A 72089-nucleotide genomic window follows, 5' to 3' on the forward strand; every position below is an offset into this window, starting at 1 on the left:
TGCTTTGTAAAATCTTTCTCAGGAAACCCTGTGGAACAGAAAATTGATAGCCCAAACATAAGAAATCTGCTCAAACAGTGGTTGTAGGGTGCTAATCTACCCACTATCTTTCTACTCATTTTTCCATTTCCAGCAGCCAGCCTACTGCATGCTGCCTTCAGGAAAGAACTCCAAACTGCACCAGTCATTCTGTTTGCATACAGAGCACTGATGAAGCCAAGATTTACCTCTTTTGAACCCATCACTCCTCAGCACTAGTGTGACAAAGAAATAATCTGGAGTAAAATCTCCCTCTGTGATCAAAAAAAAAAAAAAGCTACATAGGCTTCTTTAAGTTAAGCAATAAATCTGATCATAAATAAAGGATCATCTTTCTGAAATTATTCATGTAATAAGATACAGAAATAGTTATAAAACATAGGCATGAAACACAAGCCTTTTGACATTCCGGGACAATTGCACAGTTCCATGTCTTGTTGCCTCATTAAATTTTCCCATATTGCCTGAGGAACTCTGAATATTCTTTTGGACATTCTGAAATGTTACAGAGTGAGTTTACAGGGAGTGGCTCACAAACAGACATCTGTGATGCTCTCCATGCAAGTGGGATACCCCAGTTTCAACCTGGGCTATACATAAGGGGTTTGAACCTCAGTTTGCAGACACTCTAGCTTGTAAAATGAAATTGGAAAACTAGGATATTAACAGCAGTCCAGAAGAAGCCAAAAAGGCCTTAGGGGAAAAAAAAAAAAAAAAAAAAAGAGCAGCCTACAAAGGGAAACCATTATGCAGAAGAAAATACATAGCCACAAGAAAGACCACAGCTGCCTTGCATTTTGGAGAAACTGGTGGCCTTTTACATTATTTACAAAGACACCCCCCACTCTTAGGTTCTTACAAAATACCTTAGTCTGGACTTTCAAGGACTCTCAGAATGCCTCCAATCAGGGAAAGACACACGAGGCAGCCTAAAGTAAGTTCACTTAAGTCTCAGCAGCTGATAAGCCTCCACAACACGGTATCGCAACAGCACAGGCACCTGAGCCACTGTGCTTGAAGTACCCAAGAGCCCATGTCACTGTCGGCGAGTCCTCAAGGACTGACAGTAGCTGAGACCAAAACCCCATATACACACAGCCACTTGTTGCTGATTCCTGACCTAGTAATCCTCATCTCCCCTTTTGCATTCTGCTTTTGCAATGGTCTACAGGGGATGCTGGCCCCCTTCTAAAGCTGCTGAAAATCAAAATCTTTAGCCCTGAAGCTGCTTGGAGGGAATATCATAGCAACTGCAATCCTGGATGTCCTTCCACTAACTTCAGCTGGCTTTCCAACACACTAACTCACTTCATGCAACTAGGCAGGAAACATCTGTTTCTCTTCGCTCAACCAAGTTTTCCTTATAAAGTGGTCCTGAATGTGCAATTCTGGGTCAGTTTGGACATATACTAGCAGATGAGATATTTTTACTGTATTATATAAGTTGGAAGTGAATTATACTGGAATAGCTTCAGGAGGTCCACCTAGAAATGGTAGAACACATATGGAAGTAATTTATTTCAAAAACAGGAGAATCTGAGTACATTTACTCAGTTTGTAGTTTTCTGCACTATTCCCAAATAGGCATTTACCTAAGAATTACTTACTAGACAAATGCACACTGTGCTTCAGAGTTCATCTACTCATGTTTTGGTATTGGAGGTTAATTCTATTTTGTCCCCAGTGGTGAATTTGCATATGTCTGGAGAAAGGAAGCCTTTTACTTCAAGCAGTGTGATTCACACAGATGCATGGGCTTATAGGTAAGACTAATAATAATCATATTTTTCACAGTATTGGCACTTCTTGGGTAGAGTTTCAAAGAGTATAAAACAAGACCATTAAAGCATAGTTTGAAAAGTAACTTTTAAGACTTTAGCTGGAGTCTTTAAAAATAATCAGCTAGAAGGGAAACTTGAGTGCTACATTATGCTGTGACCTAGATACATACATATATACAGCAATGAAGTTTCCACTGGTTTGTACCAACTTAAATACATAAGTTATGTTTAAATGATCTAGAATTTAAAGTGATTTTTAAAATAAATTTACTTCATAGAATACACCCATTTACCTGCTGAAGAATTAATTTTCCTTTATCTGTTAAAGTATCACAAAGCAGCAAGTTCACAGACAACAACTAAAGATGCTACCAGACTACGTTCCCAGTGACTGAGAGGAAAAAAATACTCTGAGGGATGTGAAATTTCAAAAGATGCAGTCCTAAAACCAGACAGTACATTCTCCCTTTTTTCCTCAAATAATAAATGGTAAGGTACCTGCCCACAGTGCCAGGCAGACCATTTCTGGATCAATGTAAAATAAAAAAATCAGGTAGTTGCTATCCTTTCCAGAAATGCTTAAGCTTTCACTAAAGTGCATCTCCTGGAAAAGCTTCCAGTACAAAAAGGTACCAATGCATCAATGCAACAAATATCAAGAGTTCAATACCAATTTTGTATTTGTATTTTATGTTCTATTATGAAAATAAACCAAAATTATGCAGTCACAAGCCACTAAGAATTAAGAGATCTGCAGAAAGTATTCCTTTCTAAGGCCATAGAAGTTAATACATAGAAAACTGGTAATAATCACTAGAAGTCAACAGAAGTATTTCTTACTATGCACTATTTCAGATAAATTACATGCATGAACACACATTTTACACTTCCCATATCAGAATTTCTCACTAAACTTATTGCACTTTGCTATCAGGGTCCATTTTTCAAACTGATAGAATTAGCAGTCAGCTGACTGCTGTGATATTTAAACCCACAGACACCTCCACTCTGTTATGCCGTAAAAACTGAGTATATCAAACACCTTTCAGTTAACACACAAAAGGACAGGAACAGGTCTTTAATGCATCTTTCTGACTTCCTCTAAGTTTTTTTATTTGTGACTGAGAATGGCATATCAGTTTTCCAGAAAATGATCCATGGCAACTCTTTAGTATTCACTAACTCCTTCAAACCAAACCATTTCTCAGAGCACGCTTAGTTCTGCTGTATTCAACCAAATACCATTTCCTTAGGAACACTGAACTCCAACAATCAAACATGACCTGCTTATTTTTTAGTAATCAGGACAGAAGAAAGTCAGAAGTGAAGTAAGAAAAGTGCAAAGCTAATTCTTACCATGTCAGACCAGTGAACCACAGGAGCATTGCTCTTCATGGTTCTCACAAAACAACAGAAGAAAAAGTTCTCCCACTTCCCAGCCCCAAGACAGGTAGACACCAGCCTCCACCTACAACAGGGCACATTTGTAGCTTTGTTGATTCAGCTTACCTTGAGGCGTAATAGCACCCTAACTGCACTGTATGACCCCTCAAAACCTCTGACTATGGCTGTGAATTCTCTGAGATCTAGACTTCAAGAATGAAAGACTCAAGGAAAGTCTTTTATCTGTCTGCAGATGAAGGTTACTTTATCTTTATTTTTACAAAGCTAAACAGACAAAGACAGCAGCTGCAGATGTACACGTAGTTCAGGATAAGAAAAGCTGCTCTGCATACCCTGCAGCATCCCTTGTCCTGGCCAAGATTTCTGCTGGCCAAGGATACAGAGTCAAAAAACAGATTTGTCCACATTCTAAATCTGCAGAGCACAAGCCATTTCTAATACAGAATCATTTAGATGCTTTAATCTTCCTGTTGCAGTCAATATCTATTGACAGTCTTGACTTTCAATCCACAGGATCCTGGCTTCCCTTTAGTGCATGGGATGTGTTTTCTAGAAGTGCAGCAGAGTCCCATGGTAAAATAGCTGTCACAAGCAAGATAAGTGCAAGAGCAATGACAGTCATACAGTTAAAACTACTGAGCACTTCTGGGAGCACCAGATTTTGTCTCCGAAGTTCTGATGTGAAACAAGATTTTATGCTAAACAGCTTAAAGTGGTTTTTTAGAGTGTTCTGAGCAAGGACAAGGTAGAAAATAAACGGTATGTAATAATAAATCACTGGAAAGCACCAGAGCAAGTATGCACTTAGAAGCCAAATGATGCAATTTTAAGTCAATCTTTGGACTGTTTGGCTTTGTAGTTTTGATGTAGTTCTTTCAACACACTACATGCTACTTAATCCACATAGCATACACTGATAATCAGGGAGCCATTTCCCCAGTGCTATTCAGGTAAGGTTCAATTGCCTCTTCTATTTCCACATGTGACCAAAAGTTTGCTAAAGCAAGTTGAATTATTACAATCACTTGCAAGTCAGCCTTCTGAACAAATACAGCAAGTGTGTCTGCTTACAAGTTAGCATATACACCTCACAATAAAACCCAGCCCTTAATCTGTACCTTTTCTGGTGCAGGTGTGATGAATCCCTTCCTGCTTTTTGAAAAAAGAAGCTGTGCTTAGGACCAAGGCATTTTCACATCACCACTGAGGCACTCCTTGCTTTGCCAGTAGGTATCGGTACATAAGATCAGAAACCGTGCACAAGAGAGAAAGAAAAACTGCCCCTGCCACCAGCCATTTAAAACCTCAACTCATCCCTGGAGCAGCTGTGGAAATGCTGGCAATTACCTCTGAAACAAGAAGCAGCTGGGTTCAGTTCCTGGTGCACCTTTACAAAGCAAACAAGGAGAGGGAGGGTCTTATATAATGAAGTGGGGTTAGGAGTGGTGGGAGAACAAGTGATATTGGAAGAAAGTGTAGAGTTAAAACGTTATCAGCGTACAGTTGGACAAACTGTCTAAAAAGCTGTGTGGTTAGTTACTGAAGGTGTGGGGAAGAGTTTTCTCAGTTTAAAAAAAAAAAGTACATTATCACAGCAGAGATACTGAATGTGGGATGTGTGAGCTAGACATGGTTTCTTAGGGAAACATCAGTAAGAGCCTGGTGATAGTCATGACTGTGGAAAGACAGTCTGGAGGCAGATCTGTGTATTTTGTTTATTTCATCTGCTTCTTCCAGGGCACCCTGCAGATGGGAGATAAGAAAAGATCAGAAGAATTTTTTTCTACCTGCCCTTTATCTTCCTATCACACAGTTATATATCTGTAGTTGCCATGTGTATGGCTAATAATTGAGCTTAGAAGAAAAGGAATAGGTTGAGATGAAAAGAATCACTTAGCAAAGTATTATGAACATTCATCTTCTTTTTCTTGTTTATGTGCAAGGACTCTGCTAACCTATATAATGATCTATTTTTAAGTTTGTCACTGGAAACACCATTTGTAAAGAGAACACATACATTTGCATGTACATTTCTGTAGGGCGGCTGACCAAGCCATTGTAAAACCACTATGAGATCACAACACTACAGTCCATGCAGGAGCATATGATACTGCAGTCAGACACATGCAGATAACTGGGATTCCCCTTTAAAAAGTGAGAAGCATTTTTATTTTTATTTTAAATAAGACTATTCTGCATGATCCTTACTCTTTGTGACATGTAACTATGCATTCAGCACCTTTACTATAGAGTCATCTTTACTTTCATAAGGATAATTATGGTATCCTGAGGTGCATGAGGAAGAGCATTGCCAGGGGACCTCATCAATGTCTACAAGTATCTACAGCAAAGGTGCCAAGAGGCTGGAGTCAGGCACTTCTCAGTGGTGCCAACCAATAGGACACGAAGGCATCAGGCAGAAAGTGATGCACAGGAAGTTCCACCTGAATATGAGGAAGAACTTCTTTACTGTGTGGGTGATCACACACACTGGAACAGATTGCCCAGAGAGGTTGTGGAATCTCCCTCACTGGAGATATTCAAGAACCATGTGGATGCAATCCTGTGCAATGTGCTCTTGGGTAACCCTGCTTGAGCAGGGAGGTTGGACTAAATGACCCACTGTGGTCCCTTCTTAACTTTACCCATACTGTGATTCTGTGATTCTTACAGAATCATTTAACAAAGCAGATGAGATGAAGGTGCTCTTTTAAGGGAGACAACAAGTAATTTCCTGTTTCACATAAAATGAATGGGGAAAAATAGTATCATGGCCAAGAGGCATAAAGAATCAAATCTAGTTTGTATGCATAATTCACGATTCTTTCTTAGAGTGATGAATGAAGCAGGACACTTCCTGATATGCAAATCTTTTCTCCATGCACTTGATTTTGCATCATTTGTAGAGTCAAAACAATTTAAAAGTACTTCACTCTCATCCTCCTTGCAGGAACTCAGATGCTCAGGTAACTCTATCCTTTCTGGAACACATTAGTTTCACAACAGGTAAGCAGAAAGCAATGCAACACTTTTCATTGCTGGATGGGCTAAATGGTCTTGATCTGAAATAAAAATACCTTTCTGTCCAATTTTTTTTTATAAAATGTTGTACACTTGCAAGAGTTCAAGGAGATGTCTCTAAAATTAGTTTCAAACAGCTCACAGTAATTATGTAGTGCCTATTAGGAAGAAACTGCTAAAAATCATATGAACTGTTATAAATAATTTTCCCATCTTTTATCTCTATAGGGTATTCCTCACTTCCACTAAGCAAGGAAAAATATTCATCTGCTAATATATCCTACAGATTCACATCATAGTTGATGCTCTTTAACTAGCTGTATAGCACATTTTCCAAAGAAATAGGGAAAGTACAGGCAAATCTGATCAAGCGTCTTCATTTAAAATGGCACTGTCAGCCCCAGGTCATTTGGTCCTTTATAGAAGAAGATGAACTTAGGAGATCTATTTTCCATTCTTCTGCTTGATACAGCTGTTAGTGCTGTTGCTAAAAGCTGGTATTCATCTTTGAAGATAAGCTGCCCACATGTCTTTCTGAGGTTAGCCAGATGGTCGTAGCACACTGCTGGTGCACAACTGCAGTGTTAGTACAGGCTGAGTGGAACTAATGGGCAGAAGCGTGGGTGGGATGCTCAATGACTTAAACATTTGCTCCTTTTTCCTTCTTTAGATGATACTGGTGGTCCGTGCAGGCTAGCAAACTTTAACTTCAATTAAGGTTGTAGGTGTAGGATTCACTCTTTTTTTGTGAGGTGCAGATACTGAGAGCTTGCCACATTGTACATCACCATCAGACATGCCATACTTGTAACTACCCCAGCCGCATCTAAAAGTGTATTTTGTACTTCACACAAAAGTAAAAGCAGGCTAAGATTTCTCATACAATTACTATTAATATATTTATAATATCCCCTTTATAGGGTAGATATTGCTAAACATCATTTATCAAGGATATACTGAATATTGATTGAAAACAGTCCTGCATTTAAAAATTAAAAGCTGTATATCTTATTGGTTAGTTTGGCTACACAGTTAGACAGGAACCTTTCCCTGCACATTACAGATTCATACGTGATTTTTGCTGCAATTGGTACATCATGGCTATTCTCTCTAAACTATGTTATTGTGTTTAATGATGCTACCAACAGCCTGCAAGACAGCAATGGGGAAGGGAAGGAGCTCTCCCAGGAGAACAAGAGCACAGAACCCCAGCAGTGAGATAAGCAAACAAGAATGTTTCCTGGGTGTTTTTTAGGCCTATATAAATCACTATCTTATGCATTTTACAATTTAGTAATTTTTTCACCTTAGCACTTCAAAACAGTATCCCACAAACTATCAGCTATGAAATATGGAAAATATTTACTTAGTAAATACTTTTACTTACTCAGTACTTTGCAAACATTCATATTTCATTTATAGTACTAAAAATTAAACTACAACTGAAATCATATGCCTTTCATTTTTCTAGCTATTTTGTACTTTTTCACAATTTCTCTTTTCAACTTTTCAGCACTAAGAAAACACTAAGAAAAGAGTTAGACTGATTTCTTAGGAAAATGAACCACGTACAGTCACAGCAGATCTACCTTGGCTTACAGCCTGAACCACAACAGTTATATTCTTCATTGTCACTCATAACTTCCAGCTTATGTTTTCCAGAGTTAAATTCCTGAGCTGGACACCATAGTTCCTGCAGAAAATAATGTAACACATTGTAAAGGGAAAATTAGGAGTACCTGAGCAGAACTGGCAACTACCAGCGCACTGACTGGAGAGAAGCTGAAAGCAACACCCTGGGAACATCTGAGAGAGAAGTACGGTTGCAATTTAGCCCGCTCTGAGACACAGACTCTTCCTTGCAGCTTAAGGTTATCTCCTGTCTCTTGAAGCTGTTTCACAGCCTAGAAATTCTTCCTAAGACACTGGCACCTGGGCAACATTTCTCATTTCAAGTTTGGCAGAAGAAAAGCAGTGGGTTCTGGCTCTTCTTTCCTCTCCTTAAGGACACAGATGGAGTCTTATGGCTTAACCCATTTTCTGAAAAGTAATTTTCTGCTTTGATTCCACTCCTTCAGCACGTATGCGTGCCTTCTGTGTACAAAACCTGACTTATCACAGTTGGTACTGTCTCCTAGCTCTTTTTTTGCCTTGCCAATATCCAAGCACATGGGGCACAGAATGAACCCATTTGCCTCATTTTTTTATTTTCTAGGGCCCCAAGAAGAACCCACATAAGGCTTTGTTCTCACCTTCAACTACCATAGCAATGGCAGCATTCATTTTCTGTACTGTTCATTATTAAACTGCTAGTAATGTTAGTCTTCCATCTGTTGCCAAACTCTTTTATTCAACATGAAGAATATGGAAAAAGCCTGTCTTACATTTACATGAGTAGCAATAAGTTTTTACTGTTTGTTTTTCCATTACAAACAAAATACCTCATAACCCTTCCTATTGCTGACAGGAGGAAGAAAGTCACTCTTCAAACCTTCAAACCCCAGTATTTTTCTAAAGTTTTCAGTCTCAAGTGAATAGCACAGAAATGCTTGGTGTATAACAGAGCAATCACAACTACAAAGACTAGCCGGTTTGAAAATATGAAAGCTGCTCATGTGAAATGTTTTTGTCTTAGTTTGGATAATGAAAAACAAGCACAAGTCATCACAGGGAAGCACTAATTTTTCAGCTTCTCAGTAGGATGCCAAAATGGGAGAGCACGGAAATCAGGGTGTCACTGTAAAACAGGAAGCTGTCTGCCCCTGCCTCCTACTAGAGGGAAGGTTTACTGATGACCAAGAAGGTCAGCAGGCCTGCTCATGCAGGTGATGGCCTCAGAATATATAGACCCTGTGGTCAGTAAAAATGCTGCACCCCAAGGTGCAGCAATAGGTTTTTACATAGTTTCATATATCTGTAGAATTTTTCAATTTTTAGAAGAAAACTCCTGCAAACTCATCTTTCTGGGATCCTACTGATGTCAGAGGTTTTATAGCACAAATTATTTCAGTCCTGAGAAGCTAAGTAGCACTGGACCTTGGTTATTGTAGGTACTAACAGTATTTATTATTTCCCTGACATACACCTAGGTTAGAGTCTTACTCATGAAATATCTGTAACTATCAGGCTTATCTGTAGTCTGTTAAAACAAGCAAAATTAGATGCCCCTAAAAACCCACAGACATTGTGTGATGTTTCAAAGCCATGTTATTTACGGTAAACAGCAGCTGTGAAAGCGAAGTCCCTCCACATCAATGTGGAAGGCATCTTTCTTGGCAATTATTCACCAGACCAGACTTCAGAGTGAGCAGAGGCTCGAATGCGAGTGATGAACTGCACAGCAGCCCACTTGTGTGTCTGTAGCCTGGGGAAGGGCAGGAGCAGCCCTGACTTTTAAACAAGGACACATAAACAGAGCAAAAATCCTGAAAGCCATCATTATAAAGCCTGAGAGAAAATGAAACAACAACAACAAACAGTTGAGTAACCTTTTTGAAGTGGATGTGCTCCTCTTTCACTGTTTTCTGAATCTCCTTGAATTTTGATTGGCTTTAGATTTGAAAGCAATTGGCAGACGGTCAAAATTTAAAATTGATGAAGTACAATTGGTCTGTTCATGGGATGCTTGGAAAAGAAAATAATGATCTTTCAGACAAAAATGTTCTGAGGAAGCTAAGCCTCCATGTCAACAGATAAGAAAGTGAACAGTGGTACTGAAATGACTGGAACAAACAGTGTTTAAAAGAAGGTTTTGTTCTGGAGGAGTTGTGGCAAATTCAGAGGGCTCTGTACTTGGTGTTCTTTAGGATATTCTTTCATGCTTCCAGGACATGCTGGCAGTATAGCAAGGTCCAGGAGTCATATGCAATTTATATTAATCATATCAGTTCAGAGGCGAAACCCGAAAATCCGAAGTTCATATTTTTAAAGAATGACATGCCCCGTATGGATCCAAAAATTTTAAAATGTCAGCCCTACTTAGCACAGTCTTTTACACCACATTCAACCCTCAAACAAACAAACAAACAAACAAGCCAAACAACTCTCCACAAAAACCCAAACCAAGACAAAACACACACAAAAATGAAACAAACAAAAAAACAAAAACAAAACGAAAACCAAACCAAACCAACAAACAAACAAAACCCACCAAACTACTGCTGAGGTAGTTTTGACCTATGGACAAATTCAAGAAGGCACACGAAATACATGTAATCCTGGGCAAGATGTAGGCCAGTGCTGGATAACTGTCACTTACTCTCCTCCCTGCATGAAAAGCAGTGAACTTCATGGGACAGCTGCTGGGTCCCTACTTGGGCTCCTAATCCGCCCTGGGTTCTGAGGGCAATCTGTGAGATCCTAGGAGACTGAAGAGGCTTGTGCAGTTCTGGGGCTTGGATTTGTGCATAAAATTTGGTTTACTTTTGCATCTGTATGCCTGGGTGACATGTCATTGCTGATGTAAGAACAGGGAAAAGTGTGAGGCATTAAAACTAGAGATTTGTAACAATGTCACTCACTGTGACCTAACTGAAGATTTGGAAAATTTCTCCTGTCTTCAACAACGATGCCAATAATTACCATTTTGTAATGAGTGGAACCAGTCTGAAAGAAGGTAGATTTATACTGGAATCAAGGAAGAAATTGTTTTCAGTAAGGGTGCTGAGACACTGGAACAGGTTGCCCAGAGAAACTGTGGGTGCCCCATCATTGGAACTGTTCAAAATCATGTTGAACAGGGCTTTGAACAACATGGTCTAGTGAGAGATGTTCCTGTCCATGGCACAAGGGATAGAACAGAGGCTTTTTGAAGGTCCCTTCCAACCCAAACCATTCTGCAATTTTCTCATGTTGGAGAATTAGCATTGTGATACCTTATGTAGAAGGGTTTGTGACATAGGGTTGCCTCTCTTTGACAAATCTAGGCCACTTTATGGACATCTGTCAGACAACAAATGAGTAATTTCTAGAGTAAAAATGGCAATAACAGCTTCCTTTCCCTTCCCTGCCAATAAGTGCAGTTAAAAGTAGAGGACTTCGATTTATAAGCCTATCCCAGGTGAATCATGTTCCTTTTGATCAGCCAAACAACAGCTGCAGGCGCACCAGCCAGTGTGCAGGAGGGAAGGCTGGCTTTTCTTAAGCAGGAACAGAGGAGCAGGGGCAGGATTAAGTGCAGGATCTGTTCTTAGGGGTTTACCAGTTGTCTGCTGGAGTCATTTGAACAGGTTGGGGCAGTAAAGGGAGAGCAGCAGGCAGTGTGTGTATGTGTGTGGAGCTGGGGAGGGGATGGAAAATCTGTAACTAATAGGCACCTTTTCATCTTTCTCACTCTGTTTTCTTTCCAGTGGTGCCCAGATAGGAGACAAATCTTCCCATAAACGGTAATCCTTTAGAAAGTGCTCAAGTATGGCTATTACTTAACTTCCTGATTAGTAGCAGTCACCACCTGCTACTTCTGCTCCACATTGTCCGGCATAATGGAAGTGTTCATTTCCCTGGCTGTGAAAAGGTAATGGGAGGGGCAAAAAGAGCAACAGTCTCTCCTTTTCTTCTATAACTAATCCCAGACCATATTTATCCAAGAAAATAAAATTCTATTTCTGATGACAAATAGCTGGATAAAGCAGATTATGGGGGAAAAAAAGCCACCCAAAACCACCCCAAACCACAGAAGCAATCATTCCAATTTCTTTAAACAAAATTAAGGGTTCCTGCTGCAGAGCTTTTTTTATTGCCTGACCATGGCTTTGAGGTCCCGGAAAGCACCAAGCAAAGGCAATATATTCGATATTTTTGACACCTCAAACATGCAAAGGCTTTTCAAAGACTTCTGTTTTCTTCAAACCTTACTAGCTGAAGCTGCCAAGAGAGCTGCACATGTTGCCTTGAAAGACAGCTGTTAAAATAGTCTCCTTTGATCAAAATTCTTCCATGTTTATAGCTAGAGCAAGATAAAGTATTATAGGATTTTCTTAGCATGGACTAAAAATCATAAAAAGAATGAAACTTGCAAAACCTGCAAAAGTGCATTTGTCATGAGCGGGCATAACTTTTGAAATGTCAGTTAAAAGGAGGCAACCCATGAATAGACTATGAGGATTTTCAGACTTTCTATTTCCCTAAAGTCCTCTTTTGTTTTACACTGGGAGTGGTGGTGTCCTTTCCTAGGGAAGCACAGGCAGGCAGTAGATTAGTCCTTATTTAGATGGTAAGTTCCAGCCTATTTGAATTGTATTAAGCATTCTCCTTACTTCTGTGGGATTTGTCATAAATCTTGGGTAAATATACTTAGCACAATCTCAAAGACTGAAGTTTTGATTTCTCAGAGGGCTCAAATCTTTAAGCCCTAAAACTTCTCTTGTTTAAGAGAGATAAAGCAAAAGAATCTACTTGTCAAAACAAACACAGGGGAAAAAAACCCTCAGTTTTATCTCAATGGGAAGTGGCACTCATTCGGGGCTATTCGGTAGCATTCTTTGCCCAGGAGTGAAATCTATTATAGGAATTAGTACTGCCCCTTAAAATGGTAGCATCACTAAGAAGCAAATGAATCCTACTCTCTTTCCCTCTGTTTTCCTATCCATTCTCCTTCTTCTAAACAGTATTCAGAGGCTTCTTCAAAGGTCTTCATCCTATCTTTGTTGCCATGGTCTCTCACAGAGTTGAAACAACATTTTCAAAACTAATGCCTTCTCTAAATGCATTGTTGTTGGGATGCTGAGTCAGTTCTCTGCTTACTAGGGCAAAAGAAAGAGGATCTTTGAAAATCAGTTTTAACATTCAACTAACCTGAATGGGGAAAAGCAAGACATCTAAATGTCACTAGATAGAAGCAAAACTTTTCAAGGAGGAGATGCCTTGAATTTTGGGAAGAACATCAAAGTGTCTTGAGGCTTTTTGTGTCAGCTATGCTGGTTTTACTCTTTTTTTTTTAATTATTATTATTATTCATACCAGACCTGAAAAAGACAATTGCTTCTCAGAAGGGAAAAAAAAAAAAAAACACAGAAGAATCCTGTTGATTAGCAGACACCTCCCCTCCAACTAAATCCTTGCTGTGTGGGTGACAGAGGATGCTTGGTATGCGTTAGCAGTGACAGGCAGGGCTAGCTTTGGCACGGCTGAAGTGAGTAAGGGGAAATGATGAGGAAGCACCATTATTTCTGAGGGAACTAACAAGATATTTTGCTTGTATTCAGCTTTTCTGTTTGCCTCTTTTGTTTAAGTGCTTGCACATTCTTTGAAATAAGGTCCATCTCTAGCATACGTGTTTGTACAGCACACAGGGAAACAAGCTTACTTTCCTAATTCAAACTTTTAAGCTTTGTTATATAAATAAGATCACCTATTTGCTATGTAAATTAGACCACTGCACACTTCATACAGGCATTTCAAGGAAAGACAAGATCTTTGTCACAGACTTAGCTACATCAACTTTAAATTGTTTTTAGATGCCTGCCTTCAATTTTTTATAGATTCTTTGAACATCTGTCCTAAGCCCATGGTCTGGCATGGCATGCTGAATTCTGTATATTTGTTCATTATTCCTCAGGGAGGAATTTGCATGAAAATTCTGCTGGTCTAATTATATGCCTCAGCTAGAAAAACTCTATTCATCTGTCTGCAGCAAATTTCACCTTTATGAAACAGATGATGACTTTGCCAGAAACTTTCTGGACATTGTAACAACTGAAGGTTTTACAGCCTATGTTCATAATATGGGTCATAAACTGAATTGAAGGGGCAAAAAAAAAAAAACCTTAGATCATGACAATGCTTTTGAAAACAACCCTTCATCTTCAGGGAAAAAAATCACAGTTTAATGGGAAAAGATGTTTGCAGCAACTTATTGAGGGTAAAATGCAGCCCCCCTGCTACTCATATCTCACTATGTCAGGAAATTCAGGTTGTGAATGAGGAAAAGCTGAACAAGAATCTGAAAAGAGCATGTTGTGGATCTCAGTCTCTGAGATACACATAGGACTGAATATTGAAAGCATTTCAGGGTGACAGGATGCAGAGAGAAGAATAAAAAGGGGCAAAAGTTCTTCCTATGACTTAAAAATCACATGAATAAGAAAGTGCATTCACAAAATTTTTACAGTGAGGATATTTATTCCCAACCTGAAACAGAGCAGGTGATCTTGGGGTTTGCAGTTTCCAAAGCTGTGCACATTTCAGAAGGTTTAATGCTATTTCTAAAGAGATGAACCCAGACTGTACATCGCATGTACACTTCTGATCCTTTCCCCCTGCACCCTTTTCTCTGTACCATTTCAATTCCCCCCCCCCGCCTATGATTTTAATTCACAAAACTCTCCCCTTTTTACCGCCAACTCTTTTCCCTCCTGGTCTTTTGAATTTCCTCTTTTTCTTTCTGTGCTTTTTGTCTTCCCTTGCTCAAAATTTGCTCATTTTCACTAAACTTTACTATTCCATCTTCTCCTAAATTCCACCTTCACAAAAATTTCACATTCTTTTTTCTAGTCTGTTCTTAGCTTTACAATCTTTTTTAATGCTGTTTATACACTGTTGCTGGGGCTTCCAATGCCTTTTTAAAGGTTTCCTCTATATATTTCCATTCTCTTGATCAACTGTATTAACCCATCAATCCTATTGCCTAATCCACCACACACCCTCTTCTCAATCAACGTACCTCATCATCTGAAATCCATCTCTACAACTGATTTCCTTTTTGGATACCAGTGCCACACATCTGCACTGATCTTTTCAGTTTTGGCTTGGATCCTTCTAGGTTCATTTATACAAGTACATTCTCTGAGCTCCTCAGTATGTATTTCATTATCCTCGTTTTCTTCCTAAATGGGCTGCTCTTTTTGTTTTCCCACTTGACTAAAATATCCCCCTTTTTTGTACCCATTAGAGTGGCATCAGAGACCCTAATGACAAGAATGAAACAGAGTGCACTCTGCTTGCCAGCCTGGGCTTCCCCTGCCGCGTGACTACCTCATAGGTTGTGGATTTTCTGTGGAAACTGTATTTTCTACAGGGATCCACCAGCGGTATTCACCCAGCCATGGGCAGAGGAGGGCAGCTCCTCTTGCACTGCCCGTCCAATGTGCTTCAACCACAGGCTTTCACTTCTTATGGGTTGCACGAGATGAGGAAGAGTTCTCATCCTCATCCCCATCCTTACAGCACAGCTGGCTCTGTCCTCTTCTCTTCCTCAGGCAGATTCACTGACTGCCATGGCACAACCTTCGGCAGAAAGAGAGGCAGGATTTGGCCCCGCATCAAAGACATCACCAATGTGTCATAAGAGTTCACATGAGTGTCTGTCTCTGCTGGGGAAGGGCTAAGAGCTAGACTAGCAAGGGTACTTCAGGTCAGGCCTGAGGCAAATTAGCAGACAAGTTGTGAAGCTTACACAACATGTGGCCACATTATGTGTGGCTCCAGTCAGCGCTAATAGCCTGTCATTGAGCTCCATGTTTAAACAATTTGAGCAAACAGCAAACACAGAAGATGGGAGGAGGGAAAAAGACCTTCGAGGAATAAGAAAGATCAGGCTACTTAGTACACTTGGCAAGCAAATATTTGCAGCGGTAAGGACAACAGGGTACCTACTAGGTACTTAGAGACATGACCCAGATCCTACCACGCAAAAGTAACATAATATAAAAAAGGTATTACTTGTCCAATTTTAAAATTCACTTGAACAGCAGTTTTTAAGCTACATTGGAAACCAGTTGTTGGTTTAGGCTGTGTCTGGTCATGTCCATTATCTGGGAGGGGGGAAAAATATATATATATATATCTGGTTTTGGTTTAGCAGCAAGGAAACCAAAAAAGAAAAGAACAGGAAGAACAAGAAAAAACAAGTTTTAGTAACAACAAAGAGTAAAATTCAACCACATCCATATAAATAACATTGATACTAATGTTGGGAAGTAAGTATGAAAACATTTTAAAATAGAACTTAGAAACCATACTGCATTGTTTAGTATGAAAATAATAGCCTTTCTAGCCAGTACTATTAGAGTACTTATTTAATCCAGTGCAGAATTGGCTATGAAACCATCCACTCTACCATGGGAATGCTTAGCTCAGTATCTGGTAGGTTGCCAGCCATTTAAAATGTTTTTGTGTTGGTTTAATGATTGTTCCCATGAGCACTGATGGTAAGGGTTGACATTAATTAAAATACCAAGTCATCAGAGCTTGCATTGTGGGGAGAGAAAGAATGGGCTGGATCCAATTGTCTTCAAGGTTTCTTTGGCCTTCCACATTTTTCTCTTAGCTGCATCATACATGCCAAGTATCCTCCTAGCTGAGGTGTAACAATGTAAACAGGCTGTCTCCACAAATATAATCTTTTTAGGTTTTCCACGTACTTCCATTTAACTGATTAGAGGACAGTCATTAAAATCAGCTAATCATGTAACGTGGCTGTGTTCTGAATGCTAAACAAAATGCCTAAATGAAAGAGGACTTTAAAACACTGTCTGCTTCTCAGTTTATTTCTACTGTATACTAATGGCACACAATACAGTAGGAATTCTGGACCTCATCCTCATTAACCTCAAAACTCATTATCTCATATAAAAACAGAACCTTTCCACAGAGTGTATTGGAAAATGTATGAAACAACAAATCAAAGATGTGTTTTGGCACATTCTCTTGAAACATGATGAAGGATTTCACTTAGAACTGTGAAATTAAACAGAATGGCATACAATCCTAAGACCACCGCTAAAATGGTCTTCACATCATTCATAAGCTATCCTCATGCATTTCTCTCATTTTATTAAACAATTACTCAAGATCCAGATCTGCAAATGTGAACAAACAGGAAAAAGTCACTTAACATGTGGAGTCCTCCAGAGGTCCCCTCGAAAATAAGTAAAGAGATTGAGTTCTACTCCTCCCACCCATTCAGCAAGCCTGAGTTCCCACTCTCCTGGCAGGGTCTTAATATTGCAGAGAGCAAGAGTACAAGACATTAAGTTTATTCTACATATAATATGATCAATAGCCTAAGAACAAAGACCTCTGGATTTGACCAATGCAAAGAACAAAGCTGAGCCTACATAAATGCAATGGAACATTTCTGTAGCAAGCAATATACAGCATAAAGGAGACTGCTACTTCTGATGCAAATGGTAGAACATTTCTATATATAAACCATGCTTGCTCCTTCGGATGAGAAGTCATGTAATGCTGTGACTTTGGGTCACCAAAATCTAAAAAAGGAGCCTGAAAACTGTCACCATCCCAGCTCATTCACCAGGACATGGGAGAGGGCTCAAACTGCTTCCTACAACACCTGGGGGGCTGCACAACAGAAGTCTTCATCTCTGAACATCTGCAGTGCAACCACCACTGTGCTTTGCAAGTACATACATTGCTCCTTTACCTTGTTTACCTTTACAATAAACCCTGGGACATGGGAATGCTCTGTGGTATGAATGTTTTCTGAATAATCTTTTCATATAAAAGAAGTACCGGCTCTTTGAATCTTTCAGGAGCTCATCGTTTTAATGAAGAAGAGCCAGAGAGGGCAACGGAGGTCCTTGTCCTTGTACATGAGGGCAGGAGGCCTGATGTCCTCCTAGGGCTTGTCTTCAGTGGAGCAATCATTAACACAAAGTTAAAGGGTGGGGTTTCTTTAGTATTTTTATTTTAAACTGTTGGGTTCAGTTTGGGGTTATTCTGTTTAAGTGTCTGGTGAGGTTGCTTTTTTGAGTGGTGAGGTTGGTCTGTTTGGTTTTAAAGGGCAGGCAGGCTCGGAGGGATAAAGCCGTGCCCAGACAGCCGCACCAGCCCCTCTCGCCGAGGGCACCACAAAGCCAGCGCGGCCAAGCGCAGACTCGGCACAGCCTGGCCGCAGCGGAGCCTCGATAAAGCGGGTCCCGCTGCCTCTCTGTGCCCCATCCGAGTGCCGCGGGGAGCCGGGGCACCGCTCGAGGGGCCTGGCCCGGAGGGCACGGCAGGGGCGGGCGGTGAGGGCAGCGCTGCGGAGGCCGAGGCCGCGCTCCCGCAGCTCCTCAGAGCGCGCTCTCCCGCCGCTTCTCCGCGCCCGCGGGGAGCCGGGCGGGCCGGGCCGTGCCCCCGCCGCGGGTAATCCGCGGGCCGGGGCGCGGCGAGTGGGTGGTCCGGGCGGCCGGAGGCGCGGGCTGTCCCCCTGCCCCGGCGCCGGGCCCGGCCCGCTCCCGCTCCCGCAGCTGGGCCGGAGGCGGCCCGCAGACCGCTCTCGGCACATTTCTTCATTTCTCACTTGAGTGCCCTTCTTTGGTTCCCTTTCAACTGCCCACTTTATATCGGCTTCATTACACCACCGCTCCATTTGTGATGTAAATCGGGAAACTCAGGGAAGTTTTTCTTTTGGCCTTGTCTACGGAAGAATACCGAGAGGTATTCAAAACGTATTAACACAAATCAATGGCACCAATAAAAGCAAAATCTCCTTAGCAACATAATCTTGATTGCAAAAGGAGAACTGAGAGCATTTAGCAGAACAGTGGCCCACATGGAATACGCATTTGTCCAGAAGAATGTAGCACAAAGCCTAAAAGAGAGATGCTGAAAAAATCCAAAATTAACTCACACTGAACAGTTACTCTTTTTTTCAAAAGTACACAATTGGCTACATTAAATCTATCGTGCGCTTTTCTGCTCAGCAACATTGTATCATACCGCTTTGCAAGCCCACATTACAACACTCGGAATGCTTCACAGCACCGGGAGCGAGCACCCCTCCCCACCCGCACTTTGGGGACATGTGCACGTCTAACACACACCCTCATATATGTTATCGGCATTATGCACACACACGTTATAAAGAGGGTGGCAAGATTTCCATACTAGAGTAACCAAAGAGTTGTAAAATGTTTCGTGCAAGAAAAGTGGTTGACCGATGAGAACCGAGGCCACATCGTCAGCACAGTGGAGAGCACATAGGTTTTGTTCATAAGGTTCAGGTTAACCAGCGTTTCATATCTCATCATCTTAAAAACATGTGACTTGCATCGATGGGATTGATTCCTTTCTGAATAGGTGGTGTCTTCCTCAACTATATGAAAAGCATATCTTGTTTGAGAGCACTAGTTTATATATTAAAAAAAAAAGTGTACAAACAGCTTCAACATCACCATTCAACTAGAACGACAGTACATAAAATAAATCCTACTATCATTAGAGTTTGAAAAGCTTCAAGAACTCCAAATGTGAACTTGATGAAAAACCAGTTTGAAACACTTAAGGCAAGCAATGCTTGTAATTGGGTAACTCCAGTCCTAGAGTCACATACATTGTCACCTAAATTATCCAAAACCGTTTTCTCTTCCCCCCCACCCCCCACCAATTTAGACTAAAACTATCAGCTGGAAATAAGAGGAGATCATTGCACTATATGCCAGAGTTTTTCAGAGTTTTCTGTATTTTTCTTCTACTCCCTACCACTCCCCTCCCCAAAAAATAGATGAAAAACATCAAGGCTTAGTAGATACATTAACAATTATTTTATTAGTTTATAATACATACAACTTAAGAAATGCTTTAAAAAAATTTATACTGGAGTCCATTCCAATTCTGGGTCAAGTCAGGAAAAAACAATGCTGATGCATTAAATAATATCCTATAATTCAACAATAGATTAACTTCAGTAATTTAGCAGACATGGTTAAATACTCTTAAATATGCATATATACAATTGTGCAGCCTTAAAAAAAGTCCTTTTCTTCCTATTTTCTCCTCCCAAAGCCATGCACCCTGTCAACACAGTACTGGCTTGTAAGCTTTTAGTTTCTCACCCAGACTTAAAATATCTGAAGAGGAATGTTACAACAGTGGAAATCACAGCAACCCTATCTTTCTAAACTCTTTATGAGAGGAGAGATGCTCAACAGGCAAAATTAACATCAAGTCTCTCTGTAAATAGCAGCTTCTTTAATATCCAGTTCTAGGTTAAATTATTGCTTACATAATTTCTGCCTGAAATGGATTTTTAACATAACTGGATTTCTAACTCCAGAATACTGGGTTTTCAGTTCACCCTCTTGAAAGGCAACATCCTTTCAGTGACTTATTTACCATTACGGTTTTATATGTTTAAGAGGTTTTTCCTAAGCGCACACAATCTGACGCAATTCTCTGCCAATTTTTTTAAAGCAACATGAATTACACAGGTCTAATTTAGCACACAACATTTAGGCACTGTTTTGCAACTTACTACTCTCTTTCAAATTTATGTTTGGAATTAGTTTGCTATTCCGATTGCCATACTCCACCTTTTATGAAAACAAGAATCTGAGTTACATTTTCCAAATCAGGAACTACTCTGCATTCCTTGTTATCTCACCGAACCAAACTGTTCATTGACAACATTAACCAGTAGGTACATATCCTAACAAATCAGGAAGCCTGTTGCAAGCACAAAAGGATCAGAGAAAAACACTTGGAGTGGATGAGTTAGATGTTTATATCAGTTTAAACATAGAGTCACTAAAAATATCAATTATATTGCATTAGGATATCGACTTTTTGAAAAAATCCTAAATGTGACTTATAAAATGGATTCACAAACCTAAAACACTGTAACAAAAAAAAATCTTCAGCTGACTACTAAGTCTAGTTTTCAACACAAGGCAAAGTAACTGCCAGTGAAGAAGTTATAAATTAGGAGAAAACAGCAACAAAAAAAGCATGTTGTTTCAATAAACATCATAAAATCTACTATTTGCCTTCGAAAAGTGAGTATTTGTCAATGGTTCCCTTCTCCATAAAAGCTACAACTAACTACAAAAGTTTTTCTCACTCACCTGAACTTAAATTGGACTAACTGGATCCTACTTGTGGACCTTAGATGTACTGTCACATGACAGGAGCTGTCTGGACAAGTCAAGAATTTTCTTTGGAAACAATTAGCAATGCATTACGGGCTCCAGCTTAGGAAAAGACTGTTCTGCACTTAACTGCGCAGCTCTCATCAGCAATTCTGTTTTGGCCTGGCTATTTCAAACGAAGAGATACTGAGTTTAGAAGGAAGCTTACCTTCTGCAGTATTATTCTGTATAATAGCAGAATTGTCTATCAACTAGAGCATAACCAAAATAAATTAATAACACACTCATTAAAATAAAAAAATAGAAGTTAGCACAGTCTACGTAATTACTGAAATGGTCTGCTAGCTTTTCTTAACTTGCATTATTCAATACCGTTTCATTCAGTTCAAAACTATTTTCCATCATACTCAGAGAACTCCAAACCTAATCTCCAAACTCAAGCTTTTGGGTGTTGCTTCTCCTAATTCCTATGTTTTATCTTTTGCCTCACTAAACTGTTCCTAATGGTCTGTTGTATTCTGAGGAGCTAAGCATTTATGAATCTTTTTTCAAGAAAATAAATCTTAATTAAATATTAATGAGCTAAACAAAGCAATATTCTTTTTTAAAAGGACAACTTCCATGAAAACAGTAAAACCTAGTTTACAAAGAATATATATTACCCAGGTATCATGTGGTTGAGATACATACACCAGCACAAGTGTCAACATATGAAGTTTCATGCAAGGATTTCAGGCGTTTTTAAATTTTCAAAAACAGTCTCTAATTCAGCCCACACCGACTGAAACATCAGTGTGCAAAAAGATGAAAGTTCAAAAATTAATGAACTGAAAAGTTCTGTAACCAACAAAACAACACAAATGAATATCTGTAACTAATGAAAAATAAATGCATGTTTCCAGTAGTGAATTTTTTTTTGCTTCTAGGATACTTCTCCCCTTCAAGTTTTTCCTCTTCCTTAAGAAGTATGATACTATTTTCTCATTACATCAGTATCCCCTGTTTCACCCAGCCTATTCAGAGAGAACTTTACAAAGAATAAACATGGGAATTAAGAAGGTAGCACCATTAGAAATAATCACTCCATCGAAATCAGAAAAAAACCCTTCATTTATCCTTATCCAACATACTTTGACATTCAGCAGCCTAATAATACAGGATAAAAGAAGCTCTCGTAACTGTATATTGATAACATTCATAATGGTCATGCATATTACAATCAGGTTTCTAGAGTGATGTTTGCAAAGTAAGCCTTCATGCAGATAGGCATTCAGCTCATTAACTCCATTTTCATATTTCCTATTAGTCCCTGAGAAATTAATATTTATACCTACAATATGGCTATTAAAGGCATTATAACGATCATACACTTAGCTGTTTGTGATGGAAATGCAATGTGGCTTTAGGGAAAAGCACAGAAATTACAGCAAATTAGCAGTGATGAATACAGATCTTATTTCTGAAATGCTTTCTTTTTGTAAGCAAGGTTGCTGAAGAGCAACATAAATTATTTTAGTCACGGATACAAAACTAGCCAGCGCCACTTACCCTTAATAAATTGCTACTCTGAATCCAAGACATTTGGGGCTCTGAGACCTCTCTAATTGAGTATTTCCTTTACACAAAATCATCTGGATTTTGACCTAATGTAGGGTCATCACGATCCTTCTTTTAATTACTCAATAGCAGTGCTGGGAGAACTTAAAAGAACCAGGGATTTTCTTTGCTTAACATATCTTTTGCCTCTTCAATTAAAGTGATCTCTTTAAATTGTTCAGAATTCAAATGGGGTTTTTCGGTGGACAATTTGCATTATTGCCAGCTGCTCAAAAACCATAAGCTAGGCTCCAAAACAAGGGGACCAATTTAAAACTAAGTCTTTGGGGTGGGGGGTGGAGGGAAAGGAATAAAGAAAAGTTCTTTTTCCTTTCCTTCTGGCTTCTAAGCAGTTACCAATTGCATTTTAAAGCTCTTCCCTACAATCTTCAGGACTAAATAACGACTTTTAGGGGAAAAAAAAATTAAAACCAACTTTTAAGTAAGCCTATATATGAGAGACACAGCATTTAAACACCATGATCTTGAGAGTTACAAAAAAATATCATTTGACAAATTGGTTTAGAGATAATAATTTACATCTAAGTACTGTAAAAAGTTTTTACAACCTATTCTACTTAAGTATAATTTGGGATATTTGGATATTGGGAAATTTTGGATTTGCATAAATAGTTTATTAAAATTACTCTTACTGAGCTATTACAACAAATTTACTTGACTTCCTGTAGCCTATCTCCATAAACATTTTCATTTCTGGTAAAATTTGCCAATCCCAGTATAAACTTCAAATCTCAGCTATTTAACAATAGATGAGCTCTATAGAATTATTCATGTAGGGTCAGACAAAGACCTTCTCCCTCAAGATTTATTTCTATCTATCACTAAAAGATTAAAAAGAATTTATTTCTATTATACTACAGAAAGAAATCTTTGTTCACCAGTTAAAGGCCACCATATCTAAAAATAATTATTAGCTTTCACAGGGAGTCATTGATGCCTTCACCATTAATTTTTCAGGCTAAAGGTGAAACAGGCATAATGTGAACATCATTTGCTAAATGATTAAGATCAATTCAGTATCTAACTCTTACTGTTAAAGGAAATTTCAAACAGGTAAGATTATCGGTAGGAATTGCTGACTTGCAAGAAGCTGAACAAGTTAGTACAATATAATATTTATTTTAGCAAAGTGTAGGCTGTGTCCTGGAAGTCCTACTACAGCTTCTGGTCTGTTCAAACTGTGCAACTTCTTTCTTTGCCAAGTAGACAAAAAAGGTAATGTATGTCTTCTCACTAGCACACAAAGTAAATAGATTTAGTATTTCAGAAGCAACATCAAAGGAAAATCCTGACAACTGCCATAGGCATTAAATAGTTGATTAAAGTTCCTGCCATGTTCAATTTCCATCACTGTAATTAATGAATTGAAAGGGATTGTATGAAAATGTTTTATAATGTTCTTACTAGGTGAGTGTACTACCTCTTCAGGAGAATAACACCTTTGAGATAAAACGCATCTCTATATATGCAGTTTCTCAAGTTTCCTGATGGTATTTTAAGCTCGAGTCACTGTTTTAATAAAATATCAGAAATACTTTTAGAGGGAATTAGTCTGGCCTCCTTACTAAGGGATTTAACTTTTTAATTGCTCCAAGCTCTACTTTGGACCTCTGTTCTTTAAGAAAAAGTCACAGTTAAAATACAGAAATGCCTGCTAACCAAGCCCATGACTGCTGATGCACCTAAAAGTAGGCGAGATCTTAACCAACACTACCACTTATGTGGAACCTTTACTAATGAGATACTCTTTGTAAACTCATAAGCCATGCTATTCACTGCTCTGGTTTCAGCACACATTGTGCCCAAAGTAGCTGTACTGTTAGTGGGTCTGGGTGCTGCTGGCAAGGTATCTGTGGTGTCACAGAATGTGCCATGGAAAGTTTGGGTAGTAAACTAAGGCAAATAACTCACGCTGAATGTGGCACTACTAACAATGTATCACAAGCCCTATCCAAACTATCCACATTATGTGGAAGGATAGGTTTCCATACCAGTGGAAAACTGCACCCATGACACAAATTATCTGTACAGTCAACTGAAAATCTTGATAAAATCTAGACTTCATATGTTTCAATGTTATTTTATTGAAAATCGACACTTAAAGAAATCAATATATATTTCTGGTCATCGGAATTTATCACCAGTTATGACCTCTGTTCAATATCAACCTCTCCTCTGGACCTCCAACCTCCCCAGTCTCAGCTGCCATCAATGTTACATTTCTGGCCTCCCTTGCAGGTTGAAAACTAGTTTGACGTTATAAATAACACTTCTGGGCAAGAGGAGAAATGTTGCAGACCCAGATTCATACTAAAGAAGAGGCTGAAATTGATTTTTAGAGAATTATAAACAGTTACTTTGGAGAGAAACCATTGTGGCACCCAGAAGACTGAGGAAGCTACAAAACTGGGATTTGTTAATTAAAAATCATGTTCTGTCATGTCAAAGAAACACACTTGTAGGCTTGTACAAAAAGCATAGCTTAGCTATTTTCAAAGTGAACAGCAGGAATCCATAGATGAAAGCTGAGCAAAGGATGAGTTTTGGGAACAGATACAGAAGGCTTAGATTTAAGAAAACTTAAAACTTTCTAGACCACTCCTACTATGAACAATTCAGGAATATAATACTCACTAGAGAATATTTTACAGAGAATAAATATTTTGAAGACATAGAAAAATAGTTCACAGCATCAAGGTACCTGTATTTAAAAGATTAAAAAGAGAAGACTATTCTTGTAGTGGTATCAACTTTTCATTCATACAAATATTAAGCAGAGTATATCTGTTTTTTCATATATTCACATTATTGCTTGCTACCACAAGTGTACAAGGAACATGTTCTTAACTTACATCAGTGTTCATGTACAGTAATCTTATGCATCTGGAACAAATTTTAAAATATGAGAGTTGCGATTAAAAAAACCCAAAACTTATTGTGAAGATATGTACAACTAAGGTATAAGCATAAGAAATAAAATACAACCAGCCTGACCCAAGCATACATCATATATCCAGCTAAAAAAAAGCCTTATACTTGCACAGAAAATAAGCTTTGTAAACCAAAATGAGCAAAAGAAAAGGGTGCAATAAATAACTGTCTAACACATTTAAAATTCCACTGTTGCCCAGTGTACCCTGCTTTGATTATTAAATGGCCTTTGCATCTGGAACTCTACTGTTCAAGAATACTTCATTAACTTTTTCTGCTTACGTAGTTTTAAAATAAACTAAAAACCCCTGAAAGGTCTTCTTGGACAATAAGTTTTACTAAAACAAGTCCTTCTGCACCCCTGTGTACAGGATCTGGTAAACAGTAGGAATAAAGCTGACACATGGCATTAGACTGAATTAAAACACCTATGTCATAAAATGCAGTACTAATATATTTTCGTGATCTTGAGTTCTACTAACCAGATGCATGCAATTCTCTCAGTGAGTCATCTAATCCAAGTAAAATAATTCCATCTTGCTGCTTCTTTTTAACTTTCAAAGCCGAACTTTTTCAGAACCAGCTGACAGGACTTCTTCATGAAAAGCACAGAGATTTCTACTAATGCAATGGCATTGGGGTTCCAAAAAGCAGAGTCTCAAAAAGAATTTGATCTCCTTTTGCTGGAAGAGACTAGCCAATATCCCAGAAAGAAATAAAAATATTTACAATTGACTAGTCACTGACAGAAGTTTAGGAATATCTTAGAAGGAACTTCAGCATGTAAATGAATAACTAAAAGGACTTACACAATGTACAGTCAATCAGTTGTGTCATAATGGGATAAAAAAATACCTGTTCACTTGTATATAATTTTCAGCTGTGTATTTATGGTAATATATATATGTATGTACACACACGCGCGCACACATATAAAAGACTCTTTGAAAATCAAGATACATTAATAAACAGAAGTAGCAAAAGTAAAAATAACTTAAGTAGTAATTAACATCTGTGTGAAATTAGCAGAGTTTGACTAAATGCACTTAGAACATGTTCTTATAAAAAACCAAAAAACAAAAACAAAAAGAAACCAAAAAAAACAACCAATGAAACAAAAAAAAGAATGAAAACACCACAAGACTCTGTAGAACCAATGCTATGTCACTACCAGGAGAGCACCAAGCAAGGCACCATTGGAAAGACAACATACTTGAATAAGTCTCTATAAATAAATCAAATGCTAGTCTGGTCGAAAAATTGGTGTCTTTGGTAAAAATTCTATAAGGATGACCTGTATAAAAAGAAAACAAAAATATATTAGAGATGGCAGCAATCCTATTATTTATCACAATAATAATTCATATTACTTTTTTTTTTTTTTAAGTGCATCAAGTTGTGACAAAACCAAAGATCACAGTGCTTGTCTTAGGTAGGAGACCATTAGAAAAAGTCACGTATGAAAATTGTTTTGGGATCATCAGTAGAAACCCAAAAATCTTAAACAATCAAATTTAACTGAATAAGCTTGTCTACTGACACATAACATACAAAAACGAACTGAAGTAAGCTACTACATAAAAATTTCTTAGCATAATTTGTTTCCTTTATTACATTATAACAGAGATAAATGCATTCATTTGAAAAAATTTTTAAAAAGGCACAAGGCATGAAAAGTTAATCTTCAATTACACATGCAATTCCATTTACTTTAGAATTGTTTCCCCTTAATATAGGATTCTAAATCATGTTAATAGTTTAATACCTTCATAGAAAAGTGTACCAAGTTTTGCAAAGCTCCCGTATCTACAAATGCGCAAGTAGTTAACAAGAACTCGACTAACACTTTTGCATGATTATTCTTATGGTCTCGATTCAAATTTAAACTACCTGTTTCTGAGCTAAGTACATAATAGGGTCTGCTCCAGAACACAATCCAAGTATTTATCCTCCTTTAAATAGGAAGCTTAAAGAAAATATTCACTTGTGCATTTTCTTTCTTCAGAGAGACAGTCCTAACACAGCAGCATGATCTGATTAATAAAGAAATAAATGCACTTGGTAACATAACTAAGGATTTTATTTACTTGTAAGGGGAACTCACCTTTCTAAGAAGTTAAAAACTATTTCTGAATGGTTTTGATCGTAAAGGAGAACACAACTGAGCTTCTTAGGAAGTAAATACTATCTCTGATAGCGTACCAAACACCAGCAAATAAATGAGTCTCTGATTTTATTTCTAAGGCAAACACTTTTGAAGTAATGTGTACAATCAGGTGTACAAATTTATTTTTTGAGAGATTCAGAAGGGACTTATTTGATCAGTGACGTGAGTCAACCACTGGATTCTGCAGACATACCAGAGCTTCTGATATTCAGGAAAGGTTTCAAAAAGGGAGCAAGAAGAAAAGCTTGAACACTGTGTTTATGCCAAAGGTATAAGACTATCTTGTCTTCCTTACTTTCTAGAATTATTTATTTAATTTAGCATCTACAACAGTAAATTTCAAATTCAGTAAAGCACCAAGTTTTGGGTACAAGAACCTAATTTAAATCATCTGTTTTGGAAAAAAAAATGAGGATAAGTGTTTATTATTTAAAATTAAATCACAAACACAATAGTGGCAGTTTTTAAACAGACTAATGAAGCAGTTCACTGAAAGTGAGAAAACAGTACAGTGAAGTTTTGTAAAAATTCTCTCACTAAGTATACCCAAAAACAATACCAGATGTTTCACAAATTGAAAATAAAATCTTTGACCTTTATCCCATAAAACTATGTGTTCATGCATATATATTATTAATGTAAACAGGTCAACTGATTTTAAATTATATTTATTAAAATTAATATTCATGTGTAAACTTGCTGGATCATAGTATTTACAAACTTGCATTGTGTTTTTTTCAATGGAATCTGAGACCATTGGCTTTGACAGTGTTTTCTGTAGAAAAACAAAGTTTTGAGGAAAATAAGAACCACTTAGGTAAAGCTTAAGTCTACTTTCTGAAATTTGATTTATTCTGTTTTCAGTTACAGTCATGCATCTAACCCCAAAAATTTGGTAGAATAGATGTTACAAAAATATCTATTCAGTGAACTGAATAGAGTCATTCTGTAAAAAAGCATTTTTAAGACCTTATATTTCAGGCTAGAAATAAGATCTAATGCAGAAACAAGAATAAGGGGAAGACTAAAAGATAAAGATCATTTTAATATTATTTTGAACTGTCTAATAATGTTTAAAGTTTTAATATGCATTATAACTTTGTTATTTCAAAGAATAGACCGAGTACTGTGTAATGGAAGATCCCAGATCAATTACAACTAATACAGTAAATATTTCTCAAAAGCTAATCTTATTTTTAAAAAGTTAACCACCTTATTGCCCAGTTCCTAAAGCATTAAAAGAAATTATAGAAATTCTAATGTTTCTCATATTTTAGCAGCTTAATTTCTTCCTATCCTATGCACTTCCAAGACATTCCGAAAACAAAAATAAGAAAAGCACCAAAAAAAGAACAAGAAAGTTGCAAGCTAAAGAAACTGAAATCCCATTCATTTTAAACCACACGTAACTTCTCACTGTATATTTCCAAGAGATGCTTATGGAGTCTCAGTCAAAGACTGAAGTAAATTAAAACTCCTAAGATTGACTCAAAAATATTTTGGTGACACCAATTGGAGATAAAGATACTTTCAAGATAGTTGAGATAAGGGGCAGTTAAAATTTAAAAAGGTTTCTTAAGCTCCAACAGCTTAGTTGAAAGGTCTTCTTCCATACTTTTAGACTTGATTAGCATTATATAAAATAGCCATATCTGACTTGCTGGGTAACCAAAGTTGTGGTTATTCTTTATACAGCATCCAAAATTTCACACTCCATCAGCACATGTTCAAGCTATTTTATCTTGGCAATTAATTTATTATTTTTCAGAACACAGTGAAGCCTTGTTTTCAAGTCATTCATAACTTTATAAATCAGTCCTGCACATGAAACCATGCATCTGTGAACCGTAGAAAATCCTTGCACTCAGGCGATTAAGCTCCTGACACCTTTACTGATTAATAATCATGAAAAGAATAAGATCAGAAGCAAAATAAATGATCATTTAATAGAGAAACTCACAAAACAGCCCTTTAACTTACATATTCCATCATGTTATTCGTTTCACATTTCCTTTTGCTTAGTCTCCAATGCAAGCACAGCTAGACAAGGAGGAAAGAAAAAGAAGAAAAATGAGCTGTATTTTATTGCAGCACACAGACTAGCCCATTTGTCCACCTTTCATATTTTTCGTTCAACAAAAGCATCTGTTTCCATACTGTGCAATTCAAACTCCAACAGTACGAAGCTGCTCCCTGCGGCACTCACCTTGTGGTATAACCTATTGTTTTCCCATTCTAATAACTTCTCAATCGATCTTCGTGTCTGGAAGACAAATGAGAAAGAATTTTACTCTTGACTGGTTTCAGAAAAACTTTGTTTTGCAGCTGCTTTTGTGTGAAAAGGAGAGAGGTACGGGACAGTGACTGAGTACAGGGTGGTCTGTAGTACTGTCAGAACTTCTCCAGTATTAAATAGTAGCTAGAACAGAAACAACATTTTATGACAGCCAGATAATTATTTTCAACCACTTTGGAACAAAAACTGTTGGTATACATGCTGTCTGGTTCTTATGGCAGTTATAATTTTAAAATCACAGAAATTTTAAAGTGACCCAAGTACAAAAAGCAGGAACGCTGCTCCCTCAGTATCAGTGGTCTAAGTGCACTCACTAAGGTCAGCAGCTAAACTCAAAAATGTTGCAAACTATTTCACAATGCTGTAGGTCAAGTACAAATACACACTACTCTAAATGAGAAATTTGTTATGTTTACATCTAGATTTAGAGACTGAAAAACCAAATGCAGAACTTACAGTAAATTGCACAAATTAATGTGATTTTTATAAAGACCAAACCAAATATTTAGGATTCTAAAGCAAAGGTTTACTGCCTTACAATACTGCAAGTACTGTCTACACTTGACACTTCAGACAGGGAATCCTGAAAGCTGTTCTGCACAGCTTTTTAAGATTATGTATGCTTAAAGTAAAGGAAATTCTGTGCTGTAAAGTTTCACAGCATTTTGAGTATAATTATTCAGTTATATTTCCATTTGAGAAGTACATACTGACATTTATAGTCATTTGACGGCCAGAATATATATTGCTTAGCTCTAAATGGGATTTGCTACAGATTGTGAATAAAAAGAGGATAATTCATGGTGCCAGGTGTTAAGATGAGACTAACAGAGCTGCAGGTGCAAAAGGACGGAGCAATGACAAGGATCAAATACAACTTAGTGCAGCTGCAGCTTCCTTACAAGGTGGAGAGGGGTGAGTGAAAAGGATGAGAGAGCATCTTGCTGTTATTACTACAAAATACTAGTACTGTAAACGGACCTTTACAAATCAAACTAAATGTTGTCATGAGAAACAAGAATAAGTAAAATAAAAATTAGACAAAAATTTATTAATTGCCTCTCAAATATTAACATCCTGGTTTTCGAAAAAAACCAGTTTGTCTCTAGGTTAATACTGAGGCGGTTGTGGGGAACCACATCTAACTATGTACTGTGGTCACATGATTAAAAATTAGATCATTGCTATCTATGAGTATTCATTACACTGAATTTTTTATTATGTTTTCTTTTAAAAAGCACAAGTCAAGGAATTATCAGAAGGTGGATGTGCCAGTGACTAATTTATCACATCAGTTGGAAATTGAGTATTTTTGGAGTTATTCTTATTATTATGTTTTTAAAGACAGTGCCCTTTAACAATAATCAGTAGACCTCACTTGTTTCTTTGTAAAGATAGCCTTTTAGAGTCTGCTCTCCTTTTAAATGAAAATAGGGCAGCAGTTATGGTCACACTTTTGTTAATTTAGTTGCCAGTCAGCTCCAAATCAAAAGAAAATAAGGCTGCAGAGTGTAATTAACATTCAGTTCAGTCGTTTTGTCCCTTGTCTAGCCCCCAAGCTTTGTTAAAATTGCCATCTGAATGCTGAAGGCTGTAGGGAAATCGATTTGATTCTAATCGCACCATGAAAAGAACATGATCTAACTGCTTTCAGCCCTCCGTAAATCTGTACTAGGTCTTTAGCACAATGCAACTTCCAATTTAAAAAGCACTGAATGTCTCGTCAATGACTTTGTGAAGAAAAAAGAACAAGGAGCAGACATAAAAATTCCAATAGTTGTTTAAGCATTAAAGTTCATTTGCATCACAGCAAACCTGAAAAGGGCTGACCTCTCAAACCGCCTCTCAGGTCTATGAAGTTGTAGCCTTGACAAGCTCACATTGACAGAGCTCATTGACTCTGAAAGGCTACTCTATCAATGGTGAAAAATGGCAATAGGTTCTACTCTGAGCAGGCATCTGCCTGCCCACCCGCTGCTAAACCAATGGCAAAACTGATTCAAAACCTGAATCTACCTTGTAATCTTCCTTTCCAGGACCTTTTAATAATAGATTAAGATCACTATACAATTTAATTTGTTTGCCCCAAAGACTGTGAAAAACATCCAAGCTTTTCAAATTCCAATAAAATTACATCTGTATTATAATACATACATATAAATAAGAAATCGATAGGTAGTTATGTACTATTAATTGGTTTATTTAAATAACACAGTTTAAAATCATTTGACTAGCATGAGATAAAAATACATGCAGCCTCAAGACCATGACTATTTATCTTCCCAGAGCCTTAAATATAACGCTTCCTATAGTATACTCTGGGATAGTCATAACTCCCAAATCACACCGTATTATCAATACAGAAATGTTAATGAAAATTAGAATGTAAAATATTTCTGCAAACCTCAGAGCTTGGAATAAAAAGAAATGAATTAAACAGCATCACACAATTCACTATAGTAAGTTTTCTTCCTACTTGACAGGTGAAAAAAAGCACTTGCACGTGCAGCTTAATTAATCACTGCTCTTGACATCTCAATGATTTACAGTGAGGAGCAGGTGAGGATATACAAAACCAGAAGGGAACACTTGATTTGAGTGTAGCATTTTCAGCACACTAGGATGACAAGCTTATATATTCTATCAATGGTGTACAGAAAAACCCATACAACAAATTATTTGTTAGCCACAACAAAAGCACAAATTAAGTGGAAGAGAGACTTGCTTATTAGGAAGATTTAATACTATCCAGCTTTTAAATTTTATTTTCTTTTAAAACCCAGTCCAATATTTGAGCAAAGTAAAAACTGCAATTCAAGTACTTTTTAGCACATCAATGATAAGAAAGTATGCTTTGTAACATACCTCATGAAAAAAGCATAGTCTCTAATGCTATCCACAGAATTTTGTGAAATAGACCTCTTCTACTGTCTAGATGCAATGTTTAATGAAACATTCCTGTAAAATAATGATTCTTTAGAGATATTAATGTCTAACAGTGTCTTCTGAAAAATGAGACTACCAAAAAAGCCCAACTCAGAACAAACTTTCACCAATGCTTATTGCTCGTGATTCAGAAAAATTGTTTCCCTTTAATGTGGAAGAAAAAAAAAAATTCCAAGCCTAAATATGAACTTTTCACGCAGAAACAAGGTAGTATTGAATATATTACCAACAGCAAGACCTTTCTGTTACATGTTTGCAAGTGTCTAATGCAGTTAGGTTACAATTCCAGATGTAGAGCTACAATCTGGACTAGAAGGCTGTACAGCAACAGGGACCCCTCTTGCAGTGCATGACCTGGAACACACACACTGCACTAAACTACGCTAGTGAACAGGCCAAAGCCCCTCGACTTCTGCGGCAAACCAGTAAATGACTGGTACAATATTAAGCAAAAGGATCTTATGTGACTCCCAAAACGTTGCTGATCTGAGTACCTCCCTTTGTCTTCATGAAGTGAGGAAAGAACATGGATAGTAACAACACAATCTAACAATTTTAATCATAGTTGTCTGAGAAAAACAGAAGAATCTCCTGCTATATCCATTTGATCTTTGACTTCTCATCTGAAAACACATGTAAATGTAGCACAACATGAGTACAATAAATAGCAAGAGATTTTCAAATTCCTCATACAAAACTTCACCACAATCAAATATTATTAGTTTTGAATATTGCCCTGAACAAATACACTTTATGCTCAGATTTCAATATACAAAGAGAACACTTTAAGCAGACTTTTGTTGATTCTCACATGGTTGGAATTTGTATTGAAAGAGTGACCAGAGAAAAGTCAAAGGATCCTATCAGAGGTCTGAACTACACTATCTCCACTCATTTAAACAGAGAAATGACAGAAGCGGGAATTTCTATTCATTCTGACTACAAAATTTATACCCAAGTAATTTAGTTATCAGCACAAACAATGACATGGAAAGTTAGAAGACAACTGAGTCACAGAACTGTGTGGTCACTTTCAACATGCCAGAATATCCCCCAAGCCAATTTTGAGGCCCATATTGGTACCACAAAAATTCCAAAGCTGTACTCAAAACACACATAACTGAATTACGTACATCTGTGCTAATGAAGTCCTTGTCTTGAATGCTCTCACAAGTAAACCCTTTATGAACTGTAAATTGGTAAGATTCCCATCTCGCTGAGGAATTCTCTATTTGTGAAAAGCAAAGAGGTCAAAGGGGAAACCTGAGTTGATTTCAGATCCTTACATCCTGGAATACCTGCGCCAGCACACACGGGAGTTTGAAAAGGTGTCTGAACAACTACATAGGTGAACATGCAGATCTTGCATCATCTCTCCTATTAGTAACTAGGATATTTCTTATTTTAGACTACTGTAAGGGTGCTCATCCCAGATGCCACTGCAGCATCTGTGCAAGAAAGCAAGTGAAACCTATACTAAACAGATTGAAGAATATCTGGAAAAAAACAGTCTGGTGCTTTTTATAGGATCTTGAAATAACTGCCTCGTCCAACAAGATTACTATTGCTGCATCTTGCCTTACCATATAAATTATTCTGTGCAGAAAGTGAATCCCACCTAAAGCAGAGATCACAGTTACTGATCAGGCAAAGAGAAATATAATCACAGAATTCTGGAGCAGAACAACTGACAACATCAAATTGACCTCATGAAACTCCCCATTCTGAAGGATAGCCCTGAGGATATTGTCCCACACTCCATCCATAAACTGACCTAATTTTTACATGTCTCAACCCTGGGTTGGTACATCACAGAGAGATGAATTTAAAGCTTAATGAACCAAAACAGACCAATTACTTCCTGAAAAGGTCTCTTCCACATTGTTTGCTGATACAAAGAGAAGCTCAGCATTATTTAACATGTAATATTTTTTTAACATCTAAGCCAAAGACAATTCCTTAGTGACTGGTTGCCTTGATTCTCAAATTCCTAGACTGTTTAGGAAAGCACTAAAGCCATGAAATATGTAGAGAATGGAGAAGGTGTACAGAAACATACACCTCATGGGTATTATCCAGGAGTAAAATGGAGAGGATATTTAATTATCAGCAAATGTACTGACAGATACTAGACGAGTATTTTCCAAAGTCATCTTGGTCTGCAACAGAAGAACATAACAGAGAGAAATTACCAAGGAAAGTTCCTAGAAGATGATTACAAGTTTATATAAATTTCCTCTCAACTGTAGAAAGTCCAAAACACTCAAGATGCTAACTTGGTATTTAAGCTGTCCAATAGGAGCTGTCACCAAGTAAGTGTTGCTAGCTACTTTCTGTGATGCGATGACAGTGACTAGAGCCAATCATTGTGAAAACTTCATGTATAGAGAAGCCTTGTGGAAGAAATAGTCTTGACCCTGGTGAAATTAACACACTTTCCTCAAGAAGGCCTAATTGAGATGTGGAAAAACATGTCACAGACAGATGTTGAATTGACCCATGAAACATCAGGACTATAATTAATGTTGTTACTTGGACTAGTAAATTAAGATTAGTAACTCCTTTATTCTAGGATTAAACTCTAACTCTGAGTGTCATTCCAAAGAAATAAAACCCATGAAGCTCCAATCCTTCCAAACAAATTATTCAAATCTGGCTATGATGATCTAAAGCATCCACCTCCTGTTGAAGGATATTCTCACAGAAAAGGCCACAGAAAATGAACATATAAAATGGATGAAAATAGGATCAAATCTCCATCAAGTAATTCATCTGATGTCACTCTCTGTGGGAAATTTAAAATGAACATTAATGAAAATTCCACCTCCATCTTCTCTTTTAAGGTTACAGAGATGTTAACTTCAGTCACTGTCATTTATTTCCAAAACATCCAGCAGTATGCTATGTAACATAGTTCAAGACCAGTGTAGGTGGAAAAACTAAAGGATCTCAGGTTACATCTCTATTAAAAAATGAAACTGTGCCCAGAAATATTCTCATTCACTTCAAGCCAGCTGGCAGGGAACAGCTTACATCTATATCAGTAAGTTTTCATAACCTCCGAAACACTCATAGTGCCTGCAGCATTCTGGTAATGCCTATGATTTGTTACACAATGCAGACCCAGAGCCTGCCAGGGGCCTCCCTAAAAGTACAAATTATAAAGCACCAGTTCCTAGGAACACTCCTTTGACTCCTGCTGTTATGAGTATCTAAGGAGCCAAGAATGGAAGAGAAGCTACATGGCCAGAAAGACTGAAAGGCAGCACAACTTAACAAAATAACTCCATAGAAGACCCTGTAAAATCCAACACTTCACTAGTGTGCATGCTGAATGATCCCTCTGAAAAGGACAGCCTCTACAGTGTTTTGTCCATCTAGGACTGAATCAGAAAAATACAGAATCCCAAGTTGATCTGCAGCTACTTAACCAATTTAGAAAAAAATCTGGCTACTTAAAAGAAATATTTTCCATCATCACTATTGTTCCAAATTCAGCAAAAATTATTTTTATGAGCTACAAAATTAGAAGTACCTGGTCACTTTAACATGCATATTTGGTATGGCAGAAGAATATTCATTAACTCCTTCCACCTTCTCTTTTGTAGAACTGCCCTCCTCACCCTCCCAACTGTTTTGTCAGTAGTAATATTTCTTGAACTACCATTTTTTTGTTAAATAACAAGTTATTTCCTTTCTATATAGTGCTTGAGTTACTGAGAATGCTACACTTAGGCAGAAAATAATATTTTACTCTGATTTGTTTAATAGAGTGGTAAAGTGAATACTTTCCAGACCTAGGCTACTTTGAGAAAAGTCAAGGGAAGAGGCGCCCAAGTGTGCCACTACCTCACACTTGCCAAAGCTCCATTCTACTTTTATGTTTATTTTACAGTACCATTGTCTAATGAGCTATTGTTCAGTAAGTGTTTTCTACTTATTTTAATTTTATCATATAGATTGCAGGTAATTTTGCCTTCTAATTCTTTCCTCAACAGTGTTTGCATATGCTCCCCATTTTGCATCACCTATATGTTGCTAAAGACAGAATCCTGAAAATGTTCCTTCCTAAACTGATTTCCAAATCTAACAACTATCTACACCATTCTCAGCATGCTGTTTCAAAACAACCCTATGCAAATTTCAGCTAGTTCATGTCAATATTTTCAGAAACATGTCAAGCTGGACAGGAAGAGCAATATAAAAAGCAATATTAAACCCAAACCACTGCATGATCCCTTTATATACCTTAGCCATCACAATGTAAAAGGGGTTACAACATGGAAATGTTAATTTCACCTGCACTATTTTGATTAATATTAAAATGTTCAGAGATGTAATTCTGATTACAAATGCAATTAAATTTTAAATAACATTTAAAATATTCCCTTTAGATACCAGAGATACGCTACATTTAGAATTTATATAAAATCCATAACTAAGAATAAATCAAACTACAAATTTAACTTCAGAATACATATTCTTTAATTGCTAAAGGTCGTTGTGCATCGGATCTATAAAGAAACAAACTAATATTTTGTGATCTACTTATATTTGTAAGTATTCTTCATGCCAGTCTTAATGCCCTGTCCTCCACCAAGCAGGTCTGCAAATTAAAAGACATGGTAGAACTTGCTGCTCCTACACCTCATTATGCACCAACTCACTACTATACCCTTTAGGAAAACACATGAAAATCTGATGAACTTTTGGAGGGTGCTTTGAAGGAGCATCTGATTTCAGATGTAGAAAAAAAATTACCACATAGCTATCCACATGATGATTTCAGTTCTAGATTGTTCTACAAGCTTTGTCACTTGAAGTTTAGTGACTCTTCTGACCAAAATTATAGTGAATAATTTCTAAAACAAAATATACCAGGTCTGAATCTTCTGATTCTTTTAAAGTTTTTGTTTCATAGTTAATAAATGAATAAATAAAAAAGGACCTCTGAATGCATTTGAAGACAATGGTAAAGAATGAATATTTGGTATATACAAGTTCTACTTTTTAAAAAGTTTTAATATAAGTTGACTAGAGCTAACATAGAGATGACATGAGCTCTGGTTAGGATAAACATAATATTACAATTTTAAAGATTCTTCCAAACTGTATTACAATGTGAATTGTCATATAGAGACTTCAAAAGCAAGGCACCCTCTGTCTAATGTAATTGCCTTGTGGAACTCCTCAGAAAAACATTAGGCTATTAAGAGTATTTCCAATGCAAAGTCCCTTGCAGAGAGGCGTAAGAGAAAAATATACATTTTCTTCAGTTTTGAAAACAAATGTAATGTATTCATAGCTTCAATAAACTGAGGTAATGTATTTTAACATCAGTATCATCCACTGACAAGCAAGACTACTGTATTTAAGAAAATTCATTCCAGCTCCTCCACCACATATTTAATTTAATCAATACTTGGGACATTGTAATTAGCTTATGTTTATACAGCAGTCTGAAGATGTGAACTGCTAAGTGACAACTAATGATGAGGCTTAAGTAGCATTCATCAGCTTTGTGTGAATTCACAAACAAACAAGCAGCTCTTGAAACTATTAATAGAGATCACTACTAAATATCTAATTCTATTCATTTTAAGAGACTGTCCATAAAGCTTTTGAAACATGCAATTTACTTGTACAATACTAGCTTTTAAAAATCTAGCAGTACTGCAATTCTATCATAGCTTTCATTGTTACTGTTTCTGTTGAAATTATATATCCTATTTACACATCAGGAACTACAGCATTTAGTTAATACTGAAAATGAGTGCCAATTCATTTGAAAAGTGGCTTCAAATGGGCACCTCAGTCTGCAGTGCTTTTTGAATTATAATTTCACACTCATTTTACTTAAAGAACAATAACTTAAAAGACTTAATGTTCACTTGTACAATCTGGAACTTGTCCCAGAAACTATGGTGCAATCTATGAGTAAAACTGCTGAAGATCATTGATGATCTAGATCTGCAAATGAGGGACTGTACTTTCTGCAACTTTCTTGCAGCTTCTATTCAATAAAATCAAATCAATACCACATAAAAGGAGAGAGGCGATAAGATACTGAATCAAATAAAACACTTATTTACTGGTGAAGAGTAGCAGGCTTTTTCTCAAATACCTCGATGCAAACACAGAAAGGAAACAACACTGTACAAAGACTTCCAAAACTAGCACTGAACAAAGCACTGAAAAGAAAAATTCAGTGAAGGGAAGGCTTTCATTGCATGGAAACACATTAAAGTGATATAATTCACAATTAAGCTTAAAAATGTCTGTGACTTAATAAATTCCTAGTTTGAAGCACCTGATGATTTAAAGGAGACAAACCATTACCTTATTTTTCACTGGACAAAAATAAGCACGTATCCCCATTATACACAAACTTTCAATAACTGTCTGTAATCTCAAAAATCTTATTTACATTTGTGATAACATTCCCATATTAGAACTTAAAAAGTCAATAAAAGGCATTAAAAATACAGAATACAGAGAAAGACTAAGAAAATTATTCTAACTTTACAAACTCTGAAGCTGCTTTTTTCATTTTGTCTACATGAACTTTAAAAATGTTTCTCTGAAAAAGAGCTGCAAAGCACCATAGGAATTTAAGAGTATTGTAGATTGATTCAGACTCTTCAAAACAGATATTTCTTAATTGGTCATTCTGAGAAAAATTATTCTTCTATATTAAAAGTAAGCAATTGTACAGTTGAAACTGTTGTTTCATTAATAAACTCCTTGAGAAACACTCACACTTGCTAGCTCACTGTAGATGTAATTCCACAAAACAAATTCGTTAGTCTTCTATTTCAGTAGAAAAGAGCAAAGATGAAGGCTTGCCCATTTTTATTGTGCAATTAAAACATGATCTACACGAATTCCAGGATGGGAACACTCCCACCCTGCTTTCAGAAATCAAACTCTAATTGTACAGTCTTAGGAGTCTTTTGTGATCACTGCAGCAAAGGATATAACACCAATCAGTTCCAAGTAACTGGCCTTTCATTAGGTATCACTTAGGACAGGACTGAACTATGAAAACTCTCTGGGTAACACTTCTCGGACAACTGCAGGTACTGTAAAATAAGCAACATTTTCTTTATTGCACATTTGTCATACTTGGTTTGCAGTATGAGCACCAGTGGGAAATAATTCACTGTATCTAAAAATTATAGGGAAGAAACAAGCACATGTTTCCTCAAAAAGTGAATCCTGGCTGTTGTGACTATTCTCATGGTTGAGTCTGGCCAATGGAAGGAGATCTAAGGAAGTCAAAGCATGAAAGATCATTTGATCAACAGAAGCCTTTTCCAAGACACAGTTCAAGTCAGACATGAGCAGTTCAAGAGTTCAAATGTTAGTGACTACTTCATACTGAATACATTAGTCTTATGCATCAGCAAAACTGTGACACTAGCAGCAAACCAAAATAGTCTATGAGGTTTGTTTTTTTTTTAGTGGAAGAATATGAAGTTACAGTTCTACTGGAGTCTACTGAGCAAACAAAAGATTGGAACCTAGGTGAACAAGGTGGTATTTACTAGTGCTGTCAATTTGCTGAGCAGCTCTAGGTAATGCACTCTCATTTTCCTCACTTCTAGGAAAATACAAATCATTAGTTTCCTGCACTTGTCACAGCACTTCAACAAACTGATGGAAAGTCCTGCATAAAAGAAAAATCTTACAAGCTTGTAGATGCAATTCAGTACTGAGATCTTAAAGGGTACAAAACGTGTAATTCCAGGTAAGAGGAATTTAAAGGACTTATGTAATTTGATATTTTCCTGCTCTGGGTCTATCTACTAAGACAAAGTTGAATCTTCCCATACCTATACAAGCAACTCAAGTGGCAGTAACTTTTCACTGGTTTTCTCTCAGTAGTAGCCCAGACTAGAACAATTAAAAATTCTCTGCTTGTTGCCTATACTAGAATTTCCAAATATGTCCTTCAGATGTATTCCACAGCTTTTCTCCTTACCTGCTCTACCAGAAAAAAATATTCTTTCCCACCCATTTCCAGGATTAAGAGTTAAGAGTTTGGATAAGCACTCTTTTCTCTTTCACTTTGTCTTTAAGAACACAAGCTAATTAATTCTTATATACATTTAACCTTCCAGATGCCCAACAGACACCAAGTTCTGAGTTCTCTCTAAGCACACATCCATTTGCTGAACTGCTGACATGGAAAAATGATGTTGATCAGAAATCTCCAGATTGAATTAAATTACTTTTACACTGGAGGAATAATCAAACTGCCTAAAGATAGGCATTGATGTCTAGTGCCATTGTGCCGTATATGGCGTTTGAGTCCAAAGACCAATTTCAGTAATGCTGGATATCCAAGTGCAGAAAAAGGTGCAAAGGTCCTTAAACGTCTTCTGGTACTTAATTTAACAGGAAAAATACAACATTTACTGACAATATGGGCCAGACCTTTAGGATGACTCACAGAACTTCAGCCCCAAATCTGTGTCCATGCTCCTGCTGTTAATTCTCTTTTCAAGACACTTCTGCCTTTATCCAGTCTGTTTATTACAGCAACAATGACACCACTATCCTCTTTCTAAACTCTGCTGAACAAAGCATACATGGTTCAGATTTGTTGTGGGTTTTTTTCAGATCTATCCTTTTGGAAGGAGCTTACCCTTTTACCTTATCCCACACAAACTTCAACAGAACTTCTCTAACTGTTGCTCCACCAGGTTCCCACACAGAACCTCTCTCCTCAGCTTCAAATGCTCTTTTCTGACCCCAGATGCTAGAAGCCCTTGTATTTTTTCTGACTCTGTTTAACAGTGTATAAAAAGTTGATTATTTGTGAACCTATTCTAATAATAGATTGAGGACTCAGTTTAGAAGATGAGAGTTTGCAACATCAGCCCCTACCAAGTTACATCCTGCTATCATTTCCTGCTACAACCCATTATATGAGAAAAATGGGTCAAACTACAGAGCACCAGAAACATCTTCATTTAGAAGTTAAGCACAGACAGTAGCAACGCAAACTTCCCTTGTGCTTGTAACAAACAGAACCAGGCCTAGAATGGTAAAGGTGGTCTTCTCTGCAAGCTAGTTAAGTCACCAACTAACATGTTGAAGCAATCACCAGATTCTAATTTATTCTAGCAGACTTCTGGGCATTGGATATACAATCATGCTACAGTAGACTAACTAGTTTGTGACAGCTTGAAGACAGAAACCTCATGTTTGGTATAATTTCCACTGACACCAATATTTTTATTTTGATTATTTTTGTTATTTTTCTCCACAGACACCAACATTACCAGGAGGTTTTTCTACTTTACTTTGTATACAGTTAAAACTAGACTTAAATAATCTTTTAAACAGACTAAGCATTAAGATCTTAACACAGAAAGTTAGACGATACAAAAATACAAAGTTTTTATTATAATTACACCCTACACTTTTTAGAATGCCTTGATTTATTGACCCTATAAAATGAGGACTTCTAAAGAGAAAAACATGATGATGTTTAGTGTACTGAACTGTACAAAAGCTGTAGCATTAAGAGGTATTGGACAAGAGAGAATATATACAAACCTGGCCGTGAAATGGAAAGATGAACAATACTAAATAGTGAGGAAACAATGGGGAGGCACAAAGACTTCTTGCAAAGTAGTGAAACAGAACTAGTCAAAGACAATTTTTACACACACAAAAACTGAAGAGGTGGGAGGGTAGCCTAATTAACTGTACTGAAGGAAAGGAAGTAAAAACCAGGCACATGTAATGAGCTTCTGTTATGAACAATACACTAAGTGCCAAGTGTACACAGACAAAAGGCTAGTTTCAAGTTCTTAATGTAAAAAAAAGAATCTTACTCATCCACAACTTGAAAGGAAAAGCCAAAAAGAAATATCAATTATCATTTTTTAAAACAGCCTTTTAAAATAAAAACATATGGTTACTTGGGCTGCAGTGTAATCAGAAGCTTCTCAAAAACAACCTGTCACTCAATCACTGCCAAATGCTGATAATCTCAGTGCATCACAGAGAAGATGCAGCTATTAAAAACATGCTGAAAGTTAGTTCAATAACAAGAAGGGATGTACAGTAGATGGTTCTAGGAGACATATTCAGCTATACTACCTCTCATTGAGTTATAAGCTCAAAGTCCTAACTTTTGAAGTCCTATCTTTTGAAACTTTAACCAGTATGGTAGACAACTGATACCAAAATGTATGAAATACAACTGATTTAAGTAAGTTCTAGCACAAGTTTTTAATGGTGGAGGAGGAATACAGAAAGTAAATCAAAATGAGAATAAAGCCAGTACAATTGTAACTATCAAAAATTACATGAACAATTCAACTTACTCTTTTACTGAGGCAGATAACTGGCCACATACTACAACCTAAAGTGCAGCAGCAGCAAAGGCATCCACATAGTAGCCATCGTACATTAACTGGAAGATTCTTCTTAAGACAACTGTTAACTCTACTGATGCTGGCTTTAAATTCTTCAGGTGCAACCTACAAGGGAAAGAAAAGAACAAAAAACAAACTAGTACTCCAGCAGTGAAATTTTTTACCTTTACAGCAGTCCATACTTGGAACACTTGTTTTTGTAATAAAATCTTAACTCCAATTTCAAGCTCCCATTCAAAGATACTCACTTTTCCAGTTAAAGATGAAGGAAATTCTGCTTCAAATTTGTTGCTTAGTCCAAACCTGCAAAAACAAAATTAAGATCATACCAAAATTATAAATAATCCTAATCCATGCCACAGATTACAAGCACCTCATTATACTTTCAGCGTCTGTATCAGCAACAGCATTTATTTCAGGGAAACAATACTTGTTATCAAAAGTAATTCCTAAAATTATCCTAACAGACAAAAGACCACCACTGTACACAGACTGAAATCCATCTTGCCTATAGTTTCTTCTCATAGTTCTCTTGATACTGTTGATTCTTCCCCAAACTCAGCAAAATCTATAAACAATAGTGGAAAGTGAGGAAAGTGAAGTACTTATGGGGAAAGGGGAAGTTAAGGGCACAATTTGAATCACCTCCCTCCTGCACCAATACAGATGCATCTTGAAGAAAAGCTCATCCAGGGCTAAATAACTGTTCTAAGCTTAAAAAAACAAAACATCTTGTTTTTCAGAAAAGAAATACATAGTAAGTTTCAGAACACAAAATACTATGTAACAAAACCTGGGTTAAATTATAACTAATTTTAAAGAAACATACTAACTATGAATGTAAAAGTTATGAAGCAGTTTGAAATGAGCTAGAGTTATTGAATCTTCCAGGTTTCACAAGATCTAAAGACCAGAAGAGTTTCAGCTTGTCTATTAAAAAAATGTTTTCTACCTTACAGTTGCCTGATTGATTCATGAACGGATGACCCTCAGAGAAAACCTGAATGTTTTCTGGCATCTGGACTGGGCCATAACTTCTAATACGGACTACACAAACTAATAAGTCATGAATAAAACTGTATGACTGGCCAGTCATTTGGTAAACAGCAGTCAGTGGAAAATATACGTTGTAATTAATAAACCTCTGAATATAAACCAGAGCAGTCTTACTATCATATACTACAAACAACACAAATCAGAAACTAAACTGCTCAAGACTTGAATATTGGCAGTCCAGTTGTAGAAACATAGCACGATTTGTGTTGAAAGGGACCAAAGGTCATCTATTCCAACCTTCCTGTCACTAGATCAAGTTCCTCAAAGCTGCATCCAACTGAACTTTGAACACCTGCAATGATGGCACATCCACAACTTCTCTGAGCAACCCATTCCAATGTCTCACCACTCAACACAGAAAGAGTCTTTTTTATATACAAACTAAATCTGTGCTCTTTCTGTTCAAGATCATTGCCCATTGTCCTGTCATTACAGGACATGGTAAAGTCAGCCAAGGATTACCACTTCAACACAGAACAAAGAAAACTCATTCTTACTGGAAACATATCTCTACCATTGAAAATTCTGTTGACTACTCCAACACAGGAAGAACATCCACCCTTTCCCCAAACTGCTGAGTGAAACTAAGTGCTGAAGCAAAAGTTATGTAAACGTCAGAAAGTGTCATGCCCTATCGGTTAAGCTATTTAAAATCACCAGTAAATTGAAGTGGAAACCAAAGTCTGAAAAAAATCCCTTGGACCCATATACATTTCAGAAGCAGACAAAGTAGCTTCTGGTGTAAACTAAAATGAAACTGAGCCCTTGACCAAGAGATGAGACAGAATTTCAGCCTCTACCCAGAATACTAAGGAAGCCCTTGTCTCTGAGACATGAGCGGGTAAGTCACAGGCACAAGAAAGCCTCCCTGTTCTCACTTAAGTCATAAAAAGATGTAATTGCAGGGAAAACCCTCCTCAGTTTCATGCCAAAGATTTGCTGGTACCTCAGCAGGACAGAAACAAAGCGATTTGTTTTGTGAATGTATGATCCAAAAGTAGTCAAATATTGACAGCTCCACTAAACACAAACAAATATTCATGAAGATCGCAAAAGCCATGCCTAACAAAGGCGCCTCTACAGGAAAAGCTCTAGAGGTATCTGAAATTGCAAACACTGAAGCAGAGTAAAGCACAGAAACTTCCAGTCAGTGCTGTTACACTTGGTCAAAGTTATAAGCAAATAAACTAAGAGTTGCTACTTGAGGCTTGTGGCAATGTTGAATACGTGGTGGGACAATGAAACTGAAGTTAACCAGCTACTGACATAATTCTGAGCTTTCCACATTACAGTTTGTCACCATACACAGGCAGTAAAAAGGGGTGACACTATACATTAAAAGCAAACCATACTACACATTGAAAGTAGATATGTGATCTCAGAACTGTCACTCTTGACTGCAAGCTGCAATTTGGAAACAAAAATATTAGAAACTTCACAGAACACCGCTACACGTTCATTGTAAAGACATAACAGCTCTGGCAAAAAAAGCATTAAAAAATGCCTCAAAATCAAACACTGGAAATCAATATTTTGGAGATGCATTTCCTCAGACAGCTGTCCTACTATAGCACTAGATTTCTTATGTGCCAATACTGCATCTCCAGTGACACCCACTCTTCTCTGCTTGCTCTATGCCTCTCCCACTCTACATTGTGCTTTCAACAGATCCATGCTCACCTCGTGCATGAGTACTTCCTTTAACCTTCCCGGACCTGAAAAAGTGTTTCTTGAACATGACTCTGCTTGAAAGGTTCAGATGAGTTCCTGCCCTTATGTATAGCGGGGGAAGAAACGGTGAGAGGTGGAAACTTCAAAGTACAGAAGTTTACAATGCAGGGCACAGCCAATTTGTAACCTTATTTCAGTTTGCAGTTCAGATCTTCCTCACACAAAAAAACTGACACATACCATCCTCTTCCTCTTTGTCCTCTCTTATGGGGACACTAAACCATTTTTTTCATTGTTCTCAACTCTATGTTCCCAACCCTTACAAAATAAATATATATTCCACAAATCTTAATACACTCCATAACTCTCACATAGCCCTTCTTTCACTCATATGTCCTCGATACAGTATAAGGTTGAAACTGCAGTTTAATATTAAAGAAACTGACTTGGGTGAAAATATCTTTTGTGAGGTTTTGTTCCCCCTACAAAAAGTTATCTTGCATCAACATAACAACACATAGCATAGAAAGGCATTCATCAGCACATCCCAACAGCTCTCCATCATTCCAGCACTGCAAGAGACTAAGAAATCCAGCATTACTAGTTAATGCAGTCTGCTATATATAAGGCATATATGTCTCAACTGGTCAAGGAACAGGAAAACAATCACTGAAAAACATGTAAATACTGTCTTCATGATTGCAAACTCATCATGTACCTCCCTTGCTACCATAGTACAATTTCAGAAATAAATGTGAAATACCTTGGACTTTCAGTTCAGTTGTAAGTAAGGATCTATATTTTCTCAGTTTTCAAGTTTCTTGCCATTAGAAGAGATCACCTCAAATTATCAGAAACTAAGTGAAATGTTCTTACTGTCTACCAAGCTATCTAAACTCTGCTGGTGTGAAAACAGTTTAACCGAATATTCAAAAAATAATGTTAGAAAAAAATTAGCATTGTCAGCAGCATGCTCCAAACAGTGACTTTAAGGAGAAAACTCTTAGTGCTAACCAAAAGCCCCATATCCTGGAAAGGCAAGGCCTTTGTATGTTTTCTTTGGATAATATTTACCTGCTTTCCTTTAATTGCTTTTAACTACTCAGTTTAGAAAATACTCTGACACACTTCCATTATCTGTTGGATGAAATCAAGTAACGGTAAATGTCTTTCTGATGTTAATCTGTAGTCATGGAATTGACATATTTCAAACTCAACATTATGACTCCTATGTAAGATCAGAAAGGATATTAGAATAGACTATGAAAAGAGGGCTTCTGTTTAAATATACACAAGGCAGAAGCAGTCAGCAACTCTTCAATCTGCAGAGCTAGGGACAGATCAATCCAGTATTTGCTTAACTGCAGATAATTTTTGTCAGATCTTCAAAATGTATACATGCTTTTATATTGGCAAGACAAATTCATCATGTACATAGAATTTGACCTATTCCTTATATCCACCAAGTGTGAATGCTCTAACAGGGATCTAACTGTTAACAATAAGTTTCTGGATCAATGACCAAAAAAGTTATAGGCTCTACAGAGGTAAAAGTGGCTGATGCTATTTAGTGAACTGTTCACACCTAGCACAGTAAAGAAAGTAGATGAAGATCATTTGCCTAATGTAGGAGGCACACATTCCTATTTCATTGCTCATCCAAAACCTAGAGAACAAGTATTTTAGGAAGATCTTAAAGTAATAATAAGGTAGTAACCATTAATGAACAATTAATGAAGTAGCCATCCTTCAACCACAATGTCCTTAAGTAGCCACAAGCTTCCCCAACGTTCCACTAGCGGGCCTTCATCTTGTCTTGCACAACTTAACCTTCCATATTAGAGACAAAACCAATATTTGCCTCTGTTTCACTTCTTTATACTCTTCATTTGCTAATATGAAAAGTGTCTAACTGTGGTTGCGTTCTGTTTTCCAGAAACAGGCTAAGGCTACTGGCTTATTTTCAGTGAATCACTGGTACAACTTCTATTCACAATAAACAGAGTCATAAGCTGAACACACTGACTTCACGCTTCTCTTCCTTCACAGGGCCTCCTCGGCCTCCCGCTCCATCTATGTCCTTCCAGCTCTCCAAATCTCTCAGTTTATCCATGACTTATGTCCTCTTTTTAACTAGAGAGCTAACTGCCCTGCCCAGCTAATAGTATTCATGTCAACCAGATATTAAAGCAACAAGGTACTCAAGTGCCACAAAACTACTCTAAATTTAACCCTGGATTTCTGGGCAGGTCAGTATCTGAAAATCAGTATTTATGGGACTCAGAGCAACAGATCAGAAAACTTTCAACTTTTACGTCTCTATAGCCAGACTAGTCCTGCTGAACACTGAACGTTAAAAAAAAAAAAAAAAAAAAAAAGTTTGCACTACTGAGTCTTGTCTCCAGCTTGATATTTCAGCTTCTGACAGTGTACCTCATAACTGACAACAACTACTGATTGAAAGAAAGATATCCTCATCTGTTACATTATGGAGAAGTACTACAGGAGCTCATGGTCACTCGTTGCTTGACTGTCAGAGATACTGAACATACACAAACCAAAACTAAAGCTGCTCCCACGGTAAACACAGTGAAACAACACATATAAATCACAACTTCACATAATTTTACATGCACCTATCTGACTAACTGATGCCTTTTCTTTGTTAAAGCCCTGAGAGCTATATTAGCGGCCTCACGTTAAATGGGAGTGGGAAACAGGTACATAAACAAACCTAAGCAACAGTCCAGCCGGGTCATGTGCTGGCACACACCTGCTATACACAGGAACACAGGCACCTGACTTCCTGACAGCTCATCATTTTGGACAAATACTTCGCATTCCTCCGCCAGTCACAGCCCATGCCAGCCTTGTTTCCTCAGCGCCCGGGTGGAGGTTCGCACCCGCCTGCGAGTCCCGGGCGGCTGCAGCTGCCCGGCGGGGCCGCGAAGAGCCCCATCTCGCAGCACCACGGCCGCCGGGAAAGGGCAGCACTCCCGGCCCGGCGCTCCCCCCGCCTCGCCCCGCGGGCTCAGAGCCCCCCGGCCGCCCCCAATCCCCGCCGCCCCGGGGGCCTCCTCCACCGCCCGCCCCGGCCGCGCAGGCCCCGGCGCGGCCCTTACACGGTGACATGGCCGGAGCCGCGCACCACCACCGGGTCGGGGGAGTACTTGAGGAGTTGCTCCTCCAGCGCCCGCTCCTCGTCCTCCTCTTCCTCGTCCTCCTCCTCCTCCTCGTAGATCTCATCAAAGTCCGCCATGGCCGCGCCGGGGGCGTCCGCTGAGACAGTGAAACGCGGGGCGGCCGCGGAGGCGGGCGGGAGGGAAGGAGGGTGCAGGCCAGGCCAGGCCGTGCCGTGCCGTGCCGGGCCGTGCCGTGCCGGGCGGCGAGGCTGGAGCGGCGGCTCCGGCTCCGGTCGGGGAAGAGCCCGACACCCTCCAGGGGGGAGCGGGAGGGGCGGGGCAGGAACAGCAACCACAACATCCGGACGCGCGCCCGCCCGCCCGCCCCGCCCCCGCCGGACGGCGGGGCGGGGCGGGGCGGGGCCGCGCGGGGCGTGGCGATCCCTCCTCCCTCACGGGTTTCCCTCCGCTGGACCCCTCCTTTTTGGGTCTCCGTGAAGTCATTCGAGAATTGAAGAACCCGAAATCAAGCTAGTTATATAAATATACGTGTTTTGTATATAGTACAGTTATATATACGATTAAAACGCTATGCGCGCGGCGAAGGGAATTCAAACAGCCCCCCCCCCCCCAAAGGGAAAGGGAAAGGCGAAAAAGGGGCACCAAACAGATACACGCAATCAAACTCAAGAACTAGACTAATAACTAGCAGAAAGATCTCACCACGTCCCTTAGAAAAGCAGAATTGGCAGACACGGCCAGCACTCTCCGGTCTCCGCCTGGTAGACCAGCGGTCGCTGCAGGCCTCAGCCTTAGATAAGCGAGACCAACGCAGGGACCCACTGCTCCCGAACCTTGCCAGAAGAGAAGAGAGCAAAGGCCTCTCCTCCCTCCTTATTTATACCCTGATTTACCTAAAAATCGTATGGAATACTGGGTACATGGCCACTTCCTTGGTTACAAACTGGTCACCAAGGAAGGCCTAGATTAAAACTACCACAGGCCCCCTGACCTTGTGGAGGGGGATGTGGGGGAAGCGGCCCCTCCGAGGCCAGTCTGCTTGCACAAGGGCTGGTACTGGGTCACTTGGTGCTGTCAGTGCCCCTCAGTCTGGCATTCCTGCAGCAGCCTTGCAGCCCTCTGTGGTAAGCACCAAGCCAAGACCACTGTTTGCATGGAGTGCAGTGAACAGCGAAATTGCAGAGGAACAGCCCCTTTAGGATGACATAGATGAAAGCTAACCAGAAAACCCTAAAAATGGTGGGAACCCTTGTTCTCTCTCTCCAGTTTTGTTACTTGTCATAACCAAAACTTAAACCAAAGCCTGGAAAGCCAGGGTGAGCATAAAGGCTTTAGCAACAAGTAGGCCCTCAGCTGTTGTAACAACAGCAGAAGGCGGTGCTGACAGGGAATTTAGAAGTAGCAGGAAGACATTTTAAAAAGGGAGCGTAGATTTTTTTATTTAACAGAGTTGACTAGAGGATCATGTACTTGCAGCAGTATTTAATGTATACTGTCAGAGGGTTCAGCCCCAAACCGTCAAAAAAAACAGGCAAATCTGCTTTTCATAGAATCATAGAATAGCCTGGATTGAAAGAGACTTTAAAGATCATCTAACTCTACTCCCGCTGCCATGGGCAGGGACATCTTCCACTAGACCAGTTGCTCAAGACCTTATCTATCCTGGCCTTGAACATTTCCAGGGATGAGGCATCCACAACTTCTTTGGGCAACCTGTTCCAGTGCCTCACCAACCTCACAGTAAAGAATTTCCTACAAGGCCTACATGTCCTTGTAGAAAGTCCCTCTCCATCTTTCTCGTAGGCCTCCTTCAGGTATTGGAAAGTTGAAATTAGGTCACCCCTAAGCCTTCTTTTCTCTAGCCTGAACAATCCCAGTTCTCTTGGTGTTTCCTCATAGCAGAGGTGCTCCATCTCTCTAATCAACTTAGTGGCCCTCCTCTGGACTCGTTTCAGCACTTCAGTGTTCTTCCTGTGCTGGGACCCCAGACATGGATGTAGTAGTGCAGGTGGATCTCACAAGACTGGAATAGCAGGGCAGAATCCCTCCCTCAACCTGCTGCCCACACTGCTTTGGGTGCAGCCCAGGATACAATTGGCTTTCTGGGCTGCAAGTGCACATTGCTGGCTCATGTCCAGCCTCTCATCCACCAGAACCTCCAAGTACTTCTTGGCAGGGCTGCTCTCAATCCATTCATGCCCCAGCCGGTATTGGTACTGGGGTTGCCCTGGCCCAGCTGCAGCACTTTGTACCTGGTCTTGTTAAACCTCATGACATTCCCATGGGCCCATTTCTCGAACTTATCCAGGTCCCTCTGAATGGTATCCTGTCCTTCAGGTGCAACAAGAACACCACTCACCTTGATGTCATCTGCAAGTTTGCCAAGGGTGCACTTGAACCCTTCATCTATGTCATTAATGAAGATATTAAATAACAGTGGTTCCAGTAAGGACACCTGAGGGACATCACTTGTTACTGATGTCCATCAGGATTCTGAGCTATTGACCACTACCCTCTGAATGTGACCATCCACCCACTTATACATCTAACAATCCACCCCTTAAATTCATCTCTCTCCAATTTAAAGAGAAGGATATCATGGGGGACCATGTCAAAGGCTTTACAAGTCCAGATAAATGACATCTGTAGCACTCCCCTTGTCCACTTTTATGAGTGTGAAGGGAATTCTACATTCCCCTTTTCTTTCATAGTACTTTACTTCATATATCTTGGTTACAATAGCCTCTTTCTCACGTTAGATCATTTTTCTTCTGAAAACTGCAAATTTTTTTTTTCCTGTCTTGCTATAGTATATCAGATAATCATAGAATAGTTGGGTTGGAAGAGACCTTAAAGATCTTCTAGTTCCAGTCACCCTGCTACGGGGCAGGGAACCTTCCATGAGACCAGATTGCTCAGACCCATCCAACTTGGCCTTGAACACTTCCAAGGAAAGGGTATCCACAACTTCTCTGGGCAACCTGTTCCAGTGCCTCACCACCTTCACAGTAAAGAATTTCTTCCTAACATCTAATCTAAACCTACCCTGTTTTGATTTAAGGCCATTCCCCTCTGTATCACTACATTCACCAGTAAAAAGTCCGTCTCCAAACTTCTTGTAGGCTGCCTTTAGCTACTGGAAGGCTGCTGTAAGCTGTCCCTGGAATCTCTCCAGACTGACCAACCCCAACTCTCCCAACCTGTCTTCAGTGGAGAGGTGCTCATCCCTCCAGTCATCTTCGTGGCCCTCCTCTGGATTCGTGATACTGATCAGCTTATTTTTGGGAAGACTACGTTGCCACTTACTCTCCATTACTCATAAAGATACTCAGGGTGTAATTTTCAGGAATAGAGTGTGTACAAAGATGTGATGGTGCTTATTGATCTGTGTAAAAGCAGGGTAGAAACAGTGTGGTTGTGAGAGAATCCGTGACACTGTCTGCTGTAAAGGAAAAGGCAGCATCTTTTACTGTTACATTGGAAAAGTGTGGCAATACTAAAACAAAGCTACTTGTAGGTTTCATTTCCCAAATGACAGAGTTCTACAGAATTACACAGAATTCCCCTGAGTAATAGTGTGCAAAAATACTGGTATGCTTACCTGTGGTTTTTCTTACCTAGTTGGTGTTCTTACATATGTGTCTCACACACAGAAATTGGATTTAACAGGACTGATGACTCACTCATTCTAACATTCCTGAAACTTAATACTGACAAAAACAAGAGAAAACACGCTGATTTCAGTGAAGTTAGGCCTTGTTGTACTAGCTCATTCTACAGATTAATTTCGTAACCAGTTCATTTTCAGATGCCTATTTCACAGTAGCATGCAGGCAATGAGAGTTAATACTGTGCAGCATGATGCTGGAAATCTTGGAAATTACATTGGAGGGATGGGCTTACCTACATCCCACTTGAGCCCATGGAGCAGTGCTGCAGGATCAGCAGCTGTTTGAGGACCAAGATCCCTGTGCTGCGTGGCATGACAAGCTTGGTTAGCTCACTTGATGGATTTGAGATAAGACAAAAATAAAATCCCAAGACACTTGATTAGAGTCACAGCATTGCATTTGTTTCTCTGATCAGTTTCATTGTGTCATTTCTTGCTGATTAACTTACTATTTTGCAAAATCTCTGTAAAACCACCAGTAAACTAACCCACATTTTCTGTGCAAAAAGCAAAGGAAAGTCTTAACATCAAACCATTACAGTAAGTCAGAGTTGTGTTGCTGACTTATGATGCACAATTGAGTAAAAAAAATATTTAATATTTCCAATTCATGTAAATTTTTATTAGCTTTTTTCCTTCTGTGTAGCAATTTATTTTGTTTTCCTTTTGATCCAGCTTCCTAGATCGTGTGAGGTTAATGAGAAGAGTTCAAATGATACCTCTGTATAGAAAATAGTATTTCTGAAAGACACCCTTTTTAAGTCATAAATACAGTACAGAAGGCATAGATTTCATGTAAAGAAAAAAGCAGATGCTTCTTTTTCAGAATTCCCTTAAGATATATATATAAAAAAGAACAGAGTCCTTATAGTTTCAAGTGTGTTAAAACTGTGGATGGATGCAGTTGGATACTCCTGCTCTTCCAAGGGCCACATGACAACATGATACTGAAGGCAGAATCTCCTAATCCATAAAGACTGTGATACATGCTTGACTTCAAGACCTACTTGTGTTTCACATGACCTAGAGGTAAGATAAACTCCTGTCTGTTTTTAGGCATGACATTGGGTTTTGATTTTCTTGTAGGACTCACTGACGTGAAATATGTATGGCCACTTGTTTCTCACCTTCCTGGCAGTACTAGAATCTAATATAGCAGAATCTTTGCTGCTTGGTTTTGGTTTTTGTTTGGTTGGTTTGGGGTTTTTTCTATAATCAATTAAACAGAAACACAAAAAAGTTTTTCATTTTGTTTGAGTTAAATCTAGCATTGAAATCAATGGGGTTTTTTCAGTGCTGGGAGTACAAAAGCATAATGTCCACTAAAACAGAATGTAAACAAAATCATATAAACATACAAAGGGAAAAGCAAGTTGTAGATTTTAAAGATATTTTTTAAGGAGCAAATGTACAAAAATGTTCAATCCTTTCTTCCAAAGATCATCTTTGAGAACAGTATCTGTTAGAAGTGCTGAAAACAGTATCAAGGAGTACTGCGGGCTGAGTCCTCAGCTGTATATGTTAGAGATACAGATGCTATTACTTGGGTAAAGCTGTGGTCAACTTCTAGTCTAGAAAAACACAATACAAACCCCAAACCAAAAAGGCCAATGACAAATGCAAGCCTCCCTAGCTGCTACTGGAGTGAAGAGTCATACCTCCCTGAAAGTCAGCAGGGATTTTAAATGAATGCCATTATTTTTCCTTGTTTCTTTGGTTTTCCATCTTTCAATGCCTCATCTTTTAGTTTATCTTTATCTTGAGGACAGTTATTTCCTCTTGGTAAATATGACTGAATTACTAAGTTGTTTAAAGAAACAGTGAGTGACTACTTAACTATTGCAACTTTACTGCAAATCTCAAAGTCACTGTAAAAAGTAGCAGCTTTCATATGATTAAATTTTTAGAATAAGATTTACAAATCTGTATTAAGGTGAAATGTCTTCATGTAACATATTTTAGAGAATAAGACAATGCCTCTATCCATATTTTCTTGAGAATGGAAGTTGAAAAGTTTTTATCTAGCTTAAAGGCAAATACCCTCCACTATGCCACCCACATGTGCCCAATCTATTGGAAAACTAGAACTATGTAGTCCTTTAGGATTGAGAACATAATTCTTTGCCTGTCAGATTATTCTGACCAATTACATTATAATTACTTCCTCATTAGTTACTGTGACAAATGTTGATCTAAAGAGAAAGGGAAGGATGTCTTTAATTTAAAATCATCAAAACATGAACAATTGAGATTTCCACTGAACACTTCCATGTTCATTAATATTTGGGCATGCTAACAGGTTCATTCCTGTTGCATATAAGAAGAGAGAGATTTCTAGCACCAGACTCCTTCAGATATGTCAACTTTATTTCCTTTTGAACACTTTTAAAATAGCACCTTTTCTGCTTCCAAGTAGATATTTTTTCTCTCTGATAGTATGAGGCATGATCCTCAAAGCATAAAAAAATAGATGTTCTTACCATGAGAAGTTGTTTAAAGCATGAAAAATTCACTTATAGTAGACTATAATACATTCCTAGAGCATGAAGTCCCGAAGGAAGGTAAAGAACAAATAACAATTCCAACCTCTGTGGTGAAGCATGAGAGAGGGGAATAATCTGCAACCTAAAAATAAACTTACTTTCCTTTCAAAATAAGAGAGACATTGGAAAGGACTTGCCTTTCTTTAGGATTCAGTTCCTTCTCTGAGTTAATTTTTGGCTGCTAACAGTCTCACCCTAAGCATTGGCCTGATGTAGCAGAGTGAAAATCTGTGCTTTATCCAGTCACCATAGGAATGGTACAGTTTCTTGATGTGCATGTGAAGAAGGATCAGAGGAAAGAATTGCACACCTGATTCAGAGGCACTTCATGATCAACTTCATTGCAGCTTGTTTGAGACATTGCAGTAGAGTTGTTCATTCCCCTCAAAGAGACTGGAGTATCAGTTCCAACCTGCAGCAGAGAAGTGAAGTTTGGGTAACTGATCTGTTTGTACACAATGGCCAGCTTGTACCAGAACGTCTTTGCAAGCAGGAGAATAACCTACGTAAATCCATACCCATAAAGGAACAGAGAAGATGTGTTAGGCTTCCTTTGCCCAAGGAGTTACTAAGATAAAATCAGATTCAGCAGACTCTTTGCAATCCTTCGAGGTGCCTTATGAAGCACTGTTATATACTGCAAGATGCTGAAAAATACGAGGTTTGGGGTCAAATCCTAGTTTCACAATTTTCTTATTTTGGGACCTAGGACAAAATTGATTGTTTGAATCTGTAACTCTTTTCCATAGTGGGTAAATTACCGGCAAGACTCTTCATTGATTGGGAAGCTCCCAGGGCTTTTTCCACTGGGTAATACCTTAACATACAAGTGTTGTTTCTGTGTGTGCATCTAGGAAGTGTGATCATGGCTTTTATTTTTATTTCTTTGGTATCCTTGAAAGACCTTTTGTAGCTCTGGAGAATGAGCTGACCTCTTTTGTTCCCCTAGCCTGAAAAAGGTCATATTTTGTTTAACTAACCTTTGAAAGCACCACGCCAAATTCTACTCCCACTGCACCATTCAGGATAACTGCAGACTTATTCTTGTGTCTCTGAACTGAAAGTAATATTTTACCCAAACCTTTCCACCTTCTGAATTGTAACAAGTCTGTATTAGTATGTCTGAGAGTGCAGACAGTCATACCTCTTATACACTCTAGTGTTAATTAGATTCTAGACATATAGGTGTTTTAACAGGAATATTAGTTCTTTGTCTCGGTTGAAGTGTAACAGAGACAAGTTGGACTGGTGAAGTGGGGACAGTTGTGTCTGAACTGCTTTTCAAACTTTGGGCTCCTTTTTACCTGATTTTTTTTTTGTCTAGTCAATGTATAATAGTAATTATATTTTGTTTGCACAATAAAATTGTGACTTATACCCTCCTGGTTACATCTTCTGGTAGTTTAGGTTCCAATACTTCTTCCTTCTTCCACCTTCAGAGGCTCCATCCTGGTTTAGTTTTTTGTGTTTTGTTTGTTTTGTTTTGTTTGGGGTTTTTTTAATTTGTTTTAATGTTTTGGGCTTTTTTTCCTAGAATAGCACTCTGAACTTCATAAAATAATTTTCAAGACTTCTGTCATTCTCTTTCCATTAGCTTTTGGCAAAGCCTCAACATTATAGCAGACTAAATAAGCTTCAAACTAATATACTTACACAAGATCATAAAGCATGTGAAATGACTTTGTTCCTGATTTTTCAAAGCAAAAGCTTCAAATACAAGCTTGGACAATGTATTCATAATATATAAGAAGAGGCAGGCTTTGCAAAACTTTTTTTGTTAACTTGTTTTAATAAAAGTCTTTATTTTAGATACATTTTGACATGCTCATATTGTGTTCTTCTTCAAAATGTTACTTTCTTCATAGGAAATCAAGAGGTAGGTTATCTCTAGCCTATACTTCACTGAGACTCTGCTTCCTGAAAACTTTTGGATTTGTTTCATTATTTTAAATTGATGATACAAACACATATAAAAGGATGAATGTGATAAAGGGCTGCTTCCAGCTAGAGGCATTAAAGATTTGTTTTCACATAACAGCTGCTTGGGCAAAGCTAAGATTATGTTGTGAACAGGGAACTGGAGAAATAAGAAGATAGGTTTATTTCTTGTACAAGTTCATAGATTGTATCAAAATCAGACCAATGTTTATTCTGACACATGAAAAACATGACCATTTTGGTACATATGGCTTTTGTTACACATCTTAACATCAAATGTAAAAACAGAGAAAAAAACGCAAACAAAAACAACAGTTCCTGTTGGATCAGAGGCGGTATCCAGAACACTAACCAGGCTATGAATATGCATTGTAGGGGGTAGAGGATAGGGAGGATGCAGTAGAGTGCTGCTTCCAGACATGCTCTAGATGCTCTATGAACCTTAGTTTTCAGGAATACAAATCCAGTATATTTCTTAGAAAACACATTCCCTCAAATAATCAACAATTAAAAATTAAGTCAGTACTATGTCAAAACGGATATTAAGCAGAGTTTGTGTGCGTCTTCAGAAAAAAATCCTGTAACTTCAGGCACTGTTATATAACAGTAAGAAATGTGTCACATTTTCTCTTTAAACTGTTTCTGTCTCATATTCACATTGTTAAATCCCATCATGAATTTCAGAACTTAATTTCTCTCATACTTAGAGGGGTCTTTTTCCTTTTTTTCTAGGCTAAATTTCTGCATAGCCAGAGTATATTCTTGTGGTGATACTCTTCTTTACATGGAGTAGCTCTTCTCTCTTGTGAATATTTACCTCACTGGTACAAACAATCATGTCTCCTCTCTCTCAGTCTTCTCATAAGGTTCCATGTCCCTCTAATACTCTACTCCTAAAGCTGTTCATTGGACATGCTCTGATTTAGTCTTTTCTGAGATGGACCTGGAAAAGTGTCTGCTACCCCAATAAGGTTCCTCCATGCATGGTGTCATGGACATTGACCAGCTCCATGGGCTTCTTCATGCATGATTGGCATCTTTCAGAGTCCATATGCACAGTACTTCTGTCTCCTTAGTGAAATGCCCTTGCCTGTTATGCTCTATACCTGTCACTTGACCATACCATCGTCATGCTTCATAAATATGGATTAATGTGTCCAGGTTCCTCAGTCACAATGTCAAGTTCAGCCATGGAGCTCCCAGCTTATATTGGTTTTGTCATTGCAGTTCTTCCAGTATGGCACTCCAGTCTCCACAGGTACTGACTTCAACTCTTTCCTATGAATAGTGAAGTCCTATTGGCTGTGGCAAGAAATTAAACAAAGCAGTTCAACTACTTCTTAGACTTATCCTTGAGGAACTCCATCATAACTGTATTCCTCTCTGCTTTCTGAGTCTTCAGGATTGTTATCATCTCTCCTTATATAACTCCTTCATCACTCTACAGTTCTTAAACTATCCCACCTCCATACTTTCATTGCAGGAAAAAGGAAGAAATTATAACCATTTTATTTGTTTAGGTTGCATGAAGTGAACTCAAAATTCATACAGTTTTTTGACTGTGAAATAGTTAGTTCCTACAATATGATTATATGTTTGATGGCATCTTCGTTTTTCCTCATAAGCAGCATTTAATGTCTGTATCTGCTAATCTGGCTTTAGAAAAAGTGACACTTCCTCTGGTAGCAAATTCAAAAGACTGCTTTTTGGTCACTGTCAAGCCAAATGCTTCAACCTAAGCATGACACTTAAGGATCAAAATGCATGAGGGCTAAACTTCAAGGATAGAAATGGAGTAAGATGTTTAGTATTACACAGTATCTCATGTTCTTTGTTGTACTGCAGCCTGTATTACCACAAAGTATCACCCTCATGTTGATTGGTGAAACATCACTTGGTGAAACCAAAACTGGTCAGGCTTGGTGTGTTCTAGAGTCCACAGCAGCGTTTTGAATCCTTATTCTAACTCACATGACCTTGGGATTTCCATCTCCCAACATAAACCTTTACTGAGGCTGCTGCAGGGTTTTAATTTTATCCCCTTTAAAGGCACACCACTGCAGCTTTTCCTCATACACATTATTTGTAACAGCTAAAAATTGTACCTCTTTGTTAGAGCTCTAAACAAAACAAGACCCTGACCACCTGGAGTGTCTGGTCTGATATTGCCCCATGTCCGAAGAGTGCTAGTGACATGGCAAAGCCAGGCTCAGAGAAGTATCAAATCAGACTGTGGTAACAATTTCACTGGGTGTTTCCTCCTCTCTCTGCTCCACACAACCTCTTGTAGGACAGCACAGAAACAACACTGTAGAGTTCACTCTGGTGAGAAGGCACAGACAAGTGCTTTCAGACACTAAAGGGAGTACATCCAAGGGCTAACACTCTTCCTAAGAGGGTTGAAGAGGAAGATAATTTAGGCTGACACACATGTATTTAAGTGCAGACCTGACTGACTTAAGGAGAACCTCACAAAGTGAATAATGGAAGTTTCCACTCCAGATAAAAAAGGATAGCAGAATTAGGCCTGCTGGCTAGTCATTACATGAAAGGCAGTTGTCACTGTAGGCCTACAGGTGAAAGCAAAAGGCACAGATCTGGGCTGTGAAGGAAGAGAGGCTGAAGGCTGCTGCTGGAGCTTTTTTGAAGCACTCACTCAAATGCAAGTGATCATAGTTGCCCTGAAGGACTCATATAGAATTTTCCTGCTAATCAGGTGGAAGACCAACTTTGTGAAAAGTAGCAACAATGTGGAATGGTAGCAGCATCATCTCTCCAAGGGGTGCGAAGCAGGTTTCTTCCTAGAGTGAAGTGGCCACTCCTGCTCGAGCTCCGTGTTCCGCTATCCTCCACCACCCCTGCTCCACTATGTGTGGGAGGGCACTGGGGCAAGAGATGTTCGGCAGTCCCAGGAAGGGCAGCCAGGAGACTGTCCTTCCTGAGTGCAGGGGCGCCCCTTCATTTCCTTGGATATGGCCTGATTTCCCGGAGTCAGGGAGGGCTGCTGTGCCAAGTCAAGGTGGGGTAATTTATGACTGAGGATGGAAGCAAAGGAAATCTCCCACGGAAGGGAAGTGCACAGGGAATCTGCATCTGCAGGGAAGGGCAAGAAGTGGTCTCCACTCTCCTCAGCCCACAGTCAACCCTCAAACCCCTGGGTGAGCCCACTGCCACTGCCGGGCTTAGAGACGGTCTCCGGGGGGAAGCTCCGCGCCCCTGCCCTCCGGAGGCCGAGGAGAGAAAGGCTGGTGCCCGGAGATGGGCAGAGTTTGAGGGGTAGTAGGGTCTCGGCCTCGGCTCTGCCCTGTTTCCCCAGGCAGCGAGGAGCTGGGTAGGCGGCACTGAGCGCTCACATCCCCAGGGCACTGTTCCCGTCCCCGGCGTGGCGGCCGCCAGCCTCTGCCCTTAATGAGATTCTTTGAAATCCAAAAAAGCGAGATTTAATGTTACATCCTTATCTTTGGAGGAGCGCGGTTTTCTTGCCGCGGCAACGTCACTTGTTAAACAATCCGCGGCTGAGCCCCTGAAAAGAGAGGCATTGCACCCTTCGTGCTGAATGCGCTTCTCAGTGCGCATAACGCCAGGGCCTTTTGATGTCTCACAATGCGTGTTACGCCCAAAGATTGTCTCTTTGGACAGATCTACAACGCTTGGCTTCATGTTTGGAAGTTAAATGGACAGCGAGGTTGTTGAAACTCCCACGCTTGAAGCTGGCGCAGACACTCGGTACTTCGCCCGTTACTTTCCATGAGTGAAAGCGGCAGGGGTGGAGGGAAGGGGCTGCTGGTTTAATCCGTGCTCCGAGGAAAAGGGAGGGGGGAAAGCAACCCAGACCAAACTTTTCCTCTCTTTTCTTTTCTTCGCTTTATTCTTTGGCAGCCTTAAAATAAGAGCTATGTGCAAAGCGTGCGCCCTGCCTAGGTAGCTTGTGTCTCGAAGTCGCTGGCAATGTTGCTGCTCCATGAAATCAAAATTTATGATTATTCAAATGTTGGGGACTGTGAAAAGAGAGGAAGAAAGAGAGAAAATTAATATTGCAGCTGTTCTTCTGATTAATGAGAGATAATTGCTCATGAAAAGTCACCCCTGTGGCATTTTGTTGTCTCCTGGATCTTTGTTCTTTTCCACTATTATTGAGGACTTTCTTGAAGACTAAGCGGTTCTTTTCAATTTTTGGTATTCAGAAAGTGTTGCTTGGTTACAGATAATGGAGAAATCTCGGGCTATATTGGGTAAGATGTGCCACAGACAGCAATATCACAATGCCACTTTCAGAAAAGGATGGATACAAGTTAACGATGCGCTTTCAATAAAACATTAATAGACTTGTTCACGCTTTTATAATGACCTCCTTAATGGGAGTTGGGGGCAAGTCGTGTTTTTTGCTTGCGTTCACTTCAGAAAAGCCGGCGTCAAGATCACTGATCACTTTGGAAAGTAATAGGAAATCAATGTTATAGTAGCGAATAAACGCGATTATAGCGCAGGAGTCCTCGCCCCCTCGCTTACCCACGCACCGCTTTATTTTGAGCGGGGCTTTCTCTACGGGAACTGCCCCAGCCCGGGGTGCATCCTGCCAAGTGCCACCGCATGTCACTCCACCATGATGTTTGCGACCACGGCTACTCTGCGGGGGTGGTTTTGGGGTTGCTGGATTGGCTTTTTTTGGTTTGTTGGTTTGGTTTTTTTTTTTTTTTTTCTTTTTTTCTTTTTTTTTTTTTTTCCCCTGGTCGAAACCTGTCCCCGGGCTGCTGCGCTTTCCGCGGAGACAGCTCCTGCCCTGAACTCAGGAGATGCGCGCCTAAAAGCCGTTGCTTTCTCCGGGCGGGCATGGCTTTTTCTTCTGCCGAGAGCTGCGGGGGTTGGGGGAGGGAAGGGAAAGAGTTGCTTTGTCATTTAAGCCGTGAATCTCCTCTACATAAAGGTGTTAGAGACATCTGGAAGAAAAGAGGGACCAGCACCCAGTCCGGCGCTCTGCGGACCAGGGGAGCGGCTCTGATGTTCTTTTTGAACTGCTCCACTTTCAAAAGGGGGCAATTTCGTTACATTCTCATTTGTTACACTGTCTTGAACTAAAGGCAGACAAAGCTATACTCTGTCACCCCGAGCAGAATGAAGGGAATCAAAGGATTTTCCCTTAAAAGGACTAATTTTCTCCTTGAATTATGAAAGTAATGGCTAGGTAACAGCCTGTGCTCTGTACCCAACTGCTTAATACCTTCTAAATCCTTCCACGTGGCTCTCCCAGTCGTAGCAATTAGAGCTCATTATAGGCTCATAAGAGCTCTCATTTCGGGGATTACTTAATGGACAATGAAATTTTATCGGACAGAATTATTGAAAAATAAAATTGTAACGAGGCCGATGTGATGTGGGCGCACGCCTTGCATCATTCCGCCTGGTTTGGGATGTCTTTGCTTTCAAATGACTTCTTTTCTTGCTCTGGCTTTCAGGGGTGGGTTTTTCTTAGTGTTTTTTTCTCTCTCTCTCTCTATCACTGCACTTGGTTTATTATAACAATTACAAATTGCAATTTTGATCTGACTCTAACTCTGTCTGCTTTCCCTCTCGACAGCCCCTTCCTCAGATCCACTCCATCACTGCAGACAGCTTTTCTCCACTAAGGTTTGGAGTTGTATTATTATTGTTATTGTTGTTAGTATTATAATTTTCCAGAATAGCCTCTCATAAAGGAAAATAATAAATGAATAAAAATAAAATAAAATGCAGGTATTTATTCAAATCTTCTCCAGGTAAGTTGTGTCTCAAATGGGAGGAGCCAGACAAAAGCGTCCCATGCCTGTGCACAGTGACCGTGACTAGAATCTCACCGGCCCCACCGGAGCTCAGGAGGCAGAGTCCCCGAGTATCCCGGGGCCGCCGATCTCAGGGCCTCGGCGGCGGCGCGGGCAGCGGTCCCTGGAGCTCTGGGGTCTGACGGCTCCGGGGCCTCGGCTGAGCCTTCAGCAGCGGTTTGGGGAAAAGTAGGTGAGGTCGGGGCCGACCGGCCTAAACCCCACGAGCCCCTAATTGTTGTCACAAGACGCGGGATTAGCGCATTGCTGGAATAGCTGTCTGTTTACACTCCGGAGCCCCCGCCGACCGGTAAACACTTTCTAATTGAAATCTAATCACATTCAAATAGCTTCATAACCAGCCTCAGCTGCAATTCATAAAACTTTAATTGCCATCCATAAATCCTCAGATTGCTGAGTGCGGAGTGTCCCTAAAAACGCTGTTGCATCGTGCATGCTTGGGGAGGTGCGGGGCGAGCAGGGCTGGGGGAGAGCTGGTCCCTGCCCAGAGGGGCCCGCACAGTGGCACTGTCCCGTAGCAGGTTGGGGACGGGACAGCACAGCACAGCGGTGCGAGACCTGGCCTTTCTCTTAGCAAGGCTCGAGCTGCACCGCCGAGCCTCCCTGATCTCAGGAGCACCGAAATGTCTCCACCAAGACGGCGGTTTTACTTTGCTGGGTTTTAACAGCGAGAGAGTGGGTGTGCGGGAGGGCTGATAGGATGCCCGCGCTCCGGCCCTGCCTTTGCTCATGACAATCGCTTCTGAACACGTTTCGGCTATTGCTGCACTCCCGAGACTCTGCTCAGCCTCTGGTAATCAGGCGTAGTCTGTGTTTTCTGCTTTATAGCACAATTGTCGCTTCCCTTTCCCGTGTCAAGTGGGATGGGATCTGCACTCGGTTTTAACGGGCGCTTTGCATCTGCCAAAGAAGAATACGATCGCCCTTCTATTAAATGACAAGTGTCTTCTTAAACTCCAATGAAACAGGTCATTGGAAAATCTGCGATTACCTTGGCTTTTTAATGCACTCTGAAATGCTTCGGAGCCACCGACCGTATTTAGCTGTTTATCCAATTTTACTTTGAGTGAGTGCTTCAGCAAACTTGGTGGAGATCAAAGAATCCCTCCCTGACATGTTCGCTTTTCATTAGCGCTGCGCACTGAGGTCCTGGAGCGGGCGGGGAAGTTCACTTGGAAGTTTTCCGTTTTGATACCGTTCGGCTGAGAAGTGTCCAGATATTTGAAGGCTTTGTCCGTTGCAGTAATTGCCGATTTGACAAGATTCAGTCGGGGTGAAAAGGGCGAGGGGAAAAAAAAATAAAAACAAAACACTCAACCCACCAGACATACATGTGTATGTGCAGGCACACTAACGCGCGCTATCCCTAACTTTATATCCATGTCTGCATCTGTGTTCCTGGCTCCTCTGATGCGGAAAGGGCCTCCTGAAGGAGTCCTGAGTGCAGGGAGTGGACCAAACTGGAGAAAGGTATTGGTCCGAGGCTTCCGTGGGATTCACGGCTCCTTGGGTTATTTGACCGGGTGTGAGCGGCAAGGGTTGACCTGCTTGTTTCAACGCAACACCTGTTCTCACCTCTTCTTCCCTCCTGGCAGAGGAAAGATGCATTCTTCTCGGGGAAAACCCCTAACACCGCGGGTTTGTTGACAGGGGGATATGCCTGCGAGCGCAACATGTAACGGGCCCGTGGGGCAGCCGCCCCCTCCCCTCTTTCTCTGCTGCTATAATTTATCTGAGGCGGAGGCGGAGTGAAGTCATCGGGCAACGAGCAAACACGCACACTTTGCCGCCCCCCTACCCCGCTTTGCTCCCCCCCCAGCAGCCTCTCCTGCCGGCCTGGGAACCCGGGGAGATTTAGATCTGCGAGGCTTTCAGCCATCACGTGTTTAAATAGTTGATATAAAACCCCGGCGCAGGGGATCCAGGCGGGGGAACTTTAAGACCAGCCCTCTCCAGGGACCCTTTTGTTCAGCTCTCAAACATAAGCACCTTCTCGACTCGCCAGGACTTCAGTGGCAACTTGGCCAAGCAGGAAAATCCCGACTTTCGGAGAGCCGTTTCCCGGCCTCGCAGCCCTCCGCAATGTCCCGCTCCTTCTATGTCGACTCCTTAATCATCAAAGACTCCTCGAGGCCGGCTCCGTCCCTGCCTGAGCATCATCATGGCCAGGACTTCTTCATCCCTCTCAGCATGCCTTCTCCCCTCGTCATGTCGGTATCGGGCCCGGGCTGCCCGTCCCGAAAGAGCGGCGCCTTCTGCGTGTGCCCGCTCTGTGTCACCTCGCACCTGCACTCCTCCCGTGGCGGCAGCGGCGGCGGCGGGGCCATCCCTCTGCTCAAGAGCCAGTTCCCCACCGCCGCAGGCGAGGCCCAGTGCTGCCCGCGGACCGGCCACGCTCACCACCCGCCGCAGCATCCGCCGCCCGCCGCCTCGGTGCCCGCCGCCGCAGCCCTGGGGCACCCTGCGCATCACCCACCTGCCTGCGCCGCCACCACCTACAGCGTCAGCGACCCCCGGAGGTTTCACTGCCTCGGCATGGGTAGGAGCCCTGCGGCCGCCGGGAAAGGGGGGGCAACGGGAGAAGGGGTCCCCAGAGGGAAAGCGGCTGCCTCGGGTCGGAAAGCTGAGGGAAAATGTCTTTTCTCCTTCTCTGTCTCTTTCTCCCTCTCTTTCTCTCTCTCTCTCTCTCTCTCTCTCCCCCTCTCCCTTCTCCTTTCCCCCGTCACGCTGAAGTTCGCGCTTCTCTCCCATCCAGGAGGGTCCGAATCCAGCCAAATTCAAAACGGGAAACGTATGAGGACAGCTTTTACCAGCACCCAGCTCTTGGAGTTGGAGAGGGAATTCTCCTCCAACATGTACTTGTCCCGGCTGCGGAGGATCGAGATAGCCACGTACCTGAACCTGTCGGAGAAGCAAGTGAAAATCTGGTTCCAAAACAGGAGGGTGAAGCACAAGAAAGAAGGCAAAGGCACCCAGCGAAACTCGCACGGGGGCTGCAAGTGCAGCACCAGCCAGGGGCATTACCCCCGGTCGGAGGACGAAGAGTCTCTATCCCCCTCATCGGCTACAGAGGATAAAGAGGTCTCCCCGTTATGAGCCGGGCTCGAAGCTCCGCTGCCGCCGCTGGGTCCCAGCCCTCACCTGGCACCTCTGCCCAGGGACGGCAGCCCGCTAACCTGCAGCGGGCTGGCCCTCGCCAGGGAGGTTAATTGTCATCCCTGTGCAGTAAAGAGATATATAAATATATTTTCGGAATGTAAATGTTTTAGTCGTGGGAGTTCAACTAAAACGTTATTTATGTAACCCCAGGACAGAGCACCTGCTCTTCCTAACATGTAATATGGGACAAGACTGGCATGGCCCAGGGTGCCTTCCTCCGTCTGCCCCCAAGCAATTTAAAGGAAAAAAACAAACGCATTTGGAAGCGATAGGCGAGACATCAAAAACTAAAAATCAAACTAAAACCTGTAGAGAACTTTCTGGATGGACTTCTTAACAAAAACAAGAAAAGACATAAAGATCGGTCTTTTGGGTTTGGGACAGCTGTTTGTCTGTGAATAGTTTTATATAAAATATATATTTATATTTATTTAAATAAACGAGATGAGACGAGAATTTAATTTTTTCTTCTTATCCCCCCACACCCACCTCCACCTCCAAGCACCAGCCCAGTCCCAGCAGCAAAGGGGACTGGCTGGGGCAAGGTGCGTTTCTTCACAGTCCTTTGTACGGTGAAAGCATCGCTGTATATGTGTCAGATCTCCGTAAAGAGTAAAAATAAAAGCCACCGGCTACTAACACGAATATGTTTTCTGTTCCCCTGCGACTCGGGCCGGCTGCGGGGCAGAGAAGGGGGGGGACTCCGCTCCAGCCGGAATGCAAATGCAGCCTTGTCCTCTGAGCCCAGCAGCTTTGTGTTCCTTCATAGCCGGAGCCAGCGCACGCCCTCCCGGCGACTGACAGCTTTCTCCCGTCTGCTCGCCCGGCAGCACAGCGTCGGGGACACCCGCCTGCCGCTGGCCCAGGACCGCCGATGCTGGCGGCGGGACCGAAGCGCGGGGCTGCGCGCCGGGATTCCCCGCACCGCACCCCGCCCCGCCGTGGCGATGCTACCTGGCCCGGTTGCTCCATTCAGCACCACCCAGCTCTTCCTCCGAGGAGGAGGTTGCCTGCGCACATCGGCCCTTCGCCAGGCTGAAACTCTGCTTAAATTATTCCAGGGTGATGTTAAACAGAAATAACTGATTTTTGTGGGTTTTTGTTTGTTTGTTTTTTGGGTTTTTGTTGTCGGTTTTTTTTTTTTTCTCTGGCACCAAGACAGTGTCCACTCTTTTTTGGTATTGATCTCATTCAAGTGCTTGGCGAGGCTTAGGGAACAGATCTGAGGACAAACCCACTCATGGAGTCAGGCTGAAAGATGGCTGACATACTCTGCAGTGCGTGCCAGGCAGCACCTAACCGCAGGCCCCATCCTGCTTCTGCCTTGTACAGCCCATCCTGAGCTCCTTGAACACGGCTGGTGCAGAGCATGATGGAGATGGAGCTAGTCAGTCCCAAATAAGCCTCTTCATAACTTTTTTCCTAGTTCCTCCGTACTGGCAGACAGCATATGAGCAAAACAGAAGTGCCTTTTGCACACTGTGTTGTTCCCTGCTCACGTCTTTTCCTTGGGTGGAAATACAATCCCACTAATGCCATCTACACTTTGGACTTCAACCTCCAAAACGGTGGCAAAACCCTTTTGGTAAACAATTCCCTCAACAATCCCTACATTTCTCCTCTTTGATCCCTAACTTCAGAGCTTCAGCTCAGAGATATGTCTCCAATTTGACTTGCCTGCAAGCACCCTGACTGCTGGAGAGAGATGCAGCCCCAGTACATTAACACTTGCACTGCTTGCCTGTCTGGGAGGAGAGGCCAGGAGCATGGGCAGGACTAGGGTAGGATAGAGAGGAGCTGGTATGGGCACTGCCCCACAGTGTGACAGGAAGGGAAAGAAAAGACAGGACCAATGTTTCTAGCCTGGTCTTACAAAACAAATACAAAATCTCACTGTTCCAGCTCACTACCTTAGTTGAATACAGAGGTCAGCAGCCCAGATCCCATGAGCATCTGGGGATGTTGTTTATCAAAGTGGTAGTCCCCTCACTTGCCAGCTTGGGGAGACCAGAAGGTAAAAGGCTTGAGGTCCTTGTGACTTCCTCCCAGAGGAACTCATGGAGGGTCTGGCTGAGTGGGTTGCATCCTCTTTCCCTAAAATCTGCTGAGGTGGTCTCTGGAAACTGTTGCTCTTCTGCATCATTTCACCTGTGTCTAGCTTGCTTCTATAATCACAGTGGGTCTTTTTCCAACCTCGAAGCTCTGGGAGCTTATTTACACAAAAAGTCCTGTCCATCCTCTCAACAGTGTCATCCCATTATGTAACGGGGGGAGTCAACAGGCCTGTAGCAGCCTGGGAAAACAAAGCTTTGCTGGGTGAGAAAAAGCATGACAGTCTTTGAAATTAAGACTTAGGGATACTGGAAAACTCAAAGATACTTTAAAACTGCAAAGATAGACTTGGCAGAGTGTATCTATTCTCGGTGTAGCTCTGTGGAAATAGGTACCTCCGTGGATAAATTGGTATTTCCCTCTGTTTCTGGAAGATACACAATAAGGAGTCTCTTCATTGCAGTATTCAACAATTTCTTAAAAATAAAAAATAAAAGGAAAATTAAGTTATTTCTTATAGTAATCAATGGTTTTGTATGTACCTTTCAAGTGTTGAGAGGTACTAGTGGCATATGATTATTGTATATAGGTCCTATTGCTGAGACAGTTGCTGTAATCACCAGATTTCATTTTGTTTCAAAGTGAACCTTTCATGCTAAAAAATTCGGAAAAGAGGAATGGTGCAATGGTTTGCTCTGACACATCTCAAAAGGCTGGTACAACCAGCTCAACCTGAACTTAGTGCTAGGCAAGATCAAGTCAGTGTAACAGTTGAGCGTACCCTAACTTGCAGTAAATGTATTGTAGGGTTTCCATGCGCAGCATTCAACAGCTAGAAATTTAGGCAAATTTACATTAGAATGTGTTGCGGTTTCCCTTTTTATTTTCCTTTCTCCTTTCTATCCTTTTATTCCTCCCACAAAGTGCGAAGTGCAGTTTTTCCTCACTCATTTGGTGCCCAAGACAAGCTGTGTTCAGTTCCCTACTTAATATTCCTCTCAGAGTTAGTTGTAAGGATTATGCAGTCGCTGTGCTTATCTTTCTGCAAGTTACCCTCATTCCCTCATAGGTCACAAACTCTATGAGCCGGTGTGATAGCTCAGCGAGAGTCTCAAAGACGTCGAGTTCCTACGAGTTCTGCAGAGCTGAGCAGCGAGCTGCAGGGGACAGACACAGGAGAGACCTCAGCTGCCACTGTTCGCTCTGGCAGGAATCAGATAGCCCATAACCGGGAGACAGAGGGATGTCTTTTGCCCAACAGACTGCTGAACGGGATGTCTGCAGGGGAACAAGATTATCCAGGGAGGCTGACCTGCCTGAGGCAGACCCTTGAGATAGAGGTTATGTCCAGCAACAGGGGTGAGAACAGAAGCTCTAGAAGAGACTGAAGTGCCTGGGGGATATGGGACAGCACCCTGATAACAGGGTTTTTTTCTTTTGCCACTCAGCGTGAATGTTGCACTCGTTACAAGTGCGTTAAATATATAAAAGCTCTCACTTTTTTTTAGTACTTGTCACAGCGATTTTTGAGAGCACTGGAAACATGACTGCATATATCTTCATCGCTCCCGTGGGAGCAATAAATTCGCTTCTCTGTAGAGGCCAAGGACAAAGCCTTGGAGCAGTTCAGACTGGCGTTGCGGTACTGCCCTCACGTCATGAGGCTCCATGCAACTTCCCAGCCTTTTCCCAGTTTTTGGCACTAGATATGATCCAAGCACTGCCCTGACATAATCCAGCTGCAGTTACTGTGCCTTATCCACCAGATGTGCCCCACTCCGGGCAGTCAGGAGAAGAGAAGCATGTGGTGTCTGGCTACGACTGCCGCTGCTGGAGCCGCTCATCCTGGCATACATAAACCGTTGGCAGAGGAGTTGCCTGTATTCTGGATGGCTTTCAGGTGTGGGCTGGCCCCGAGCGCCTCAGACGGGCTGCCAAACTCCCAGCGCAGCCGCCGCGCCGAACCCCGCCCAGGGAAAGACCTGCAGGAGGAAGGTCGTGCAACTAAAGGCCGAGCACAGGCATGAGAGGTGCGAGTTATATTTGTGTGAGTGACCCCGCTACCGATCTTCTGTAAGATGCCAGGGTAGCATTCCTCCTTAGATATTTATTTCATTCCTTTAATTCGATTTAACTCTTTCCAATTAAAAAATTCGCAGAAGGAAAACATCCGTCTTGAGGAGTCTCCCTGACCTCAGTCTGCACGGCCGAGATCCGCCCCACTGCACCGACCTCTCCGGTTGTGAATCCTCCGACTGAACGTGCTCCCATGCCCTGATAGGACCTGTTAGCCCACGGGCAGTGCCGACCGCGGGCTGGCGGAACTTCGCAGTGCCGAAGGCACCGAGCTCCCCCGACTGCTCTTTCCAGTCCTGCCCTGGAATCTGATGTAACCTCTCCCCGCTGACGGAGCTCTTGCCGCAATGCCCAGCGCCAGTGTCTCGCACCTCCGCCCCCGACACGGGGTAGAGCAAGCCCTTGGTGGCAGCTCCCTATTCCCACCCGCCTTATGGTCGGGGCACCGTGGCAGGACACGTCCTGTGCTCCAGGGACCCTCAGATCAAATTGCTCAGAGGTTCCGGCCGGCTGCGCATCCTCCATGTAGTGGACAGGGCGGGCTAGGCCCCATCAATCAGAGCCCAAGCGCTCACGGAGAGGGGGCTCACTGAACAGGGACCCCGGGATCCAGGCAAAGGGACTGTGGAAAACTCTGTTTCCTCAGTACCCCCGTTTTGGAGATGGAAAGGAGAGGGGACGGTCTACCTAATCCCCTTGCGTTTATCTCTAGTTTGTCATAATTTCCTACTTCCGCCCCTCCCGCCGAGCCGACTCCTCTGGGACGCTTCCTCGGTGCTGGTGCCTGGCACTGTCCTGACGGAAGGGGGATCGCCGAATCGGGGCAGCGCTGCCCGGTGGCTCGGCTGCGACGCGGAGCCCTTTTTCCCTCTTGCAAGGTTCAGACGACGGCTGAGCTGTAGGGGGAAGCCACGACCCAAAAGGATCATGCCCATTCGGGAGTTTCTGTTGTGCCCATGGGGATGAGATGACCAGGAACGGGCGAATCCTGTTGCCACCGCTCCGGGAAACCGGCGAGTGTCCTGACTCTGCCAGGGCGGGGAGCGCTCCCATCCTGAATCCAGGGCCTGAAGATTACCGCGCGCAGTCCTGCGGTAAAGAAACGCGGACAAACTCCCCCCACCCCAACACCTCCCTTATTATTATTATTATTGTTATTATTATTACTATTGCTGTTGTTGTTAAAGTGTTTGCGTCTGTTTGAAAAGTATGTAAAGTACGAAGGATGGAAGCGCATCCCGCGGCCTCCGCGCACTTTCGTCAGCTGAACTGGGTTTCAGTCTGAGCAAGAAACCCCAGGAGAGTTGGGAGCCCGGGCCCGGGGGTCCCCGGTGGGATCCCGGCCCTGGGAAGGTGCCCTCGCTCCGCCTGACTCCCGCTGGTGGCGGAAGGCCGTGCGCCCGGCAGCTGCCGAGGAGTCCCGCATCACAGCGGAATAACAAACAGCCCTAACCCACAGTGCCACTCGGGAAAACACGGGCCGTGTGTCCGCGCTGCAGCGCGCTCAGCCTCGCCGTGAAAGCGCCGATTTCACGCAGGATCTGCTCCGCGCCCCTCTCCGC

The 72089-nt window shown here is 40.6% G+C and overlaps 2 protein-coding genes across 2 annotated transcripts; one reads left to right on the forward strand and one right to left on the reverse strand.

Annotated features, from left to right (window-relative positions):
• Positions 1 to 19714: 19714 nt before the first annotated feature.
• CHIC2 (cysteine rich hydrophobic domain 2) lies at positions 19715 to 49542 on the reverse strand. Its single transcript, XM_050337855.1, has 6 exons — positions 49253 to 49542; positions 43652 to 43706; positions 43353 to 43508; positions 29974 to 30030; positions 29748 to 29807; positions 19715 to 26894 (listed from the first exon to the last, which is right to left on the reverse strand). The coding sequence occupies exons 1-6, from the start codon at positions 49387 to 49389 to the stop codon at positions 26844 to 26846; spliced, it is 516 nt and encodes a 171-aa protein (XP_050193812.1). The 5' UTR covers positions 49390 to 49542; the 3' UTR covers positions 19715 to 26843.
• A 15780-nt stretch (positions 49543 to 65322) lies between these two features.
• Positions 65323 to 66336, forward strand: GSX2 (GS homeobox 2). The gene is made up of 2 exons (XM_050337852.1): positions 65323 to 65779; positions 65996 to 66336. Exons 1-2 carry the CDS (start codon positions 65323 to 65325, stop codon positions 66334 to 66336), a joined length of 798 nt encoding a protein of 265 aa, XP_050193809.1.
• Positions 66337 to 72089: the final 5753 nt, after the last annotated feature.

The sequence above is a fragment of the Myiozetetes cayanensis genome, unplaced genomic scaffold (genome assembly GCF_022539395.1).
Source record: "Myiozetetes cayanensis isolate MyiCay16 unplaced genomic scaffold, myiCay2020 scf7, whole genome shotgun sequence".
NCBI lineage: Eukaryota > Metazoa > Chordata > Aves > Passeriformes > Tyrannidae > Myiozetetes > Myiozetetes cayanensis.

What these genes read in the sequence shown, in the direction of transcription:
- CHIC2 (XM_050337855.1), bottom strand. Translation starts at nt 49,389, where the DNA reads ATGGCGGACTTTGATGAGATCTACGAGGAGGAGGAGGAGGACGAGGAA. An exon ending in CTTCATCTTTAACTGGAAAA is followed by an intron (nt 43,509 to 43,651) that starts GTGAGTATCTTT and finishes TTTCCCTTGTAG; the next exon opens with GTTGCACCTGAAGAATTTAA. An exon ending in CGAATAACATGATGGAATAT is followed by an intron (nt 26,895 to 29,747) that starts GTAAGTTAAAGG and finishes CTTTTTATACAG; the next exon opens with GTCATCCTTATAGAATTTTT.
- GSX2 (XM_050337852.1), top strand. Translation starts at nt 65,323, where the DNA reads ATGTCCCGCTCCTTCTATGTCGACTCCTTAATCATCAAAGACTCCTCG. An exon ending in GTTTCACTGCCTCGGCATGG is followed by an intron (nt 65,780 to 65,995) that starts GTAGGAGCCCTG and finishes TCTCCCATCCAG; the next exon opens with GAGGGTCCGAATCCAGCCAA.